Raw genomic sequence first — 72,089 nt, 5'->3', positions numbered from 1 at the left:
TATGTTACACAACTTAAAAGGGAAACCGGTCCCCCATTTTCAGCTCTTTGTTAAATTTACATTTCAGCTTGCAGGTTAAGTGGAGGCTTGTGCTAAAACATTGTAATTTCCAATTTACTTGTAAGGACTGAGAAGAGAACACATTTAAGAATATTTAAAACACCAATGCTTCGAATCATTTCACAATCTTTAAAAAAGGAATGGAATCTTAACTATTGACTATTTCTCCATACAGATATCAATGACTAAGTTAAAAATCGGATTTCTTTTAGCAATACAGAATTGCCGCCCTTCAGTATTCCTTCACCTGTCTAATACAAGATGTAGAAAGCAAGGAACACTAAATTGAACACAAATGTGTGTGTGCGATCAGATGCAGTTTTGCCCTTAAGCACCTCTTAAAAATGGAAGCAACTACTTTTTCAGGCAGAGGACAAGAAGCCATTACACAGAAGTAAGTAAAGAAAAAAAAAACCCAAAAACCAAAAAACACACCAAAACCCCATAGCTAACTCTCCTCACAAAGTCAACGCAACAAGAATTCTCCAGAGGCTGCTCAGCTCAACTGAAAGTCTGTCCTGTAATAAATGCATGGACACAGTTAAACGCAAAACATCAGAGCTGCACTGACACTGATACAGGCTTGATCTTTTGACTTATACAAGAGCAAACCAAAATGAATTAGATGGAATGAAACAGAACTTCCTGAGTTTTAAAACTAGTCTCAGTACTCTTAAATACAAATATTGATGTAATTATTCCACTGGTGAGACAGAGGCATTCGACAGTTTCAGTGATAATTTCTTTGAACTAAAGATTTTGGATATAAGGGACAGGATACTATTGTTTTAAATAAAGGTATATTTAGACTGTCATTCTGAAGAAGCTGGATATACTGAAAGGAAAACAAGATAATAAGATTAAATAACGGTGATAACATGGCATACAAATAATGGGAGGTGCTATATCTGTATTTAAGAGACCAGAGAACATACTGTCTATTTTTTATACCCAAGGCATTATAAGTGTTCAAGCAATCCCCAGGGGTCTTAAAAGAAAAAAGCAGCAGAAGGGGGAAAAGAGAGACCGACTTTCAAATGATCACTGCTGAACTGTCGTATGTGAGAGGAAAAAAAATTAATCTGCTCAGGACACTTACTCCTTACCATAGTGCGTCTTCAAAAAAAGATTTAATTACTTAAGCTTGGATATATTTGTCAGTATATGGCATGTTACTATATTGGGATTAATGCTCTGAAGCATCTTTCTGTGTCACCTGAGATTTTCCCTGAATGTGCCTCATGTACCACAAAATACCATGTTTAGCAATGAGTCTTATGTAAGAGTCCTTCTGCTTCTGTTTCCACAGAGCTTATGCTAAAAACAAGTGACTGATTTAAGTGACATTGGTAGGCCCTTTGAGTGTAATTCTCCTTGTTATCTTATCAGTGATCAAGTCACAGAAGTGTGAATCTTATCTAAGGATTAAATATGAAAAGGATCATGATTAAAAAGACAGTATCTCATGATCTATCTCAAATTGTTTATTGTATTCATGCTATTTATTACCTAACATATACTTAAAAGCCAACACCCCTGACATACAGGTATGTAGTTTTGACTGCATGCTTATATAAACAGTATTACAGAATTCAGCTCAAGTTCCCCTCAAGAATATAACAAAAAGTAAAAGAGTGAACGCAAAAACCAAAAAAAAAACCCCAAAACAAAACCCAAGTTGTCTGAGCACAAAAAAAAGTCATAATAACCCGGAATGGAATGAAGCACAGTATCTGTATACAGGGACAGAGAGAAGCAGGAAAGCGTTCTTCCCAGTATCAAAGAAATTCATCAAGGAAGAAAAGAGTTAGTCATACACAGCCTTCCTGTTTCTCTGAAAAATTCTCAGTTCAGAGTAGCATCGAAGAATTGTCCCAGGAATGCAAACTTAAATGTCTGTATTTCTATAACACTTGAAAAATCTGTATTATCTATGAACTATTTCAACTTTATCAAGCACCTGTTTTCTTCAGTCCTTTTGGAATCTACTTTTTAATCTAGATCTCTACAGATAGCACACTGCATCCCGCAGAGCCCTAGCAATTTCTTTAGGGGCTCTGCCTGGGCCCACAGGACCAACAATGCAAATCATACAAGCAGATAGTATCTGAGGAATTAATATATAAACTAGATCTCTTATTTATAGTATATTCTGAACTCCAGACCAATATGAATTACCTGCAAACTACACTAAGGTAAACTCCATTTCTTAAACACTTACAAAATTAGAAGCAGTACAGTTACAATCCCAGGGCTCTGTGGACTGCCTTGGTGTCATACATACCCACCAATTTTCTGGTATTCCCATAACAAAAACAGACATTATGCATAGAGAGAAAAAGCATCCAGTTACATGCCAACCAACAGCTGAAGTCTTACGAAACACTCTGCATCTTTGCTGTGTTTAACCATACTATCAACCCTGGTACCGATCAGAACCAATGTTTAGATTATGTCTGTCTTTTATCCAGGCAAGGAACAACTCACAAACCAAAATATACTGCATTATTCAGCTACAGACTACTTTTTAGGACAATTACTTTCCTCTTCATTTCAGGGGCAAAGATGCTGTTGTCTTATCACAGGACATCTACATGCACTATACAGAGACACTAGTGCACATGCTTCACATACTTCTCAAAATTGTTGTTGACATTCAGTTTGTACTCAGACATGTTAAACAAACAAAAAAAGACACACAGTGGTAGCGTAGACATGACTGTGCACCATATGTGCCAGGCTAAGGGAGGACAACGCATAGTTCTGAAGGAATTCACCTCTGGTTGACTCAGTCATCTTTCCATTCTATGCTGAACTCCCAGGTAAAAAGCTCAATTTTCTTACCTTTGGAAGGGCAAGCAGATTTGGATTTCGTTTACAGCAAGAGCAAATGGCACATTAATTCTGAAGTGGCCTTTGGCCATCTAACTGCCACTTCATCTAGTTATGCGGTACTAAAACTTTTCCTGGTATGCAAACCTCGTTTATCCTTCCTTTACCACAGAAATAAAGTATTCATAAACTAAAAACAAAATGCCTTCCAACACCATCCAGCTTGTAAAATAACTCCCTGTAAAGAACAAACCTAACATAGTAAACTGGCCAGTGGCTTTCCAACTTTAAACGGCTAATAGACAGCCAGCTGTTTGCCATGCCATTAAAGTACTCTGATAAACTCCTTACGGCAGGTGGGAGTTAGAATGTGATTTAATAACTGCCAAATGAATCATTTATGAGCAAATCTTATTTTAACTGGAATGTTTTACTTTATAATGCAAATCTTCCAACTACACCGCAGACTAGAGCTACAAATTGTAACTAAATATTTTAGAATAAATGATTAAGAAATATATTGTGCTCTTCAAACAATGATGGTCACTTTTACTGAAGAAGTTAAGCATTATTCCCTGAATGACAGTAAGCTTCTATATCATACAGTTGACAGCTCATTTCAAGATGGCATAGTACAACCCACAATTTACAGAAAACAGTCTTCCAATACAGAAGAACACAAACTGTATTAGGTGGGCTGAAGGAAGTATTTTAAAAGCAAAACAACAAAAAACCACCTACACTCTCAAGAATTCTGTCTCCAGAGGGCTTTAATAAAGGATTACATTTTTGCATTCAATATATACCTATGTCTTATCTCCTGTAAGGTTGTCGGCTCACAAGCCACTGAAGCTGTTTTACTACTAAAATATCTCGCCAATGGGCACCCATCAGCTTCCTATCATCAGTTCACTTTAACCTAAGCATATTAAAGAATCAATATTAAGAGGGGTAAAGAAGTTTCATCCTGCAAATTGTCTCAGGCTACAAGAGTCAGCTGAATTTAGTGTTTTACTCCTGCTACCTTACAATGGGAAGAAAGAGTTTACTAGCAGAAAGAAAGGGAAAAGAACTATGAAAGGGTAAAAGAACACCTTCCATCGATATGTTAAGGTCTTAGAGGTGGGAGTGCTCAAAATAATTATAGTACTACTCCAGTAAATGAGCATACTTTTAAATATAATCCTGATTCACAGGTACCACCCACTTAATTGCTTCTTTCATAAATTCTGCACAATCCATACATCATAAGAAAACATCAAAAAAGGTTTTGCATAACAGCATTGAAATGGAATGTTATGTTGTAATGACTCACCTGCTAAAGGTAAAGCCTCCCACTGATTGTAACTAGAGCCAGATTCATCATCTATTTTGTAGGCAGATTAAACTTGTGAGAGCAAAAGCAAAACACAAACGCATGAAAAGTTATGCAGTGCTGTCTTCTATTCCTGCTGTTAGGTAAAAATCTTGGTGGACATTAGGAATGGGGCACACAATTTCTCAAGATCCAAATCTGAAGACTTATTTCCCTTCATCTAATTTCTCTAGCAAATTACAAGTCACAGAAGGTAACTAATGTATGAAGATTATCTCTTTCTTACTCTTGCAGTGTGAAAATTAGGTGCAAGTGAAACTGAATCCAAGAACAAGAAAGAAAAAAAAAAAAAAACCTTGTCAAGAAACAGAAGTATTGTGGAGAGCAATGACAAAGTTATCCTGAAGGACAGATACTCAAGAAAAACTAGACTTGCTTCTGTGACATAGCAGGCTAGAGAGATCACTGTGATGGAATTTACTAAAGCTGTAGTTAGTTATTAAACTACAGTTTTGAGGTCAAGCCTCAGAGTTGAGGAATATTTACCCATCTGCACTTCAAACATAAAGGGAATGCTAATGCTAAGAGTCACTTTCCTAGGTTTAGGTACACACTTTTGTTTCACTGAAAGACAAGCAGGTAACTCAAAAGCACTGATCCTATACAAGTTGAAGAGCCACAGTTTTTTTGTTTGTTGTTTTGTTTTCATGCAAACAAATCAGCTACTACATACAAACTGCCACCCACAAAATGACTGATCCTTTCCACAACAGTTACCAGCAGAAAATATTCAATGAGGACTGTCTCTTGGAAAGCATAAAACGATACATTTTCTTAAACTCCAGCAATCTTCAAAATCAATTTCATTCCATCAGCACTCCTTGATGAGGGGGTGTTTCTTCTTCTGCAAATTTATCTGACTTTTGAGTTTTTCTAAAGTTTTAGCATTCACAGCCATCCTGCAGTAATGAAGTCCACAATTAAACTTTGCATTATCTAAAGGTTTGAGACTCGCTTATTTGATAGTGCCGAGAATTAGCAGTACTTCATTTGCCTAAGACATCAAGTAGTTGATCATTCATAAGATCCAGAACATTTCTCCACCGTGCCCTTCAGATCACCTCATTTGGGGCAATAAGATCTAGCTTGCTGTTTGACAAGCAAATTTACCATAAACCTACAACACTAATAGCTATAACGAATCCCATTTTAAAGGAATATTAATGAAATAATGATAACAAAAAAATTTCAGACAGTTTAGAGCATTAACAAAATCTTACTATTGCCTGACAATTCCAGAAGCTAACTTGATATCTGCTTCTTGTTACAGACAGTGACAACATCATATGCTTTGACATGAACGACATTAAAGACTAAGGCTCTCAGTAAGTACAGTAACTGGGGATATCTGTATATCCTAAATAAATGGAATATTGCTTTGAAATGCTGTAAAGCTTTCTAGTATGGCAGAGATTTAACAGACTTTTGCAAGGACATCACAATCTTTTGAAACAAGATGCAAAACTAGAGTAAAGCTAAAAGTATGATTTTTCCATAATTAAGGAACATAATTTCTTTGCTAGTTCACATGCATATTTTATTAAAAAGTTATAATAATTTCCTAAAACTATTATGCAATCTAATCAATGTTAAAAATATATGAACTAATCATGCTAACTAATATTCTTTAAGCACCTGAATTTAAAGTTGACATTTAGACAGCTCCATTTCATGTGTATAATTCATATATGTAGGCCAAGAAAAAAGCATTACTACGCAGCAAAAGCATGACTTCATTTAGCCATAAAGAAGTGCTCCATTTAAACCTAGTGCTTATATGTGACAGGATTGAAAAGTGTATCTTTGAAGGAAAACAGCAACTGAATTTGCAGACAAGGCACTATCTAATCCCAGTTCTGCAGAGCTGCTGACCTAATATTCCACTTGAATTAATGAGGGCTGTGCCTATGTAAATCAAGCCTGTGTTGTCCTCTCTGGTACAATGCAGCAATTCCAGTTTCAAGGAAAAAAAGCAACAACTGGACATTCCTAAGAGGCAGACCTTGATCACACTTCTGGAAATGTGATCTTACTGTGATCCTTGAATAGGAATTAAGTTGCTAAGAGATATCTTTTAAACATTGCTCTCGCCCTTTAGTTTATTTGAATAAAACCATATTTTATGTCCACTGTTTCTAGTCAGTCTTATTTCTTGCCAGTAGGCCTCTTAACTGAAATTATGCTCCCAATTACAACCTTTAAAATCAAAAACATTCAGGCTAATATAGCTGTACTTAATAGCTTACTTAATCTTATGAGAAATAGAAAGGGATGAGGAGGGGAAGAGACAAAAGAAACATTCAGTGGGATATCTTAAAATGGTGGACTTTACTATAAGCTTTCCGAAAGCATGAAATTTAGAATAACGTTAATTCTTTTCAAGACTAAATTGGGGGAAGGTTTCTTCTCAACCTGCATTTCAAGACAATCTCAGAAAATATCTAGAAATTATTGTGAGGTAAATTATTAATTTGTCACCATTCCATGCTTTGTAGGCAACTGTAATCAAGATTATTTAACATATTCTCTTACATGAAAAATACCATGCAATTCAACTTGGTTGCACTGCAACTTCTGGAAAATATTTTAAGGTACCCAGAAGCACAATCCTTGCTGCTCTCTATCATCATATCATCTTATTTGCAATGTTACTCCCCTACATTGCCTTAAAGGGTTGCAGCATCCAATACCTTGCCCACAAATAGAGAGCCATGCTCAGTGCACATATCTGCAATTCTGTATGTAGGCAGACAATAAAGGAAGCTTTAAGAATGGACAGACTTTTTTTTTCTTTGATTCTTTTTCTTATACAAGCTACTGACTGGGATGGGACCAACCTGATCAGCTTTTATTACATTTGCCAGTATTTCTCTATCACTTATAGATATAATCTTATTTTAGCTTCCTTCTTACCAATTCCACAGTGAAGGAATTTATTTTGCAAGAATCCACACAACATATACGGAAATATCAATATAACTCTAAGGGAATAACTAGCATTTTAAAAAGCTTTCCAAATAATAAGCCGTAAGAATTTACACAGCAAAAAATCCTAAACACACCCTGTAGGACTGCACAGATTTGGGGCAGGGAGGGAGGGTTAATGCTCAAATGCTGTAGTGCTCTCTACACACAAACAGTAATAAAAATCTATCACTTAATCATTTACATGTTGTGTAAAACAGCAGTCTCCTTTTAGTTAAGAGCTGCTTTATGTCGTTTTCATCGATACAAATGTTGCCCAAGTGATTGTGTGGGAGAATACAAGAACAGACTGTAATAAAATTAAAAATAACTTTCCAAGGAAATAGTATTTGGAAGGATTAATTACAGAAGTTCAAACAGGAGGCCATATGCTTTCCCCTCTCTTTACTACTGAGCATCCAGTATGCCTGTAATAAAACAGGGAGGGGGAAAAAAAGCTAGTCAAAACAAATTGATTCAAGTACCAAGCAATGATTCAAAATATCTTTATGATTTTGTGTGCCTGAATATAGTTTATCTAGTCATTTGACCTCTATGCTAAAATTTTAATCAACTGTGGTCATTTGTGGAATAGTTAGCCCTTTGCCACTATTCCCACATAGCAGGTATTTCTCCAGTACTAAATACATGAAAGAAATTGGTAGCATGGGTATATTTCCTCCTTACGTCAAGTTTTCTACTCCGAATATATGATATACGTCCAAGACAGAGGCCAAAGATCACAGCTGCAAAGAATGCATGCACAAGAACTTTCTGAAAGTTTACAAGAATAACTATTTTTTTTATGCTTTCCATTTAAGTAGCACATAGTAAAAAGAAGTCATTGTGACTTGACAAAACTTCACTAAAACTTCCCATTAACATGCTGAAATAAAAAGTATATATTCAAGAGTTTTTCTGACCTGGGGTCCAAAGGCTTAACTTGAGAAAATGGGTTACTTTTCCATTTGCACAGGAAAATCTTAACATCATTCCTTAATTTGATCAGTTTAATAGTTTCAAAAACATAACACTGATTTTGTAAGCAAGAGCTGATGGAACTTAACTAGAATTTGCTAGTGGAAAAATCAGAGCAGAGACATAAAACAAATCAGAGAGACTTTTATCCCAACTAAGTCATGTGCAATGTGACCAAGAAGTCAAAATTCTTCAGACATTCATTACTATGGGTATTACTCTCTTTTTATTCAACTAAACCTATAAGATTTTTAATGTGATAAGTTCTCTATGGATTGCCATCAGCACCTTAAAAAGTAGGTCAACACATGAAAACTCAGTTTAAAGGTATAATGAAAGTCAATGACATAAGTTAACATTATTAGATATCGCAATGGTAAATGTTCCCAGAATATAACGTTAGAAGAGGAAAGTGTTGGTTCTCATCCCATAACCTCCATGAAAAACAATAATAATTTAAAAAAAAAACATACCTTTTTATTTGCATAAATTAACAGAGAAAAGTTGTATTAAAACACAAGAATTAGAAGGGGGAAAGTGTTTGAAATGCCCTATGCTCTGCAAGAAGCCACAGCTTTCTTGGAGAATATTTTCTTAAGAAATGCCGAACTGTTCTAGATGAAAAATGAAAATGAAACAACTGATCAATAGCATGTTTTTCAAGTGTATTTAAAGTCCTAGGAAAAACCCTATAGAATTATTAATACTTATTAGATGACAGGAAAAAGTAATTGAAATTACTTTCCTTGTTCTCTCTATACCAGTCTGTTTGAAACTCCATTTTATGTAATAACATAATGATGCACTGAAAGTTTTCTACAAATGTAAATCCATCACATCTAAAGTGAAAAATCCACTAACAGTAAAGCTGGTTTCTATATTGTTTAAACATAATGCACTACTCAGTCTAAATCATAAGGGAATAAGGCACTTAAAATAGGGTGTCACATTTCGAGGTAATAAATAGCAGATTGATTCAACCTCCCAGTTGATCCTGCAGTTTACTTACATACGAGATGGAAAATAAAGTACTGAAGCCACCGTGATTTACTTCTCAGAAATGAGACACTCTATATTAGTGTAAATAAATGCAAAAGTCCTGCATTGACAATTTATTACATTCTTAGTCCAAGCCTTGATTAGATCATGTTGCAATCTGAGCACACCGAGTATACCTCACTTCAGTTTCCAGTGAACACTATCAGCTATATATTAAAAAAAAAAAAAAAAAAAAAACAAGCAAAAACCACCGAACAAAACCAAAACCACCCCCACCCCAAAAGACAAAACTAAGTTTCTCCAGTACATTCTTTTTCAAAGCATGTTTGCCTCCTGATTTTTCAATACTGAAGGAAAGGTGTTCTACCCCAACAGAAAATCCCTTTCTTAACAATGCTGACCTACAGGATTTTCCTAGAAAGTCTTACCTAAAATAGTGGAATTTGAAGGAATTCTCAGCATCAGTAAAGCTCTGAAGTCAGTGGAAATCTCTCTCCACTAATGTTAGGATAAATGGAATTGAGATACAAAATGACATTTAATATTAATATAACCCAAAACAGAAGGCAGGAATGATGTATTTCTGTGAACTGTCTCCATTTCTTCTATTAAATCCCAGGCATTTTGGATGTTTTCACCTTTGAGTTTTATTAGCTTTATTAAGCAAAGATTGTATGGATGGTCTCAAAATAGAAATTATTGCATTTAGATCCTAATTTGCCTACTAAATATTTTCATTGATATGGATTTATTTAAAACTTAGAGAGACTTTGCAGTGAAATCTCTGACCTACATCCTAATTTTAGCCCACTTTCCTGATACTGAAGATTAAACACCCATTTTTCACTTTACTATACGTATATAAATTGCATCCAAAGAGACTGTATATTTTAGTTATTGTCAACTATGCTTTTCAGGATACAGATTGCCTTTAAAAGTTAATCTGCAAAGAAACCAATGTGGTCTTTAAAAAATGCCTGCACAATTTTTATGTACCAAAATATTTCTTCATGCAAATTTGAAGATTTGTGCAAACAAATTACTTTTTTGCACTGAGTTGCACAGATGTCATAGATGCGACATCTGCACTCCCGCCCCCCATTTCAACTCAGCACAATATTTGGAGTTTTTCTATTTTGAGCATATGAATGCTTCCATTAACATCACTATTAGATTTCAGTCAGTGTTAGGCCATCACAAATAAACTAATATAAATATTTGCCCAGCTACAATGTACATGCAAGGGTCAAAGCTGATCAAAATTGCTTTCAAAACATGGTTCCATTGAACTTAATTATTTCAAGCACTTTCAGCAACTATGATAGAAAACACAATACCCCACTTCCATAACTACCATAGCACCACAGTAGAGATGGCAATCAAGACCAAGGAAACTGTCATAAACAAGCTGTTCTGAGAAGCTGACAACTTACGTAGCCTTCTGTGATAGAATCCTAAACACTTCATTTATATCCACGTAAATGCTTTCTGCATTGAAATACATGGAACAGTGGTGTCATCTAAAATTTCTACTGATCTATTGCTGCTGCCCCTCTTACAGAAAAATATAAATGTGAACTTAATCATCAGATACAAAGAATATTTTCTATTCTAAATGAATTATCAAAATAGTATTATAATTCAAGGAAAACATACTAACGTACTGAGTCTTTTAAATTTATAAGCTATCATATACAATAGTATTTTTTTCAGATTTTTTTTTAAATCTCATAATAATAGTTTCCTGTGGTTTTGCCAAAAACATTCATAGCATGCTATCAAGCAACACTTTCAGCAACAAAATTTATTTACCTCCAAAAGATATTGCAGGATTAACAGACAACAGTCAACAATTCCACATTAGTTTCTGGTCTGTTTATTACTGTGAATTAATGCTATTCAGCTGTTTGCAGAGAGCCCTGCTCTGTGTATTCCAGAAGGCACGTTGATATTCCTTATTGTTTCTACAATAGTGCAAACATTGAGATGGATGTTCAATTTTTAAAGGAAAGCACAGGACACTGAAGCAGCAACAGTTCTTATAGTCCTATTTGAGAAATGAGGAAAACTAAGTATGTGGGACCCCAACTAAAGTACAAAGGACCACTTGTGTCTGTGCACCTAGACTATATGAGATCAGCATGCTGGGCTTCAAGAGTCCAGAGAAAGTTGTGGCCTTCAATTCAGACTTGGTTAAGGAAGCCCAAAACTGCATTTTAATTTAAGGGCATCTTTACTAATAAACTCAAGAGAATAACAAAAATATTTCAGAATTCCCATAGTTAGGGTAAATATCTTAATTCAAGTGACCCAAGAAGGTTTCTCATTTCGCACCATGGCAACCCCTTCCCCCAACCCCTTTTGCTATTATGATCTTTTGGAGAACAATATGATTATTTCACCTTTTACCACCCACTGGCTTAACAATATGCATATTTTCAGCTGCTTCATCTCTTCTTAATCTTATGGTAACTGGCATTTATAGAATAGAATCATAGAATCGTTAAGGTTGGAAAAGACTTCCGAGATCATCGAGTCCAACCTGTTAACCTAACTGCCTGGTCCACCTCTAAACCATGTCCGTAAGCACCACATCCACAAGTTTTTTGAATACTTCCAGGAACTGTGATTGCACCACTTCCCTGGGCAGTCTGTTCCAAAGCCTAACCACTCTCTCTGTGAAGAAATTTTTCCTAATATCTAATCTTAATCTCCCCTGGCACAACTTGAGACCATTTCCCCTTGTCCTATCACTTGTTACTTGGGAGAAGAGACCGACCCCCACCGCACTACAACCTCCTTTCAGGTAGTTGTAGGAAGCAATAAGGTCTCCCCTCAGCCTCCTCTTCTCCAGGCTAAACAACCCCAGTTCCCTCAGCCGCTCCTCATAAGACTTGTGCTCTAGACCCCTCACCAACTTCGCTGCCCTTCTTTGGACACGCTCTAGCACCTCCATGTCCTTCCTGTAGGGAGGGGCCCAAAACTGAACACAGTATTTGAGATGCAGCCTCACCAGCGCCGAGTACAGGAGCACTATCACCTCCCTGGTCCTGCTGGCCACGCTATTCCTGATACAAGCCAGGATGCCATTGGTCCTCTTGGCCACCTGAGCACATTGCTGACTCATGTTCAGCCAGCTGTCAACCAAACACCCCCAGGTCCTTTTCTGCCAGGCAGCTCTCCAGCCACTCTTCCCCAAGCCTGTAGCATTGCATGGGGTTGTTGTGACCCAAAAATATCTTAGCTTTTACTTTGACTCTAATCTTTGCTACTTTCTTGAACTCATTTAATTCTTAGCTTTTTTGCTGAGCTTCTCGCTGTGCTATCTGACCTTCATGAGCCAGTCATCCTCCTTTTCCATCAATCTCCATGAGAGCCGCAGCCCAATGAAATCTCACTAGCCTGTTTCATTCTCATCCGTCTTGGCCAATCAAGTGCCTTAGTGCTAAACATCTCTTCTTGCTGATATCCCGAGTTTCTTTTCATTTCCTTTACCATGTAGTTTATGTGACCAGTCTGCCAGTGAAAAGGCTTTACCGTAACATTTTCCTAGTATTTGATGTTTCGCATAAGATGTTTCACAATTCATAGAAAACAATTATACAACCATTGCACAGTGCTGACAGTTCCAAGACACGTATAGGTGCACTCAAACTTAGGATAAAAAAAAAGTTCTTATTTGAGGTGGTCTGATCAAGCCATTTCAAATGATGTGCTGAAAAAGTGCAGAAAAAATGCTTGTACAAGAAACAAAAAGTTAAAAAATCAGTCTGTCTTCAGGTCCCGAACAAAGCAGGTAAAGGATACAAGCTTCAAATGTTACATTTGGGATGGAAGGGACTAGGATTTTTAGAGTGAACAAAATTAGCATTGCTCATTCACTGTTTACTAGAGCTTTGTTGTTGCTATGTTGAATAACAAAAAGATTCTTGTCATTTCCAGCTACTGCTACAATATCACACAGAGCTCGGTTTTCAAACCAACTCTTCTTAATTCAGAAGATGCCTAAGAAAGTGATTTTAGAATTATCTATCCAGCAGAAAAGAAGAAAGTAGTATAATGAAGAGAGTATGGTTTAGAAAGGAACCTAAGGTGGTGTCTAGACTGCTTCCACCAAAAGCACTCAATTAACCACAATGTTCTCTCTTGGTGCACTTCTCTCAACTTCTGAAGCAAACATATCTTCTGGGAACAGGAGGAAGCTTGTAGGTCTGTATGCAGCTTAAAGTAAAATAGAACGGGTTTCCAAGTGCTCCATACAGTCAGGGCTGACTTACTGAGTTTCAGTCTTAATGAAAGGCGCATTCTAAGATCTGCACATCTTTCAAATTTGCAACTTAATTTTGCATCCTATAATTAAACTTTGATAAATAATAGTCAATTGTAGCCAATCAAATGATTGCATATAGATCCATATCTATTTTTAAATTCACCTGATTTTTAACAACAAGCTTTTCTAAGGGCATGTTATTCTGCCTTAACTGTGGAGTCTTTGCAGCCTTTTCGTCATCTTTTCTTTGGTAAGGATATAATTTATGTGCTATACTAAAATATAAATAAAATAGAGGAAAAAATCTTTACAGTTAATGTTTTGATATTTAAATTACTTATCTTTCTCCAATGGATTCTAGTGATTAATGAATCCCAGTTTCACAGATATGTGAATATTTCATTTCCACACCTTTAATTTCACATACATCCAAGACCTTTTTTGCACCTGAAAATATTTATCTAATTTTCCCCTCACATTCTTCTTGTAGTAATATAAATCCGAGTTCCAAAAAGTCAGCAGTGATATCTTTAAAACAGCACACTTGTATGCTAGTATATTCTATGCCTGGTGACAACTAATATTAAGTTTCCTAATACTTTTTAAAAATTTTATGCATAATAAATTGTTTTTAATATTTATGTTATATTCAGTTTTCCACAAGCAGTTCATTGTTCTTAGCTTTCAGAGAAGGAGGTGCAACAAAATCAAACTTAGGTACAGTGAGATGCTTGCTTTTATATATATATACATATATATATATACACACATGCACGTATACATATGTCAGCCTCTAAATATTAGGAAAAACCAGTTGCTTTCAGGTAACCTATATTTCTGTATTTTCTCAGTGCATAAGCATGCAGATAACTGCTTAAACAGCATCTCCCTTCCACAGACTTTTTATATTCAAAATTATACCAGATCTACCTTGCAAAGATGTTTGTTGAATACAATGCTTTCTGCAAACAAAAAAACCCTCCTGAGTATCTGATGAATAAGTCATGTAAATTATTAAAAAAAGGTAGAAAGCAATACTACGGTAGAGGACTAGAATCAGCAATATTTTAATACAGTTCCAGTTAAAAAGTGGTTTTCTATAACTATCTGCTACCTTTTTGCAAAATGTCTGATGTCTGCCAGTGTGCAACTACAAATGAAAGGCCCTTGTCTTCAAAACCCAAACTAGCAGAATTTTTTGTAATATTAAGGACCTTGAACAAGGAGTAGGGAGTAATTCAGTACTTTAATCTACTAAATATTTTAAAGGTTTGTCATCTGCACTTTAATGTCTATCTTTTCACCAGGTGCATAATAGCTTTAACACTGCAAAAGAAGGATCCATACATATCTCTTCTGTCATAAAACACAAATCAGTGTAAACTTCAAAGCTTTTACTTCAGAGTGTAAACTTCTAAGAAAGATTAGATAACTACTGAGCAGGTGCAATCCAGGAACAAAAATAGATGGAAACATAATAAAAGGAAGCCAGACAAAGCTGTTGCTAAAAAAATTTCCCTCCTTATTAAAGAGGAATGACCGTATCAAAAAAGAAATTAAGATGTAATTACCACATCTGATAAGGATAGCCAAGCATTTTGTGGATATTTCATCAAAATTTGAGTTCATCATCCAAAGGCAAATATATTATTTTGGATTTCACCTTTGCAGAAGCAGATTTTTATATTGTCTTCTTTCACAGTCATGTTCAACATATTCTATAAAAAATTAAAATTTAATGATATTTACATTAAAGGGCACAACACACAGTCCTAACTTGCACAATATTTGACAATTTTCTTTGAAACATTACAATTTTATATAAAGCATTCAACACTTGAATTCCAATGCTGTAATGTTCACTGAAGCCCAAAATTTCATAACCTCCTCAAACACATTCAAGTAACAGTCACATACTGAAGCACTCACAGATACCCTGATGAATTAAGAACCTTACTTAATGGGATTAAGTTCACACTCAAATATTTCAAGTAAGTGCTGTCCACTTACTTTCCATTGTGAACCGGAACTAATCACGAGGAGACAAACATAAGCTAAATATACATGGATACTTTGCTATTTTTGTCTCATGACAATGCATTTCATACACATCCAAACTATAGAAAAACTTTGTATTTCATTTTATAGTTTTCAAACAAAATGTTTGATTGCTCTCATGTGTGATGAAAATGGCCAAGTGGTGTTAAAGTGAAGCTTAGTATGCAGAAATAAAAGCATGAGCCCACTGCCAGCAATCTCACCAGGATCTATAAAACTAATCAGCATCAGAAGAGGGTTGTTTACAAAAAGCTAATAGTAACGATGACTTCTTTTTTTTGAGTGTGCATCTTAATATTTCTGTTTTTGTGAAATACCACATCCCTTTCCATTGCACGTAAGGACATACTTTTCTCTTTTGCATGTTTGGTTTTGGGTTTTTTGGTTGGTTTTTTTCCTTCTCTTCCAGAACCTCAGAAAGTTTGGCTCAATCAGTCAGTCAGGCCAATTAGATTTACTGCTTTGTCACTTACCAAGTTCTGTATTACAAAAAGATTGGGTGTGTCCCACTTTCAGAATAAATGGCCAGTTTTCCTGAGCAATGGAGTTGTTCTATCCTCATTACTCCCATTAACCTGTGAAGTTAAATCAGTTATCAGAAAAATAAAAGGTGCAGGAAGCAGCTTTGATCAGAAACAAGCTTTCATTATCTTTTGTTTTAGAAAGAACACAGACTTTAGACAAAAATTGTGAGGAAGCCAGCATCTAAGTAAGTTATTAAACTGGATGGCTAATTCTAGGCAAAATATTTTTATTTGCAGAGGGCATAGCAGAAGCATATTCTACACTGAAATTCCAGTAGAACTTTTAGAACAATGTCCTGCCTCTCAGAAATTAGTATTAGGCTGCTATTTACCGCATAGGAGACAGATTTTAGCTAATTTTGGTCTGCGCAAAGAAAACCACCAACATACGCAACATAGCCATCACATTCAGGTAGATATCTCTTCAGGTACTGTTTGCAATATCCCATACCTAACAAACTGCCTAGTGCAGCACTCTCAAGCTGCTTTTACAGTATAAGGTTCTGAATAAAGCTGCTCTTGAGTCAGCCAGCAACAGGGATCCTACTACAAAAAAGAATCTCATGTAAAATCCTGGGCATGCTCCCATTGACTGGAGAATTTATAGTGGTTAGTAGGAAGTAATACCTTGCTCAAGTAGCTCTTCTCCTGGTGAATATAAACTAATTTAATACATTCACATCAACAACTTACATACCACATCCTTATCACACCACTGCCACTCCATCTTTTCTATTGGAATACTGTCACATTTTCACTCCCAGAGAGTTCTTGGCATTAAACTGGAGAGAACCCGAACCATTATAAAATGAAAATGCCCAATCTTTCAGTTAAAAATGCTGGAGTACATATGTAACAACTTCGTGGCAATTATAGGTATTTTCCATATTTTGCCCAGATCACGGAGCATACCATAACAAACAAGACTACATCATTACATATTCAACATACATGCTATGCAACAACCATTTTATATCTGACTTTCAAAGTAAACTGAGAAGCAAGGAAACATTTATTTATTATTTCATGTAAGATTCCATAACTTAGTTTTTTCATTTCACTCATTTTAGAATTACGTATAGACAGATTTAAATATCTTTTACCTGCAAGTTTATCTACCATAGTAACTTTTACATATAAATCTTGTTCATTTGGAAGCGAGTTCTCAGTATGAAGCATGCAATTATACACTACAAGGTATACATACAAGGTGGTCCACAAATTCCATGTGCAGAATGTTTCTTAAGAGGAAAGAAGGGGAAACGAGAGTCTCCAGCATGTGGTCTTCCAGAAAGAGTCTTTCTTGGGGCCACTATGAATGGGCTTAGGCAATCATTGCACAGGCCTGCTTCCACCAAGGGATGGCAGAGGAGCTGCCTAGACCCTCAAGAACTGGCAAGTAGTAAGCATGCAAGAAAAGGGCTAGTATACAAAAATCTGAGCGAGCAACCACCTGCCATTTCAGACTGGTACCAGCCACTAATGGGTACAAGGGCATGGAATGTATCAGAGAAAATGGCAAAGAGGTGAGGGAAAGGGAATTGTTCCAGTACAAGAAACCTCTCTAGTTCAAATGACAGCAAGCATAGGTCACATCAGTACTGTTTAGATCTCTCTCTCAAATGCATTCATTTTCCTGATTGTGAACAAAGAAGCCTGCACGATTACAGTCAAGCCACTTTAATTTAGAAAGGTTATTCATTCCAAATTATAACAAAGTACTTTATATTTAAAATCTAAAATCTAAAAAGAAAAAATCTAAAACTTTATATTTCTAGTTGCTGGAAATAAAAAAAAAAAAGGGGGAATTAATTTCTAGACAGTGCTTGATATTCTTCTTCCCTGGTGGCCACCAGAGAGATGAAACAATAGTTCTCACTTTTGCAATGCCAACAAAACCAACCTAAGACGCTGTGTAAAGCAACAAGCACAATGTGAATTGAGCAAGTAAGGACACAATACAAAAGACAACTTTGCATTGAGGTGGCAATCTATCTAAATTACAGATGTTGGAAACTCTCATTTCTGCATTAAAATAATAAGTGATATAATAATCATTTTGTCTCCTTCTTTCTAAAGGAATAAGCCATTTCCATGCTGTCTATGAAACTCACTTGGTGATGCTGCGTAGGTACTGCTACTGAATAGCAAAACCCATCCAACTTTCATTTACTTTGAGTTGTGAAAAAAAAGGAAGCTAATGAACTCTGAATAACTAAGACATTTATAATGCAAACCTAACGTGTCTATATATGGCCTAAGATTCTTATCTGATATGGCTAATATGTCATACAAATAAGCTATCATTTTTAGATTGGGGTGTTGAATGTCTTTGCATTGTTAGATGTCATTTCCTTTTTTATACCAAATATTTAATATACTATGAATTAGTTTTATCAATCAGTTACTCTAATTTAGCAGTGTTAAAAACAAAAAAACAAATACTAAATTACAAAACCTTATTTCACATACTACGTACAAAATAAACCCAGCTATTGCTCATTTTGTGGAACAGGTATACAAAAGAATATCAAATAGTATTCATCAAGATAGAAAGTGATGCATGAGCCTATTCACTTCTAAGACATGTCAATAAAAACAGTAAAGCAAGACACTTTGTTGTCTAGCTCTCCTGTTCCATATGAGCGACTAGTTTAACTAGGTAAGACAAACTGCGTATTTTCTAGACAGAAGCTTGGTATAATGAGAATGATATGTGCATTAGCTAGATATTTTTATTAAATCACAGTGTGCATGTATACATATATTTATAAATCAGAAAATAAACTAAAATAGAAACTATGACTTGAAAACATTTTTATATGAAAGCTTCTAGTTTCAAGCAATGAAGTATCTGCAAGTAACAAAATGTGGGTTCTTTTTAAAGCAATATAAAGACAGTTGTTCTAACAAAGGACACCTGAACAATGAATCATAAGCCCCACTTGTAAATTGGCTGAGGCTATTCCAATGTACCTACCTACTCTAAATCCTTGTTCAACAGATAATCAGAGACTAGTTTCGATCAAGAGTTCTACTACCGTAGAAGGGCCAACAGGTATAAAAGAAATGTGTTGTTTAAACAAAACTATAACTAAAACACAGCAGCTCACACAGTAAGGATCCACAAGTAGTTGTTACAGATTATTTCTGTTGATAACAGAACTACTCTTTCCTGAATAAGTTTGCAAGTATTCTCTAGGTTATCATTCTCATTTTACCTTACTACTTAGCACATTAGAAACTGAAATGCTCCTTAATGACAGTAAGTTATTAGTTGATAGCAAATAAGCTTGCCCTTACTATGCACTGACCAGGTCACACAAAGAAGGAGAAGGTGAGTAGCCATATTAAAATGCTTTCTCTTCCCCCAAATCCCTCAGGGGAAGGTCCTTACCACTGTGCCAATGAATTTCTTATGGCTGCCTCCATCATAAATACTCTGATTAAAATGTAAATTCAACCAACCTATCAGCTTCCCATTAAGAGGACTCTTTAAAAACACCATTAATCAGCTGAGAGATATGTAGTGAAATACCACTTATCAATTCTAACTGCTTATGACAGTTAACAAAGCTTTATATTTGCCCCAAACATGTGCTGATCTATCAATTATGCCAGGGTTCACTCTCACGCTAATTGTACATTTTCTTCTCTAATGCATTTTTGCTGTTATCTCATAGGCTAATGAAAGCCAGGAAATCAATACATATAAATTATACATGCAAAGAAGGACTGCTGTGAACATAAAGTTTCTAATTAATTGCACTTGATTAATTTATATCCTTTAATTATCTTGCTAAGCCACAAACAACATAAATATTCTTGCAATCTGGTTATTGCTATGTCAGTCATAAAAAAAGCAGACACAGTAAATCTATGAAATCTAGCAAACCCATTGCCAAAAAACACGGTATGGCATAACACATAAATATAACCAGACTTACTCAAGACACCTATGAATAATTTTAGTGTGACAAATTACCACTAAATATGTTGTATAGTTATTTGAATAAGGTTATAATGATGTTATAACTTCACATGTAGGTAAATAAATGCAGGCTTACCATGCAGGATTATGGAGGCTGTTAGTCATATTTATAAAAAGAAATTTTCAGTACAGATGTAAGTGATATTGATATCTGATTGGTTAGGGTCAGGGACCAAATTATCAATATTCTAAATTATGGCATTACTGGTTTTCTGCACTTAAGATCACATGGCAATTTGTTTGTAGAGTTATCTGAAAGCCAGAAATGCACACAATCAGGGCATAATAATGATAGACCCAACTCTAAGCACGAGTTAAACAAGAGCTACCATACTATCTTTTGTAAGAGGCAATTGGCAAATATAAATTCTTCCATTATGTGAGTAGCTGTAACTGTAGATAGGGTTTGGTTTTTTTTTTTCCCCTCCTTTCAAATTTTGTCCACTTTGGTAAACCAACCATATGTCACTGTTCTGAAATCTAATCCTATCAATCCACCAGGCTTGCTCTTTGTCCTACACAACAGCATATTACTGAATATCTGTATCTACAACTTTCATAAACGTGTAAAAAGAAACTGTATCTGTCTACAGGGAGACTCAGACAGAGACCATCTGTCAGTGACTAAAGCTATTCTTTAAAAAAGAAAACATTCATCTGGGATTTGCCCTTTACAGAGTAAACCCACTTAACCTCCCAATAAGATTAACTGTTATTTGTTTCCATTAAACAAAAATGACCATGCTAATATGCATTTAATGGTACTAACAATGACAGAAACATGAACTTCAACAATTTTTAAATTCTTTAAAATCATAAAACTTGTTATTTCGTGACAGCTATTTTATTATTCATAAATAACTTTCATTTTTCATTACAAGGTTTCTTCCCTGAAGTTGCGACTAAAAATGGAAAAAAAAAATCAGGGTAAATATTGAAACTAAGACAGCAGGCTCTTGATTCTGCCGCATATTATAGATAGCAATGACTGTATATAAATTAAGTCTGAATAATGCATATAAAAACCCAATACCTTTGGAGTACTGATGATTTTCACCTGTGCCCTCAACAGCTAGGCATTTACAAAGAAAGGTATTTAACTAGATTGATTATACGAGGCTGTCTGAGTAGAGTTAGTGCAATGTAATGGAGACTGTGCTGCTTTCTGCAGCAGCACAAGTCACTGAAGCAGCCTGAAGCTATACTGAAAAATACCTTAATGTCTCTTCCCAGGCTGACAAAACACAATAGCACTGTCATGTAAGACTACCTCTTCTACTCTGTAAAAACACAGTAGGAGAAGCCTTTAAATGTAGGCAACCTCTTCTCTCCCAATTTTGTCTTTATGCTTTTTTTGTCAGACCAAGTTAGTGAGATGTGGAACACTAATAAAGAGCATCCTAAAACTTAAAGGGCTGAAGCGCAAAATCCCTCATAAAATTAATTCCTGGATCCCCGCCTTCCCGCTTTGCTTATAACTCTGCCTCTAAAGTAACCTAGATGAGAACCACAAAAGGTGTCCTCGCCCCCTCAGGAGAAGCCTGAGGAGAACTCCATAAAGTCTGTTTCCACTGTAGGCATAATTTAAATCTTACTGGAACCACTAGGAATATATTTACCGAGTTCAGTTAGCTTTGCATCCAGCTTTCTTCATTAATGGTAGCGGCACTATACAATCAATAAACATTAAAACAAAGCAATCATACAATCATTTTCTCAGTGAGAAGTTGGCATATGCTATAAGTAAGAATAAATTAAATTGATGAGAGGAATCATTATTACAATTCAGTACAGCTAAAAAAGTTATTCCTAAAACAGAGAATCCAGAAAATAGCAGCTTCTTCCCCTCAAACACAAAGTATACTAAGAACCAGAAACAGAGGAAAAAAAAAAAAAAATCTCTTTTTATTCTAAGAGTGAATTGTTGATGCATTACTTGAATATACTGTACCTAAGATCCAACATTGCGGGGGGAAGATCTTCTAGTATACACAAAGTGTTATACAGAAGCAGATATTTTTAAATCTATTTCAGCAGATATTAAATCTAGATGAAGATGCATCATCAGTCATTTCAAAACTGCTAAAATCTCCTTTTTATTGGACAGGTGGTAAGACCACAACTTTTAAAATAGTGAAATCAATCCTTCAACATTGTACTGGCTTCTAACTGTTTCTTCCCTGCTAAGGGAACAGATTCAGACTAGCATTGCCCAGTGTTTGTGTACTGTCCATAAAGCTATAGCTGGACAATGAACTTTGTGTTTTCATTACTTTACAGAAAGAACAGTGAAGAGTGAAATTGAGAAAGGCGTGAATTAACAAGGATCATGTTTAGCTACCAATAAAGTTCTGACATAAGACTTGCCCCATGCCAGAAAGTTACAGTACAGAACACTCAATGGTCACTAAGAACTAACTGAAGGCATCAGGAAAAGCTTTTATCCATCCAAAAAACATCAGTTCATCGAAGGAAAAACTTTGACATGTATAACTTCCACTAGAGTTCACTGGATTTGTCACTTCAGATATAAAGTACCTAGATAGAAGCAGAGTACTGAGGTTTGACTGCAATTACCTTATCTTTCCTATTTTTAGTGACAGGACCAGATTATTTTAAGTGCGTTTTATAGAAAACCCTTCTTTACTGAAATATAAAGACTGTAATAAAGACAATACAATGTTTTGAAACTGTTTTAAATCCTTCACTCAGCTTTGCTTCTACAGATTTAACATGTAGGGGTTCTAATCTTACTGCTACTAATTAGAGCTTTAGTGTAATTGTGCCAACAGGGTGCTTGGCATAATAATTACTATTGAGAGATTCTGGTGGAGCAGTAACATGCCCACATAATACAGATATGTCTAATATTATACAGCAGTCACCTTTGTATGTTGACTCTTAAGTTGGATTTTAACCAAGTAAGGGGTTATTTTGCCTTTATTATAAGGCTCAGAAGGCATATACATATGTATGATTTAGGTATTCATTTTTTCCTCTTTGATTCTTTTGAATATTAATTAGGTAGAAGAAAACTAGAAGGCACATTTTATTCCACATCCTTCATAATTTAGTCTAGTTTGGCATGGGAAAATGAACAAAAAAGCTTATGTTGGCAGGTCATACTTCTAATGTAATATTAGACTTTCTTAGGATAATGTCCTCAGCTGCAAAGTTTACCATAGTATACAATAAACTGAACTAAAACCAGAAGATGAGTAAGACTTAAAAATCTGCATTTAGAAAGCGCCTGTGTTGCATTCCATTATAGTCTTACTGGTTTTGAAACAAATCTTTATGTAACTATTTGAATAAATCTATTCAGTGAAATACATAAGACAAACTTAAGGGACAATGCAGGAACACTAACAAAGATATAGAAGAACATTTTTGAAACAGAAGAGCATTTTTGATCACTTAGTAATGTTTACCATCTTACTGTTTCACAAGTTTCAGACAATGAAACTTTGTTAATGATGTAAATCTATAGTGAAAGAACACTTACCAGCATTTAGATGTTTTGTTTGGTTTTGTGTTTTTTACTTCTAGAAATATCAGCTTCAGCCATTTAATCATTAAAAAAAAAAAAATCAATCTTAATTATGGAAATTTGTTAAGAAGGACTTCAAAAGCAATTTAAACAGACAAACCCTGCACAATAACATAAAATAAAAAGGAACAGGCCTTTTCAGTCTAACTGTAGAATCTTCTTTTTAAAAAAACGTGAACTCTTTAAAAGAAAATGTACAGCATGGAGCCTGAACCAGAGCTCCATCTAGAACAGACAGGCTTGTTTTTACTGCCCCTTAGTGCTTCCCTTTTAAAGTGACAGGAAACCAATTTCTGATTACAAATCAATAGGTTAGCATGCTACCATCAGACAGTAAATTTAGTTGTTGATATTAGGCCATAGAAGAGGATATCAGAAAAGACCAAGTGTTGCCATTTTGATGCATACAAAAAACAGTAAATAGTATTGCTTTTCTGCAACTCCATATTTTCAAGGAACAATTCTTACAGAGTAAGTCACATGTGGCCTATTTATCACTTGTGGGTCACCATCAAAATAAAAACCACAACAAATATATCATATACATAAAGTGCATAAGTTTCAGTCTCAAAAACAAGAACCACTGAAATGTGCTGTATTGGTTAATATAATGGAAACAAAAAGTATGTATGCTCCTGTCACACAAAATACCTTTTGATGAAGTCTCTTTTTTCTTTAAGCTTTTAAGATAATCTTACAGAAATCATCAAACTATAAAAAGAAATCAATAAAACAGAAAAGGTTCCCATCACCCCTAAAAAAATCCATAACTTTTGCATTTTAATAGAGACACTACAAGACTATACCAGTCATTTTCTTTCTGATGTGTTCCTTTGATTTCACTCTTATCTCACAGGACTCTTGACTTTCCTGAGAAAGGGATTATTGAATCGTATGTCTCCCTCAGATGCTCTTGATCATTCAAGTAGTCTGTACTTAAGAACGTTACAGAGTCTGCTCAGCTGCTGGCTCCTTGGGAACTCATCAGGGACTGTCATCTTAATATTAATTGGGTTTTGTGCAGGAATCTGAGTCCCACAATGAGAGGGTTTCAAGAGAGAAGATTATGCCCAAAGCCAGATATAAAGACAAACATATTTAGCACAACAATTATGATAATTGCAGAAACACTCTGAGAAATAAGTAAATCTGATTAAGGGCACTTCTACATGATCAAATATTAATCTGACGTCTTCACTCTAACCTGGTTTGAACATAAGAGGCTTCTTATGGTTTTATGTATTAACAGATTTGTAGAAGCTGAACTCATAGTACCTAATAATATGGTACATCCAAGTCAATACAGTAAAAGGATCTTTACGGAATGTAATCCACTTAAATTAAAAATAGACACAGATTGAATCATAAAGCTTAAATTAAAATTGACATACAGTCAATCAATAAACCATTTTATATAAAGTCTTGTATAAACTACCGTAACATTTTTCAATCTCATAGTGTAAAAACTTGTGTGTATTTCTTTTTATTGAATAAAGACTACATCACTTCAGAACAATTCATCATAAATACCACTTGGACAAAGACTTAAAACTTTCCAGACTCACATAATACCCAGCAAATTAAATACACCTATATTTACAGGTGTGAGATTTATTTCTCTTTAAAAACATGTGTATTAACTATAGAGATTTGAAGTATCCGATTAAACCATTTCATCTTTAAGATCACTATGATTTATTAAAACTGTGGGCCAACGCTATATTTGAGTGATGAGTGATGAGACAGTGGCAGCAAAATAAAGTGTTTGCAACACTGATTTCTCTACATATATGTGCATGCACATACTTGTGTATAAATATATACATATGCAGACCCCTCTATAAAGAATCCATACAAAATCATGTTTAATATTCTGTACACATTATATTTAATACTATCACGACAAGTATTTTCAGTTTGTTATGCACAGACCAGTTTTGAATAAATCTTAAGCCAATATATACAGTACGCATACTTTTTAATATAAATTTGCAGAGGTAGAAGCAATGTCTGAGAGCATCTATGCTATATTTGCATAATCATTTACGTTAACTCAGATGAAAGCTTCCACGTATAGCTAAGTATTCAAAATTGAACATAAAGCATTTGAAAACTATTACAGTAATATATGCACAGAAGCCTACAAAAAACGATAATATATCAAAAATTGTAATACAAAAATTATTTCAACCTGAGAAAGAAACAGACACACAGAAATGCCTATCTATCCATCCTTATTTGTAAGTATTAACCACATATAGACCTTATGTGAAAGGTAAATCTTGCCAGCATGGCTTACCTCCCATAGTAATTAGGCTTGTGTTTCTGCTTTATTAACTCTGATACAACAGTGTCCTGCCCTCTGTCACCAGGGGTACTAATAGATGATAATCACTACGATTTGGAAACCATACAAATTAAATGATGAAGTGAGATGAAGTGTAGTAACTCAATGAGTTCAAGGACAAGCAAGTTAGTCATTTCAATACTGATTTTCAGGATATTAAATTGGAAATACATGAAGAAATTAGACCACAGTTTATCACAAAAAAATAATAATTTACATTTACAAGTTAATTATACATATTCCTGAAATATTAATATTTTAAAGATGATACTAAAAAGTTTGCCTTATACAAGACAGTTTACTTTCCCCTAAAAGAAACATTAGAAATATAGCTCTTATTTATAAATGCAATGAAGTCTTTACAAGATTTAACACTCCCTATGGACAAATTTAATTTTGTGTGGACAGCAAGTATATTTTTCCAGTCCAGTGTAAGCAGGCTTATATTAATATACTAGAAATACATTTTTATCTGTATTACTACAATGTTGAAGATGTGATACTAATTCTTAGCTCCTAGCTACAATTTTTCATCCATTAATCTCACAGCACTAATACTGCAAACCTACTGCTAATTTTTTAAAATCAAGCACTTAATTATGCAGAAATATAACTCAGCCAACAAAAGTAACTTAACTACCAATTGTCAGCATTTTTTTCTTTTAGAAGCTTTTAAACTTAAAACTTGTGATGAATATCACAATTTTACAGTAATTTCAAAAAGAGGCTTCAAATTCTGAAATATCTGTTTAAATGATAGATTTCCTTTAAAAAAAATATCAGCTTCGTAAGAGACAATTAAAGCACTGACATGAAGATACTAAGTCTGAACATTGTCACTGTACTTAACTGTCTTTTCAAATCCATACTTGTCTTTGGTAACTTGTCCATAATACAATCATTTATTATTTTCAATACACAAGACATTTAGTTTCAAAGTCTTACATGTTTCAATGTAAATCTAAGACTCCCACATTTTAAAAGACAGAAATATATTTCAGTACATTTACTGAAAGACAAATAAGTTTCAGTATAAGCTAACATTTAAAAAAAAATCAGTGAAAAATTTTGTCAAACAGCTTTTTTTTTTTTTAATAAGTAAACAGGTGAAGGCAGCTACTTAAATGTATTATCCAGTTACCTAGAAAAACCCTGGTTCTTGGGAAAACAATCCATGTTATTCAAATCAAAGTCACATTTTCCTAGTAGTTTTCTAAACCAATATATTCACCTACAAACAGCTCACCCTATTAAGTTTTGAATTTTGTTAGATATAAGTTTCAATAATCAGGGTGCTCTGCAAAAACATAACTCCGCTTGGGCCTATATCATGCACTTTGAAAGCAAATACTCTGCATTCTTTTTCAAACTAAGCAAGTACAGTACATTTTTAAACATTGCTTATAACCAAAAAATATAAAATATTATTTGTACCTTGTTCAGGCATATTGATATAAAAATATTATTTCATTCTTTAAAGTGTTAAGGTCAAAAGCAATACAATTTCTGAACTAAAATTGAATTCTGCATGCGAAAACTATTTTAAATTATACCAAAAGTTTTAACAGCGTACATCTGCTCTCTACTGATCTTACAATCCACAAGGATGTATTTTACTACAGTGCCACAAAATATATATAGCCCACAAAATACAATTACATCTCATATTTAAAAAGCTCAAATACTATGATTTCAAAAAAGTGTCCTAAAAATTGTAGTTTCCATCTTTGAAGAGGAAAGGCTTTGTAGACAAAAGAAGTACAGATACTTTGCTAATAATCACCCAACTAGCTCCTTTCTGTTCTGAGGAATTGTTTTCTATGGTTACCATGTTTACATCCATTCAATTCTAGATGCAGATTATGGCAATTAGATATTTATCCTCCTTAATGTACACTGTTTTTATTTATGTTGAACTTGAATCCATTATCAGAAACAAAGCCGCATACATATAACCCTAACCAATTGCTGGAGATGCACACAGACTACTGCTTGTTTACTTTGGGTAGACTAATCTTATGGCATGCATTAAAAATGTTGTACTTGTCACCGACTAATACAACAAATTGAAACCTTGGAACAATCTTATTTACAATTCAAATGCTCCATATTTGATTCTTGCATCAGAATTTTCATTTAACCCTTTTTTTAAATAACTGACTCTCAGAGCAATGTACAGCTACATTGCAATTTAAAACTCAATACAAGATCATTTCATTTGTTACACATAGTTTTTATCTAAAAGATACATCCAGAGTGCATTACCTCGCTGCATACTTTTTAGGTCCTCAGTAAGTATGCAGTATATAACTGAATATTTCAACTGTTTTGTACTATTCACACAGCTAGGGTTATTGTTGAAAGAAAAAAAACCAAACTTTGCCTCATCTGTATTCCATAAATAAAAGGCGTAGCTGCTGTTTTTACTTACAGTTCCCAGAATTTCTTTCTCTTCTAAACCTTTTTAGCTCTTAATATGAAAGTTTTATTAGTTATTCTGTCAGAAAATTCAAACCTTTACTAAGTGCCATGAACAGTTACAGTTGGGTTAAGTGTGGTTGGGTATCCCTGATTCCATCAGGAAAAAACCAAAACAATACATGGCATATGTTAACATCTAAAGACTGAAAACATACCCAGTAAAATAGTCCCCCAGACTTAAAGGAAATCACTACTTAATTCCACAAACATTTGTTTCAGCTCAGGAATTGCACTAGAAACTTTAAGTAGTTTTCTGGTTCAAAAATTACTCTAGTTGATATGTGGAGTCATAAGATGCTGCATAGCACCATCTGCTGGTTTGAACAATGGGCTTTGGAGACAGCATGTCCAATTATTCTTCACGTTATCCAAAATCTATAAAGGCAACATTCCACTCACCTTAGTTCCACAGGATTTGTAGAATTCTGCAAATTCACTGCACAAACTGAAAGAGAATGAGACACACACACACACACACACAGAATTAGATGTGTACATAAAGACATCTGAAAATCATACAGAGATGAAATCTGAGCAGGAGGGCCTTATTCAAATGAAAAAAAAGAAAGCTGAATTTCCTTTGTCCCAGTCCAGGGAAGCATTCATTTTAAACTGTTTCATGGACATTATTCTTTTGCTTCAATCTAGATTTCTTTTGGAAGGAAATTTAGGAGGTTGTTGGATGTAGAAAGAATTTTCTTAAGCAAGAACATCACAACAGTTTCTATCCTAAATTAATCCATCCTTAAATGCTAAATTCAGAAACAGTTATTTTATTTTGGGTTATAGTGAATACAGACATTAAAAATTGTATAAACATAACTGATAAAGAACATATTTTGACTTTGTCCAGGCTTCATATATGCAAGCAGATTAAAAAGAAGCAATATTTGGAATGCTATCATGAGAAGATTATGAAAGCTAAAACAGCCTTAGGAATATTTTCTGAGAAATGACTGGTGAGCAAGTCAGGAAGCTGTTTAAATTTACGTTTTTATTCTTTTATTGCTATTTAAAAGGAAAATACAACCAACCTCACTTTAACTGGAATTGTTTGCCACACCAACTCAAAAAATAACAATTTTTCCCCAAAAAATGAGACTATCCAGACCTCTGAATTGTTAACCTTTTTTCTATGCAGTTTACGTATGAGCAGTAGCCACAGACCTGATGTAAAAATTAAAGACAAATTCTGCAGCATTACTGGAGCTGCTTGTATAAGCACCACCCTCACACTGTAAGAGTACAAACGATAGGACTGAGTCTGATAGTCCTCCCTCAGTGACACCACTCAAACTGTGGTAGCAGAATTCTATAGATGGGAAACCCAGATTCTGCTCACACCTCTGACTGCTCCCTGTAAATTAATTTGTTTACTTGATGCCTGTTTCATGAGGTGTGTAGAGGCTTTAGCTGGTACATGTGCATACCAAAAATATCACACGTTTAGTAACCACTGTGGGGTCCTGGCCACAGTGTGCTCTGTGACAGCTTGATGATAAACAGCTGGCCTGCTTGTGGAACATGCAGAGCACACTGGGCAACATGAGCAAGAAACAGGTAAGCAATGTTAGCAGAACTCACATTTCAGAATTATAGGACAGGCTACTTTGAAAATTCTGTTGCTGAGCTGTCCAAGCTAAGAGTGTGGTTAGAACTCAGCTCAATGCCTGGTAAAATAAGTATACTCTTACCAATTTCAGCAAGAGCTAGCTCACATCTTCGGGACAAAAATTAAGAGTCAGAAGAATCCCTCTTTCCCCCAACAACTCACAGCCTTTGTTATATCTACAAATAACTCGAATTAGTAGATTTAGTACTTCATATTTAAGACACTGTAACATTTGAGATAAAAAGAAAAAAACACAACCATCTATTTTTCCATTCAGTAAACTAGGAATCAAACTGGTGTGCCTGCCATCTCCTGCAGCCAGCATAAGATTCCACCAAGCTCTGCAAATCCAAACGACAATGCATCACTGCCTGTCTATACCATAGAACTGAACATATGGAGACATACAATAATCCTGGTTAGCACTGGTATATATAAGAAAAGATGAAGGTGGTCAAGTAACAGATAAGAAAAAACCTTGAGCAGGCTTATCAGATTCCTCTGGCAGTAGCACCATGTGTCAGAACAGTCAAACCTCAAAAATACAAAATGCCTTTAGTTTAGAATACTCTCTACCCTAGAAGTATTTTTATAAAGTATTATCTGGTATTGTTCATCCCACAATATGCTTCTATTTCAAGTTATAACAGACTGCTGCTAAACTTCAGTGACTCAGTAGTTGGTATGTACTAAGCATAATTTTATTTGCCACTGTAGTGATATGCGGTCTCCTCAGTGTGACTTCACGTAAAAGTTTCTTGCACCGGTTTTAAGACAACAGTAGTTTTAAACAACAGCAACAACCACCAAACACACACACACACACCCCCCAAAAAAAAAAAAAAAAAAAGAGATGAGAAAGTGATCCAAAGTGGTACCTCCAGCTGAACCATATTACCTACCTGGCATAGCCTAAAACCAAATTCTTGTGTCAGCATCTTTACCAGATCGACACATAGCACAACTTTTTATTTTAATTCCTTCCTAACATTGTAAAGAAATAAGTTTAGTATATCAGAAAGCTACAAAATATTGAGTCACCAATACCAATGGATGTCCAGCTAGCTATTTCAAGCCTTACTTACAAACAGTTGATTTTTGTTCTTTTCAGAATGTCGACATTCTTGCTAATTCCTAGTATTCTTACAGATGTTTTAAACTATTCAAAACACATCGGCTTAAAGTTGTAAGTAGACACTTCTACATACCTACCATCTTGCAAATATATTGAATATCAATGTGCCAAGAATCTAGTAACCCAGATGAAATCTCTAGGATCGCAGTACAGAGTTGGACATTTTCTCCGAAGTTCAATAAAGGCATAATGTTGAGGAGATAACAGACTTTAGTTTCTATCACCTTTAAATATAACTTTTTTTATTTTAATACAACATCTGAAAACAACATGAAACCTCTTATATAAATAACTAACCAGAAAAGAGATTATTTTTCACGAATTTCAAGGGAATTTGGATTAGACATTTGTTTTATAGACTCTGTGGGACAGGAAACATTTCTTCCACATTTTTGCCAAGTGCCTTAACAAACAGAGCACTTAAAAAAAAAATCTCAATGGCAGCCAAGACAAGTCCTATCACAAACTGCATTTTAATTAAATACTATTCAGACTAAATCAGTATGAAATCCCAGTTATTTAACAGCTTCACTGAAAACAGATACATGCACTATGAAAGGAAAAAAAAACCTCAGCAAGGTATCACTTATTAGGATCTAAGTATCATTTAATTGCATGGAAATGAGATATATATGCTTTGAATTAATGTGGAAGTACTTATCCATGACATGGCATTTATCAAAGATTAGCATTCTCCAATAGAAAAATTTTCAAGCTACTGCCCATGGCCACAAGAAATTAAAGCTAAAACTGGAGATGGCAAAAACAATTCAAAATTCTGGTTCAGGCATATTACTGCATGAATATGATTGCCCATGGACTACTGAATATGTGAGATCACTACATCCTGATACAGAATGAGTTTAGATCATTGCTTGTTTATGAACAGCTACTAATAAACACAAACAGATCTTTGTTGTTTCAGAAGAGCAACATGTAATTTTTCCACTAACACAGTACTATAAATAATAACTTCTGCAACCAATTACAGAATAACCTCAAGTAATACATGTGTATTATGCCTGCAGCTTAAAGTTTTGAGAATACCTTAATTTTCATACGCTAAATTTGTACAATCATTATAAATGCAAACTTAGAGCCAACGCACAGTGCTGTTATTGGATAAAAAGGTGTAGGAAAAGAAAATCTAAAATTCTGAAGTCCACAAGTAGTTCCACCACAGTATGCTTTACAGCACTGACTGCAGTTACCAAAGCACTCAGCACTGGTCACAGAAGTTAGGGACTAGAACGGACTTCAGGTGATAATTCATGTTTCACTTTGAACATGTCTCCACTCAATAGGGCCTTACTCTTGGTTAGCACTACAGCACTACTGTATTTTACAGTATTAATAATACTGTGATCTCTGTTGCTATACTTGTTATTTCTGTTCTATGCCCCTGAGTTTACAGACACCGTGCTGTTTGCAGAAGAAGCTGCTATTACAGGCTGCAGAATCAGTAAAATTTGCTACAAAAGGATCCTGAATGGATCAAGCCATGGGACTCGTTACATTCCTACCTCCTTTCATAAAGAAAACCAACCAAAGAACAAAAACCACCCCCAAAAAACACACAAACACTCACAAAAACAAAACCTCTCAAACAGTAAAATAAATTTACATACAGAGCTAGAGCAATTGTCACAAGTTTCTACAAGCATATATTACAAAGTGAAAAACCTGGCAAACAAAGTAATGAGGACTGCACTTGGAGCCTTACCCAGCAAGCTCAATAGCTTAAATTCTTACTATTGAAAATCCTATTTTTCAATATCTTAGCGTAGTATATTGATTTTTCGTATAACTACTGCCTCAATTCTGCAAGTGTTATATATGAGCACTTGTCTAAGTGTGTTAACAGGCCTACCAAAATCCATGCAAACAATCATAAGCAGGCATAAACTACAATATCTTATTAGGTATTCTAATGACATTTTTAGGATAAATGTATTACAATGTTTAGCCATTTGATGGAACAGTGTCTAAAAGCATTCATTCCTTGTCTACTTTAGGCTTTCACCTAATCTAAGATCATTACTGCAAGAGCTCTGAGGATACTCTATTTCATAAAAATAAGAGGCTTAACTGTTCTATTCATGTTAGTGCCTCCAAAGACACTAAGCAGTTGCCTTTTCAAAATATTTTCTTCAAAGAAAATTTTGACAGCATGCCAGAAGGATGCTTTGGTATAAATACAGAAAGAATAATATGGTTTTGAAAATTTTTCTGTTTTTAGATCAGTGCACAAAAATAATTTTAGTATTAATAGTTCTCAAATAAATATTGAGTATAATCACCTATGAAGGCATAAATGTGCTACTGGGTGAGTTAACTCAAAGAACCACCTGTCTTGTGCTAAATTAGTGATTGGCTATTTAAATCTGACCTGAATGAGAAGGTAAGAAAGGAGGAAGTAGTTCCTTGCAAACACATATCAACAGACATAAGCAAATCATAGAATCATTTAGGTTGGAAAAGACCTTTAAGATCATCAAGTCCAACCGTCAACCTAGCACTGCCAAGTCCACCACTAAACCATGTCCCTAAGCGCCATGTCTACATGTCTTTTAAATACCTCCAAGGATGGGAACTCAACCACTTGCCTGGGCAGCCTGTGCCAATGCTTGACAACCCTTTCGGTGAAGATGTTTTTCCTAATATCTAGATAACAACCTGGGAGAAGAGACCAACACCCACCTCACTACAACCTCCTTTCAGGTAGTTGTAGGAAGCAATAAGGTCTCCCTTCAGCCTCCTCTTCTCCAGGCTAAACAACCCCAGCTCCCCCAGCCGCTCCTCATAAGACTTGTGCTCTAGACCCTTCACCAACTTCGCTGCCCTTCTTTGGACACGCTCTAGCACCTCCATGTCCTTCCTGTAGGGAGGGGCCCAAAACTGAACACAGTATTTGAGGTGCGGCCTCACCAGTGCCGAGTACAGGGGCACTATCGCCTCCCTAGCCCTGCTGGCCACACTATTTCTGATGCAAGCCAGGATGCTATTGGCCTTCTCGGCCACCTAGGCACACTGCCGGCTCATATTCAGCCGGCTGTTGACCAGCACCTCCAGGTCCTTTTCTGCAAGGCAGCTCTCGAGCCACTCTTCCCCAAGCCTGTAGCATTGCATGGGATTGTTGTGACCCAAGTGCAGGACCCAGCCCTTGGGCCTTGTTGAACCTCATACAGTTGGTCTCAGCCCATCGATCCAGCCTGTCCAGATCCCTCTGTAGAGCCTTCCTCGCTCCGTCAGATCGACACTCCTGCCCAACTTAGTGTCATCTGCAAACTTACTGAGGGTGTACTCAATCCCCTTGTCCAGATCATTGATAAAGATATTAAACAGAACTGGCTCCAGTACTGAGCCCTGGGGAACACCACCTGTGATTGGCCACCAACTGGATTTAACTCCATTCACCGCAACTCTTTGGGCCCTGCAATCCAGCCAGTTTCTTACCCAGCAAAGTGTATGCCCATCCAAGCCATAAGCAGCCAGTTTCTCCAGCAGAATGCTGTGGGAAACAGTGTCAAAGGCTTTACTAAAGCCCAGGTAGACAACATCCATAGCCTTTCCTTCATCCACTAAGTGGGCCACCTTGTCATAGAAGGAGATCAGGTTAGTCAAGCAGGACCTGCCTTTCATAAACCCATGCTGACTGGGCCTGATCACCTGGTTGTCCTGTATGCACTGTGTGATGGCATTCAAGACGATCTGCTCCATAACCTTCCTCAGCACCAAGGTTAGAATGACAGGCCTGTAGTTCCCTGGATCCTCCTTCCAGCCCTTCTTGTAGATGGGAATCACATTTGCTAACTTCCAGTCAACTGGGAACTCCCCAGTTAGCCAGGACTGCTGATAAATGATGGAAAGTGGCTTGATGAGCACTTCCACCAGCTCCCTCAGTACCCTAATCAGTGGATCCCATCCAGCCTCAGAGGCTTTTGTGTGTCTAAGTGGTGTAGCAGGTTGCTAACAACTTCCCCTTGCATTACAGGGGCTTCATTCTTCTTCCTGTCCCTGTGTTCCAGCTCAGGGGGCTGGGTACCTGGAGAACAGCTGGTCTTACTATTAAAGACTAAGGCAAAGAAGGCATTAAGTACCTCATCCTTTTCCTCATCCTTTGTCACTATGTTTCCCCCCACATCCAGTAAAGGATGGAGATTCTCCTTAGTTCTCCTTTTGTTGATAATGTATTTGTAGAAACACTTTTTATTGTCTTTTATGGCAGTAGCCAGATTAAGTCCTAGTTGGGCTTTGGCCCTTCTAATTTTCTCTCTGCTTAACCTCACGACATCCTTGTAGTCCTCCTGAGTTGCCTGCCCCTTTATCCAAAGATCATAAACTCTCCTTTTTTTCCTGAGTTCCAGCCAAAGCTCTCTGTTCAGCCAGGCCGGTCTTCTCCCCCACCAGCTCGTCTTTTGGCACATAGGGATGGCCTGCTCCTGAGCCTTTAAGATTTCCTTCTTGAAGACTGTCCAGCCTTCCTGGACTCCTTTGTCCTTCAGGGCTGCCTCCCAAGGGACTCTGTCAACCAGTCTAAGCAGGCCAAAGTCTGATCTCCGAAGTCCAAGGTAGCAGTTCTGCTGACCCCCCCCTCCTTACTTCTGCAAGAATCAAAACCTATCATTTTGTGATCACTATGCCCAAGACAGCCTCCAACCGCCACATCACCCACCAGTCCTTCACTGTTCACAAACAGGTCTAGCAGGGCACATTCCCTAGCTGGCTCCCTCACCAGCTGTGTCAGGAAGTTATCTTCCACACCCTCCAGGAGCCTCCTAGATTGTTTCCTCTCCACTGTATGGTATTTCCAGAAGTCCCCCACGAGAACAGGGGCTAGTGATCATGAGACTTCTCTCAGCTTCTTATAGAATATTTCGTCTGCCTCTTCATCCTGGTTGGGTGGTCTATAACAGACTCCCACCATAATATCGGCCTTGTTGGCCTTCCCCCTGATTCTTACCCATAACCACTCAACCCTATCGTCACCATCATTAAGGTCTAGACAATCAAAATGCTTCCTAACATTCAAGTCTACCCCGCCACCTCTCCTTCCTTGCCTATCCCTTCTGAAGAGTTCATAGCCATCCATTGCAGCACTCCAGTTCTGCAAGTTATCTCACCATGTTTCCATGACAGCAACTATGTCACAGTTTTCCTGCTGCACAATGGCTTCCAGCTCCTCCTGTTTGTTGCCCATGCTGCATGCATTGGTGTAGATGCACTTCAGTTGGGCTATTGATCCTGGCACCTTTTTGCAGGGAGAAGCCCTGATTCCTACATGACCATTCTCAGGTACTTCTGTGGTTTCTAACACATCCATAACCTTTGTGTCTTTGCTGCTGCATGGATCTCCATCCCCTACCTCCACCAAGATGGCAGACCGAAGGACCTTGCTAGCACACCATCCCTCAAACACTGGCGTGTTGCCCCCAGGCTTATCTCTGGCAAGCTTGGTTTTATCCCTTTCCCCCTTCTAATCTAGTTAAATACTACATATTACAAGAAAATTTTAAAAATTAAAAAGAAAATATGAAAAAGTGAGAAATGAGAAAACAAAAGTTTAAATTCTTAGATTTGCTAAGTAGAAAAATAGCAAGTAGAAAGGACAATGAAAAATGGTTTTCTGATGTAACATCATGCTGTGACATTTTTCTGAACAGACTTAAAAGTCAGAGTACCCAAACAGTACGTGAAAGATTAAAACCTGTCTACAGAAAGCTAATGTATAGCTTTTGTCTCTGAGCTTAATATACATTAACTCTTCTGAATACATATATGCTACATCATACTTGGATAGAATACTTTTCAACTTCTGATCATGGGTTGGGCTGCTTAAACCCAAATCCCCTCCAGAACTTTTAACTAGTGAAGTAGAATGTGATCAAATACACCCCTGCAACATATTGGACTCTGGCTGCTATCTTCACCTCAAAAGCATGAGGCTTAGAGAATATTTAATGCCCATAAAGAATATCTTCCTTCTTATCAAGGACATACATAATTAGGTGACAAGAACTCTTAAGGAAAAAATGTTAAAAAAAAATTTGAGCCAGAATATGTGGCCTTTTGAATATTAAAAGACAGTTCTATTTAGCCATATGCTTTTGAGGTAACAAGCAAGTCTGATTTGGATTCAAAGCTTCCCAGATTACGTGTCGGCAGAAACAGAAACCTTGAAGATATGTAATACTGTACTGTGCCAAGCTGCAGATCCAAGTACAAAATTATGGTCAGTCATGGCCATGAGGAGATCATTCAGAGGCACACCTATGCCACCTCCCCAAATTCTTTTTACAGGTCACACGAATACAAAAATTAATAGAATTCTGTGGACAAACTACAATGAAAATGAAATGCCTGGTCTTTACCAGGCTCCTTTAATAGAAATGCATTTCCCACTGTAGGAACTTAGCAGATCCTAGTGATTGATGCAATGTGTACTTCTTCAAATCACACTAATTTGCCGTATATCCAAATGACAGATCCAAGTGATATTTCATCTGAGCAAGCAGGAATGGAACTGGGAAGGCCAAAGTTTGACTAGGATTGAAACTGGTGAGGAATGTGAAGTGGTTCAAAAACTAACAATGTCATTTATGTCCTGCACAGTGTAATGTACCTTCGGCAAGTTTGCAGATGATGCCAAATTGCTTGTGGATGGAAACAGTTTATATTCAAAGGGATCTCATCAAGCCAGGGAAATGGGACAACAGAAGCCTCACAGAGAAAAGGACCTCTCTTGGAATACAACAGCCCCATGCAGGAATGCAGGCTAAGGACCAAGTAGGTAGGTAGCAGTCCTGCAGAAAGGGTCTTGCAGGCCTTAGAAGAAATTTTTTAATCATTAGGATAGACACTCAAAGAGACTACGTTATCTCCAGCTTCTGAGATTTGCTGAATTCAGTTGGATAAGCCCTGAGCAACCTCATCTAACTGCAAAGTCACTCCTGCTCTGAGCAGGAGGTTGGACTAGATAAACTTTCTCAGATATAACCGAACAGCACCAGCACAGGATTCACGACAGTGAACTACTTTCTGACACCACCAATGAGGAATTTACTCTCCAAAACTATAACTTGTTTGTGAATAACCAGTTGTGAACATACAGATGAGAAAGGCATGACAAAATATTTTCGTCCTTTTTCCAAAACAGCATGAATATTTGACAGCATTATTTACAGGCAAGTTTTCTAAATTAGCTGGTCAGTTTCTGTGCTGCCTGTGTGGGGTTTTCCCACAGTAATAGGAGTTTTTGCTTTAGGTGAATGTGACTCCAAACCAAGTCAAACAGTTTCTGGAGGAGCAAAACTAATCAAGCCACCTTTCCTGCAGAGTTTTGCCCCAAGGTTGATAGCTCATGTGGCTTCCCTGATTTCTAATAAAGGCTGAGATTACATTATACCCTTCCCCCTCAGTGGAACACAAGCTTTTTCTTCTAACCATTGCTTATTTTCCTAGGACTCACAGAACTGAAATATCTAAGATTTCTAGTTCTCCATCACATTTATTCTGGAATGACCAAGCTCAGAAAGTTTTTAGGAATAAATGCAGAGACACCCTCACACACAGTCAACATGACTGCCCAAAAAAGTCATCTCTATGTCAACAATCTAGAAAACATTAGTGAGCCATGTAACTTGGAAGTTCTGTAAGCATTTTCAGTAATTTCCAGTTCAGAGTAGTAACTGCTATTGGTCAATATCAGTTGATCTAGATGTCTAGAAAACTAAAAATTACCTCAAAGGATGGCTTGCCAGAAAATTCTCATCATGAATCATTAAAAAGTCCTATTATAAAAAGAACAATGAGTTTTTTCCTATGAAACATGGTGCTGGGCCATCTTGTCTAGATTGTGCTCTTGCCTAGAAAGGTTGGACCAGATGATCCTTGAGGTCTCTTCCAACCTGGTATTCTATGATTCTATGAAACTGTTAAGTGAAGATTTTAAGGAACTTCAAGAAAACAATCTCTTAATTTAATAATCTAGTCCAGAAACTGCACAAATGGAATTATTCAATATAATATATTTCTTCAGAAAAGAAATGGTATTTCAATCCCAAAATTAAATATCAATCCTAATTGATTTGCTTCCCCTCCTTTAATTCCTATGGGTCTTCCCCTTTTCTCAATTTAATATCACTGTATTTTATAGATTAAAAGCAAAGTGTCTGTTGCTAAACTATTCCTTCTTTGATTTAGAATACATCACCAATTAGAATACTAAATAGAGAATATAGCAAGATGATCATCATGATATCTTGGGAGCTGAACTTTACCTAAGCATAACTGTGGTACAGGTTACATGCAAGGTAGAACTCTCAATAATGACACTAGTGTTAGGTGCTTAGATATTGCCAAGGTAATCATTTGAATTAATCCAGTTTGGAACCTCCGTCATAAAGAAACTTAAAGCGAATTAGCAAGTTTTAGAGGCCTAATGTACTTCAGTGAATTTAGTTCCAAAATTGAAGGAACTACCTAGAAAAAGATTTTTAAAAATGTGAGCTCACAAACCCAATAAGGATAAAGCTTAAAAAGCCTTGAAAATCAGGATGAAACAGAACTGCTTAACATTATTCTGGCCTGATATTCACACACACACAGTCTTCACACTCCGTGTTTGGTTTTGTTGTGTATTTTGGGGGGTTTCTTCCTGTTTGTTTGTTAACTAGCACATTGCTGCAGGTATTAAATCTTGGTTTGTATTTGAAATGGTGTTCCTTTGACATGTATACCCAGAACTGTGGACCTCAGTCATCAGGTGCTACTTCAGGCATACCAATTTGATGGGGTTATTAACACACTACAAATTAAGAAGTTAGCAAAGCAGTAAGTCACGTACTTAATAAGTGTTCTTCACCTTCAGAGTATCTTTCTTTTCTGGTATTTTCACAAATGCTCCCAAATCTGTAAAAAAAAAAAAATAATTTGACAAATAACTCAAAAAGTATATAAGTATAAATTACCTCAGTTCTCAAATCTCATTCTTATCTCAACTGCTTGCACACATTTACCCAATCAAGCAAAATGTCATGCATCATACCAGGCTAATCTCAGCTTAAGAAAATTGCTAAAGGTTTATGAAGTCACCCAGGTAGAAAAAAAATTACAAATAATTCAAGTGCTGTCAGTTGTTGTGGAGGTATAGGATTTGACCGGGCCCCGAAGGGTGAAAAATTTGACTGTTCATAGTGATTAACTGCATCATTTGTTTCCAGAGATCTAGGGTAAGAACAGGGTTGGATCTAAGAGACAGAAGCCTGAATTCTCTTGGTGAAAAGCCATTTTATCTGAATCCAGAGCAGAAAACACCATGTAGCTAGTCCAGGCCTTTATTATAGGAAACCTAATAATCTCCACCAGCAGAAAATTCAAGACAGACATTTATAAGGATACCATACTTGCTGAGGTCAACCTTCTTCCCCACCCCCAGCACTGAGAGCAAGACAAGAACAAGCCAGTTTCATGAATTTTAAGAATTTACATGCTGCTGCACCTTTTAGTGGCTAACAAAGTGAGCCAGTGAAAGACCTACCTCCACATGAAAGGGATCCCTTAGCAAAATGGGAACATCAAGCTATGAACAAGAGCCAGCCCATAGCAGAAAAAAAGGTTTTAGACTTTGTGAGAAGGGAACAGTGACCCTCAAATTTTGTCTAGACCATGCATTCTCCCTCTTATCCCCAGGGTGGGGAGGGTTGTATTTCCAAAACTTCATTGGTATTTTGGGAGATTTGGGGAGTTTGTTTGTTTTTTAAAACATCTTAAATATGTGTGTGTGTGCTCATTCAGTAAAAAAAAAAAAAAAAAATGCACCCTGCCCCCTTCAATGACTGTCACTGCACTAGGTTGTTCAGACCAATTACTGAGAATAACAAGTAACTTCACAAAGTCACCTTCTAAACACAGAAATTCTACAAGCAACTCATTCAGCATTAGGTCTTTGCTTTCAGATTTATGCTATTTTTTTCAGCTTGCATTCATGTCAATGCCACTCTTATCACCCAAAAGTCTACTACTTCTCTACATTTATCTTTTATGTATCTAAAATGTACATGAAGTGTCCTGACTAAACGTAACTGAAATATACCATGCAGAGATGGAACATGGAAGGAACATGCCTTTCAGGATGTTAAACTTCTTTCAATAATGTTGCCATATGCCAATGAAACAGTCTTTAATTCCCACCTCTTCAACACTTCCTACCTTCAGTTAATACTCAGTATGTTGGATGCTGAAAATAGTATATTGCACAAAACAGCAGTAGTGAACACACTAATTCCAAGGGTTGTGTTCACTAGTTTGTAACTCTAGTGAAGTTTGCTGCAGCGCTAATTTTTGTGTGCTTTTCAAAGGCAGTCACAAAATGAATATCAAAGCACATAAGTAATCCACATTGGGAAATCTGTCAGAAATTGTTGGGAAAATAAAGTGAATCAATAGCATGTCAAGGGACTCAAATGGAAAAAATACTGAATATTCATTTTCTTAGTTTCAGAGGGGCAGGGATTTAGTAGAAATGGAGCAGCTTGTAGGATTTTCAACTTTCTTGAAAACATTCAAATAATTTTTGTGATGTGCTTTGAATTCAAAATTTGATTAGTTCCCCGAAAATTACGTTTTGCATCTTCATGTTGTTTACTGATGCATATACAGCATAATTACAAGAACTAGTCTGAACGGCACAACAACTTTTAAGTACATTGTTGCAAGAAAAAAAGAAGTACAATAACAAGTATTCATGTTTGCTCATTACCATGCAGAAACACATGGAAAGCAGCTATACATTTGAAAGTGCTGCTACAAATGCTGCTAAGTAGAAGCAAACATAAAAAAATACCTGAGTTAATTTCAGTGCTTTAATGAGATTTACAGCATATAAAATATTCTTTTTTAATGTGGTTTACATTCCAGGAAATGTGATATGCTTACACAAGCAACTCTTAATGGAGGACTGTGTCTGTGTAGTTTGTTACTTAGGCTGCAAACTTGCTTCATCTGTTTGCCAAACAGCTGTAAATATAGTTCTACACAGACCATATTATGCAATTTCGATATCTGACTAAACAGAAGCACACTCCTATGTTAATTTTTTTTTGTAAGAAAAATATCAGGCCTCTTCATCTCGCACATAATACAAGAGCAAAGAAATTTTGAAATAAGCCCCACAACGTATCAATTATGAAGTAGGGGCAGGGAGGGGGGGGTACTAAAACAATTCCCCTACTACTTATTTATTTTTGCATATAACTATATAAATATTTGCAGGCAACCCAGTAATCCATTCAAAGAGAAAGTTATGAAATCTCCTCATTAAAGTCAAACGTCTGCCAGCCACCTAACCCTTGGGTCACATTTATTTTACTGTCTTCACCTGTCCCTTCTTTGAAGAATCCAAATAGTAAGTCAGTGATTACTTTTTTAAAAGCGAAATAGATTTTAAAAATTTACTCGAACAATTAAAGAAAACTTAGTACTTGTAAACACAATAACAACTTCTTGATAGTCAATGTTCATCTCTTTCAGAAATTGTTGATAAATAAGAATGGACCTACAACTTAATTTTAAAAATTGTCATCCATAAAACATGCTTTCATCCTGACATCATCATATAATTTTTTTTATAGTTCTCTAATTAGAAGCCCTCTTTCCCTAGTATAAACAAAAATGATGAAACTATCATGTAACAAAGATTAACTACTTTTGATAAGGAAGGGAAATTCTACATTTACTTCATAGAAGCCAGAAAACCACTCTCACCATTCTTAAGTAACAGCAGAAATAATAAAAACATAGAAAAAGCACAATTTGTTTTTTTAGAACTGTTCCTTCTTTTGCCTTAGAAGATTAACTTTCAAAGAGACTGTGAAATCAATGATGTAATCCTTTTCAAGTCAAACTGAAAAGAAACCTGTAAATACCAAACATTTGCTCTTTAGAGGATAACAAGAAGAAAAAAAAATAAAGATAACCAGTTTCCTAAAACAGGTTAAGAAAGTATAGTCTAAGTAATAGTTCCCTAAAATATGATTATTTTATTGCTTTTTTTATTGGAATCTATTTTTAATTTAACAGTAAGACTTCATATCCCACTTTAAAAAGCAAAACAAAACAAACACACACCTTAGTCACACTATCAACCATTACTCCTATCTCTTCCTACATCCTTTCCTAGGAAAAATGAACTTCTAGTTAGCGTGTTAGTGAAAAGTGTTTCCTCTGACCTCCCCTTGAAAAATTTTTCACACTCTTAGATTATTCAATGGGTGCCCAATTAGAGAGTTTTGAGTGTTTTAATGATGCTCCTTACTTCTGCCCATATCCAATATGGAAGACAAACAAAGCCTTAAATACTTTCCAACTCATGACAACAATCACACACCTGCTTAACATCATCACATCAAGGCTATTTTGTACAATGGCTGTCTCCCAAAACAGCATAATAACAGTGAAGAAATATTCTTATTTTGTCAACTTTTAGCACTTTTGAATTTTGGATGTGTAGTGAAAATGCTAAGGTACTACTGAAAGGCAAATAAATGAATATAGGAATTCACATTTCAAGTAGTATCTCCCAGTTTGACTTCCTTTCAAACAGTAATGGTTCAAGAGAAAAAAGACCAAAATGCCTGGTAGCCTATATGTACAACTATCCAGGAAAGATAAGCACAATACCAATAGAAGCATTGCTTGTTTGACTTTGTGTTCCTGTATTTAAAAAAAAGCATCTAGAACTAACAACATGCTCAAGAATCTTGCAGTGTGGGGGTGATTTAGGCAAAAATGGTGAATTTTCACATTCAGGTCACCTGAGGAAGATAGCAGCAATGAAAATGCAGCTATTACAAGGCAATGAGATTGCTTCCACTAAAGTGGATCTGCAGCTACAGTTACATCCCAAATTGCCAGTGAGAGATATTTTCTATTGAACAGAATTGTTTTGTTAAAAAAAAAATAATAATAAAAAAAAGGCTAAAAGTAATTAAGAAAACAATTTTGCCAGGAATTTTTCAAAATAAGCAATCAATATTTCAAATTGACTATGTTGAATTTAGTGACAACACGAATCAAGATTTCATACACTTTATAAAGGCAGCTCTCATGAAACAGCATTAAATTCCACCATTATCTCCACCTAAATTTCAGGGTTCTGTATTGGCAGTATGCAGAACATTGAACAATCACCTCTTGACTTTTATTGTAGAAGGCATTCAGCACCCTCCAGGCACCAAAAAATCAGCCACTAAAAAGCCACTCTCCCCTCCGCTTGACTATCCTGATGGCCTGCTACTGCACCTTCATCCTCCATGCTGCATGCACTTGATATATTTATCTGAACTATGCATACTTAAGACTATGTATATGGCCCCCATCTAATACATTGACTCTTATGGGGAAAATTGTTCCACTACTGATCCACTTGCTAACCATCACACTTTTCAAGATCAACTTAGAAAACTGGAAGTCTGAGCCATCCAGGAGAACGTTAATCATATGTCATCTGGGAAAGTTTTGCAACCTTAGCAGAAAAATACTGATTTGCCAAGTTAATTTGCCCTCTTATTGTAAGAAACTCAGCTTTCATGATCTTAGGTTTCCTGGAGTTTATACAAGGAGGAAAACCCACAAAGTGTGGTAAGACTAGTGAAGAAACCAGTAGAACTGGTAAAACAATGATGCTCAAACTATCCGAATGCAGGGAGCTTTACATGGAGAACAGCAAGAGACTATATGAAAACAAGAATGTACTGAATGAAGCAAATGAAATTCTAAAACAAAATACTTAGTTACAGCCCTGTTTGATATAGACAAGTGAAGAGAATACTCCTGTAAAAACGTCAAATTAACATCTGTGGAAACTGCAGTCTAATGTTTCACAATTCTTCCAACACTCACATACCTCATTAAACAGAAACAGTCCTTCTGACCAGGTCCTGAGCAATCTTAACTCTGCTTTAGCAGCATAAAGTTCATAATAAATTGAAAGTGGAAAACTACTGTTTTGGGGGTTTTTTGGAGGGGCTGTGTGTCTTTTTTTTTTTTTTTTTTTTTTTACATAGCAGCTTCTTAAAACCATGTTAATACAGAAGATATAACTTCCAGACCTATAGAGCCTTAGATGGATAATGTAATAAGCAAAACTAGTCTAATCTGATCTTGCCTCCTATTTCACTCCACCTACTACTAAAACATGTAATATATGTAAACAAAACTTTTCTTTTTGCCAAAAAAATAATTCCAGGACCCCATATCACTAAAAATCAAAGGAAGTCTGAAAAACATACCAAACATAACATTTAGAGTGATTTACTGGACATGATCATGAAGTAGGAATTACTCAATTCTTAATAACACTATCAAGGTATACCCATTGTCAAAACGAAGCACTCAAAACCCACAAAGTAGTTTTAAGCAAGATAGCTGGTCACATTAAAATCTTATGCGTTCAATGCACCTGCATGAACAAAGATGTTTATTTACTTGACAATATCATTCCAACTCTATCTAGACCATATTAAGCATTACAGGTGTTTCAAAATTCTGCCTAAAACAAGGAAGTTACAATAGTTGTAACATTGTTTGTGCCTTCCCACTTGAAACAGCATGCAAATACAGTGATGATTTGGTGCCAATAGCCCTGGTGAATAACGTTGTATTTGTTAATACAGCAAATGATAACAGCTCTACCTTGTGTAAGTTTCCTATCCATGAAAGCAGAAGATACTATTCTTTAAGATAATTTAACAATACAACAAGCAAACAAAACTACAGTTCATCTTCATTCTGCCTCCCGATATCTCCCTAATACTAAAAACCTAGCTCTGTATCTTTGGTTCTCTTAGATCCATGTGCAATCCTTTCTTCCTCCTAGAAATTTTGGCTACTGCTTTCTCCACAAGCCCAATGTGACAATATGCGCAACAGTAGCTTCCACTGGCTGGCAAGAAGCGAAGCACTTCATGATAGTTCAGCTAGACATACAACAATCCAGCAGTAATATACAACAGGACTGCCAAATACATTTCATATGTTCTATGTGAAATCTGGCAGACCTCCCATACGGCATCTCACTGCATGAGTTCTAACTGATGGAAACGTTTACAAAAAAAATACTTACAAACAAAATCGTCGTGTTTCACACAGATCTATCTTAATTCCAAATCCAGAAAGTAAATTGGCATGTACATGTGATTAACTCCAGCAAAGATTGATGAATTTGAAGTACTTATTCTGCAATCGTAAATACAGTTCTAATGAGTCAGAGTGACTACTTCAGTGAAATGGATCACGATGTTAAAATTGTTATTCTCTTAAACATGAAACCTCTCTTCTCCCAAAGTGCAATGTCCAGGCAATTCCATGTGAAATCATGAACCTAGACATTATCCGTATTTAGCAAATACACATATTTGTTACCATTCAAGTGAAAGAAAGTAACCCATACACAATGAAATCTTTTGATGCCTCTAGTGGCTGTCATTTGAACTTTGTTTTTATTGTGCTGCATCTGAAATGTCACCCTCCTTACCATGTTGCTACTTGAAGACTCACAACACAGGCTGCGTTTAGCCCTTCTCCCTTGCTCTCCCTTTTCACCCACAAGAGACCAATAAACTGGTTTTCTCACCAGTGACAAACAGGTGAAATACACATTAACGACTTTATTTTTATGCTAAGCTCATAGTAAAAAAGGTCACATGCTAAATATGACATCCCAAAAATAAGCTCAACAAGTTTGTCCCCTCTATTGAAGTATAAGTTTAATTTTAAAGAAAGCACGTTTCTAAAAGAACCAATGAGCCCTCTCTAAAATAAAAAAATGAACCTGCTTGAGGAACTACAGGAATGCTAGAAAAGAGGCATATTTAGTACTATGAGTCTTCCCAAATCTTTTACATATACACAAATCTAATTTTTTTTTTTTTTTTTTGAGGCTTTGTAAGAAAGAGTTAACTAGAGGCTACCCTAAAGAACAAGCAAGGTAGGGAAGCAGCAGCAATCTTTCCCCAAAATAAAAGATTCACTCTGCCTTTCTAATATGACTTTTAGAGCTGTCAACCACCAACATCCACAGCTTCTACTAAAGGCGATAGGAGCTATAAATACTGAGACTTCCAAGAAACCAGATCCTTATGCACATCATGCCAGTTGACCTTGGAGGGCATTTTGCCTCAAGAGACAACTGAGGCTAAATCATCTAGCATTTCCATTTTGTATTCAGTTATGGATAGTACATCTGGCTGCAGCTCTTTGCGTAACATAATTCACCCTTGCCATCGTGTTCAACTAACCAACACTACCCATTCACTGATACCACATCCTCCAGCCTTCACCAAAGCCTACAACAAGTATTGGCTACATCAGCCTCTCATTTCTCTTCTAATTTTTCTTTCAATGTCATATTCTACATAGGTCTAATGAGGTTGAGGAGAAAAGGGAGGGAAAAAAAAAAGGGAAAAAAAAGAAAAAAAAATAAGCACCTTAGCACAACTTTCTGCTACAACCAACATGTAAGAACCACAATGAATTCCTTTTACAATTCTTTCCATAATGATAGCTTAGACTGGCATGCAAGTAGCCGAATCTTCATCAAGATGTATGCAGTAAGTAAACGCCTGTAGACAGCTGATGAATTGTATGTAAAGTTCTTTTATACAGTTTATGTCAAAATTCTTCTAAAGATAGAAAATTGTCTGGAAGCATTTGAGGTTGTATAAACAGATCAAGTTTTGACATAGGGTTATCTCTAATGTGTGTTTGGCCTTAGGGAGAAGCACCAAGAGTAAGTTCTCAATTTTTATGGTATCTAAAAACAATATAATTTTCAAACGCACCTTAAGTAGCAGCTACTTTATGCTACTACCACTTCATTAGGAACACTTTAAAAGGTATTTAAAAATTCATATTCACATCGAATGTAATTGCCATTTAACTCAGGAATTTACTTTTAATAAACACATTCTTGAGCTGGTAACAGTAAAAGCATCATTCAAACATCATTTCCTGTACTAAATTTTACCCATATTAACAGACTTAGCAAAGCATCAACCACAAACATGTTGGTGATAGAAATTTCCTAATGCAAGCAGTCTTTATAGATTTCTGCTATTTCAGTGCAGGTCTCCAAGGACCATTTGAATCCATATTAATTTCCTTTCTGGCAGTTATGTGACCATGTATGAACTGCACTATTTCACTTTTAATCTGTCAGTAATTTAGTAATGTGTAAACTAATTATGCACAGATATTAATGTAATCAGTTTGGGGAGCTATAAAATCAATGTGTTTTTACGGACTGTATTAAAGAGAATTGCATTATTATAGTCATGTCTGTTGCTGATAATGTTATGGAATTAAAATAATTATGATCCATGCATCAATACACATTCCCACAATCCACCCAGTGATACAATACTATTACTTTCTATAGAGGACAGGTCAAGTTTTTCAATAACATTAAAATTAAATCTGCCTGAAAAGTATATGTGGCTTCCCATTAAGAAATACAAATTTGGTAACATCCCAGGTTTCCTGTAGTGAACTAGAAATGAACTGGCTAGTCACATTTCATCCATGATTCAACCCAAATACTCAGCTTTGCTCCAACAGAAAATGTGCAGGAAAGACTGTAACTACAACTCAACACTGGGCCATGTAAGTTAATCAAGAATCACATCTGAAGCATCATGTAACAAGTCACTAAAATTATCAAGCATCACCACGTATCCAGGCATATAACAAAAACATTATCAATGTACAGCAGCTGAGGCATGCTGCCACAGAGCCTAGCTTTGCTCTCAGATACCCAGCTGCAACTCATAATGCAGAGGATCATGCCTCTGCCTCATCTCCACCTCTTCCACACTCAATGGCCTCTTGAACTTCTCCTGTGCTTTTCTACATGCTAATTCTTCTGTTTTCTGTGATGCAGGTCATCCAAAACACAGATTTCTCTTGTGAAATCTAATAATGCCTTTCACCAACTGTACTTATCATCATACACACATGCATCGGGCCAAGCAAGACAACAAGAAAGCAGTTCTGAAGTTACCTCAGTAGTTAAGACCCCATCTCTTTTCTCAGTAATGATTTCCAAGCTAAAAGGAACTTAATTATCTTTGAAGAGTGTATTATTCCTCTCAGATTTATTTGAAAATATCAACAAATTCGAAGTTCTGCCACACCAGCAGAACTACTCACAACATAACTGCACCAGTTTTCCCGTTCCTTTACAAAGGTACAATTAAATTATATGTTAAACTTTCACGATACAATTAATCCAGTCAGACTTGATCTGCTGCCAAAAGGCCTGGCCTTTTCCTCTCTCACTGCCTGCCCATACCCAGCTTCTGCCTAAACAGTACTGCGGCCCCTCCTGCCACTTGCAGTCTCACAGGCAGCTTTGGGGTAGGGCAGCAAGGATACATGTTTTGCGGGCTATTTGACAAATAACATCAATATGCAGAGATAAACACAGCTTGCTTACAAGTAAATTAATACTTGCTACTGGTAAAATTAGTTTTTTTAACATGTAAAAGATATTAAGGCCTCAAACTTTCCATTCTACCCTAGTATTAATTTATAGTTATAAATTCATTTATTCATGTGTATTATTAACAGTACCTTTTATAGAAACAGCAAATTAAATCTGCAAAGCATAGATATCTGTTCTTGTGCCCTATTTTAGGAAGGGAGCTTAATAGAATTAATTTGAACTTCAAACTGGGCTGGCAGTAGAAAACCAGTAGTAACTGACTTGTGAAAACATGTTAGCACAGACCCCAAAAGGCCATTCACACATTCGCCCCACTTTTTTTTTTCTTTTAAAAACACAGACACTTTTTGGCATGGAAGTAAACAGCAATGCACACCTCACAGAAAGTTTATGTACCAAACAAAGTGCAAAACAATGGATTTCAAACAGCAACAAGCCAGCTGTTTTCACCTGGCACTTGTCAAACTTCCATGTATGTTTCTTCCCTTGTTGAACTTCTACATGGAACACACACAGAGCAAACGCCGAGCATGGCACCTGGAGCAGGACAGGGCCTGCCTGCAGCCCCCCACGCAGCAGGGACAGGGCCCTGACAGCAGCGGGCCAGGGCAGAGCGGGCCAGGCCAGGATGGCCCCTCAGGCCTCGCCATGGAGGACTCCCCAGAGGCCTGCCTGCACACCCTGCCACGGACAGGCTGCCTGGGAGGTACAAAACACAGGGGGAAGAAAATAACAAGCACATCAAATAGCCACAGCAGGTCTCTCTCACTACAGCACAAAGGAGTAACCACTGGCAGGCACAGCTCTGCCCGAGGCTGGCACTGTTCTGGAAGGTTCCAGAAGGTTCCTCCCACAGCCTCCAGCTGCACCTTCCCGCCAGCTCCCTGAGGCTCCCCTGCTGGAAGCACCGAGCCCAGCCTGGGTAGCTAGCAGCCACCCTGCACAGCACAGGCAGCCAGGGGACACAGGGGACCACCTTATCACCACACCTCTTCCTTCAGCTTTTGCACCAAGAAGGGGCAAAGCCAGCGGAGAGTCCCCATCATGTATGACCCCCACACCAGTGGCCTCTAAGCTGCTCAGAAACCTCACTGGGAAGAAAACCAGCTCAGCCCTATACCCACCATAGCAGAGAAACAACTGCTCGCGGGCTGTGTTCCTCCTCCACGCTCCAGCCACACCACCAGTTACCACCCAGCAGGGCAGACTCATCACTTTGCAGAGCTGCAGCAGGGCAAGGGGGCACCAAGTGCCCTGCCGAAGGGTTTAATGGCAGGTGGGGCTGCCTCTCTCCTCTGCACCTGGTAGATCAGGTGAGCTGCCTCTTACTAATAGTTTTAAACCTCTCTAGAAAAACAAAGTGGCCAAGAAGCACTGTGATGGCATTTGACCATGAAACAGCCTCACTAACATTATCAGGAAAACAGACTGCAAAAATGTCACCGAAATAACTGTCATCTTCACCAAGTGTGATTAGGTGGCAAAAATGTTCAGTCTGGCTCTATTTGTCTATAATTTACTGTAAGTCCTGGGGAAACAAAAAAACCAAACACTTAAGGCCTGTGAGGGAAGGGAAGCCCATGAAAAGGAGAGGGAGGGTCGGGGTGAGAGTCGTGCCAGCATAGGGAGCGTGCGGGGCTGCGGGTGCCTTCACAGTGCCAGCTGGCATGGGCGATCCCGCAGCAGGAGTGCAAGGCCAAGAGAGGGATCAGCCTCCCAGGCAAGCGTAGGGGATGGCGGGAAGAGGATGAGTTTTCTAGGGATCAGAAGGGGACTCCGCAGAGATTATTGTAACCCCTGAGGGCACTGATGTTGCTGGATGGGAAAGCAGGATGGAGAAAAGGAGCGGTTCTGCAAAGCCCTGGTGGGCAGAGGGGAGATTTCTTTTCATCCTATTTAATCTTTTTATATCTTTAAAGAGTTACTTGCTCAAGTTTATTTTTCTTGGATTTGAATACAAACTAGCTTCATAGCTGGAGCATTTTTCTTGTGTGCTCATCTTCAAGGAAATGGGAAAGCAGTTCAGCCTGCAGCCTCCAAAACATTTTGTTATACCAACTGTTAGCGTAGATGGGAACAGTTTTAACCTCAGATAATACAACTTGTGGGGATATAGTCAATAAATACTCATTTAAGGATCAGTCTAGGTGAGAGCTAAGCAAGAATGCGTGCCATTTATTTATGGTAATACTGTCTATTGATTCAATTAATTTCAAATTATATTTTAATGTAAAAAATAGGCACTCTACAAAAACATTTCCTCACTGGAGTAATTCTTTCAGCTCTTAGCTAAATTTCAGTAATGCTCAATTTTGTAGTAGACAGAAAAGCAGCTCTAGCAGATAAAATGGCTCAGGTGAACTCCCCTCAGCCACTACAACATACATTGTATTCTTCATAGAATAGGTTTATCTAAAGATACTACTTGTCTATACAACTGAAGCCAAAAATATTTCCAAAAATGAAACTAAAGGGAAACAGAAAGGTTTGGCAAACTCTCATGTTGGCAAACTTTATTTGGAAAAGGTTCAGTGAAGAGGAATGTAACAAAGAAAGAAACTAACAGGGCAGGCAAAAACATGTAAACTGAGGGAAAAAAAGTTTCTAGTTCAGCTTAACATTTGTACCTGCCTTCATACCAGGTTAGGCTGCCTTCTGCTTACACATCAGTAAATGGATGAAAGCAAATATTTTAAGTGAGCATGAAAAGGATCAACTTACTTCACTCCCCGCCTCCCCTCTGAATTCAGACTGTTGTGTCAGACTTCTATACTGTCAAACAGTGCTACTCGCTACCTTTTATATAGATGGAAAAATCTTTAACAAACTAGCACATACACTTCAAATTTTTTTCTTAAAATTATTCTGAAAAGTAAATTCTCCCTCCTGCACCAGGTACTAGCTCTTAAAATATGCTGAGTTGTAGGAACTAGTGTAGTTTAAACATACTTTTGTTTATAGTGCTTGCAGAGCAATGTGTGTACAGACAAGCTAATTAGGCAGGGATTGTATCCCTTTATTTTTATAATTCCAGTTTTAGGACCAGAACATTTGATTTATTACATGAAGGTATTTTTATAGCCTCAAGTACTACTGCTCTTTAGGACATAGGGAACATCACAGCCCATTTAATTTACACAGGAGATGTTAGTACTATTTAATGGCATGTAAACATTTTATAAGGTAAGCTCAAATAACAGGAGATTTTTTTTAATATACTTCAGCGAAAAGGTTCACAAATGGATTTTCGTTCTACTTTATTGGACCAATCTCTGTTATTGCATCAGAAGTGAATCGAGTTTTAAAAGGTGTTAAGAGTTTTCAATATATTTTGTGACACTGAACAGAATCAGAAAGTATACATAAAACAACCAATGCGTGAATTAATTCCAGAACTAGTATAACTGCACACCCTCAAATCATACGTAATTGTCTGTGGTTTCAAGCAATAACTGCAATGGACTATAGATAATATTTTCATTCTATTTCTTTTCTGACATCGTAGTTTTACACAATCCTAGATATAAGCATTTCCAAGATACCTTATCATCATTATTACTATTCATTTTTCACAATAGAATTTTTAAGGAGTAGCAATATCTTTTCTTAGGCCAATTGATAAAGTTGAAAAAAACCAGAGTAGTTTAAAAAAATAAGTACAAAAAATTTTCTTCTTACCACAAAATTCCACACACACATTTTTACATCATGTTTACTGCAATGCTACCACTGTTGTTTATTATTTCTACTATTGCATCCAAACTGAGATCATGTGCTAGCATTTTGTAAATATCATGATATTCCTTGTCTGGAGTGTTTATATCATAAGAAGAAAATATAAAGATCCAAACTATTGCCTGGTTTTACAAGGAAGACTTTGTTTCATAATTCTTTTTTTTTTTTTACAATTTTACAGGGAAAAAGATGAAGTGGATTGCAGTAGGACTCTGTGGAATAACTAAGAGATTAATCTAGGCAACCTGGATATCACTTCATTATCAAAATATTTTCATTTTGGGGGAGAAAGGTAAGACAATAGCAAATAATTTATACATCTACTGGTGTGACTGTATTTCCTCCTCTTCTATATATTGCATGGGTAAGGAAGATGAAAACTGCAGCCTGTTTTCTGGTGTTCATAATGAAAAGCATGGAAAATCTCTAGATCCCTTGTATAGCAAAACAGAAGTTTTGTATAACTTGTATAACTTCCAAGAAAAAACAAGGAATTCTGCCCCAGGCCCATACTGTGCTTTTTTATAAAGCGGAAGGGAGACATTATTTCTTGGAAGACTAAGAAAAAGGACTGAAAGTTCTGGTCCTTTCATACATGCCATGTCCTCCCCAGTGGGAATGGTGCGTTTCCGTTGTTGCTCTATTGTGCTATAACACAAGTAATTGGTCTGACTTTGGAAAAGCATTCAATAAAGAAAAATATGATTATCTCATACTGACACAAGGCAAAATGAAATAATTGTGTCAACACTAGTTTGGTTTAAACAACATGCCTAAAAAGCTACTTAAGTGAAAGTGCTGTAAATACAAGTGTTGAATATTAACTTTATGAGGTGCTTAACTGCACTGGATTGTAATGAATTATCTAGTTCTAGTGATGCTTTGACACATTTCAAATGAGAACCATAAGGAGTTAACTTATGGTCTCTAGTCCCTTTCAATATGTTCAGTGACAATATAAGATCTCATTCATTTCCCAAGACATAGCCATTTTCAATAACATTTCATTGTAAAATATATGAGCATTTCTCCACCTAAAAATGGTTTTGTTAGGAAAAAAATACTGGTACAACAGAACGCTTCCATATACAACAGTAATCTCATTTGTCCTGTGATTTGTTAAAAAAAAACACTACAATGTATCTCTTTTGCTCTTGGATTCTACTTTTCTCAACGATTAATGTATAGTCTCTTCATTTTATGTTTCTTCCACCTTTAAGTTTTGCGTGTCAGGGACGCAAGGACTGGCAGAGCAGAGCTCTTCTAGCTGTCCTGTTTTCACTAAATAATCAGTGCCTATATATGACAGTTTAAAAAGAAAATACTACAGAACTCTAATGTCTACATGTATTGTGTGTACTTCTGTTGATAACCAAGGAGTGAACTTACACTGGTATATTCTTTAAAAAGTGGAGGATTTTATATTAACAGCAATATCCTAATCTTGGCCTCGGTTTTTACGGTATGGATTATTTTTATGTAGGAATCAGCTGTGCTCTCTTCTTCTTCTGTAATAATGCATATCTAAATAATAGCCTCCCTCCTGCCATCATGTATGATCTTGCTAAATTACAAGTTGTTCTATCATACAAAACTTCCCTATCATATTCTCAGAGAAGAAATAAGGTACAAAGATGGTCAAAAGGTCTACTCATGGGAAAAGTCCCTTCTTCAAATTTCTTGGTTGCTCTTCATTATGAAACAACTATCTGTCTGAGTGATCCAGCAACCTTAGCAGCAGAACTAACGTGGTAGTGGAAGGCTGGGAACAGCTACACCTTGTGCATGATAGAGTGTAGCGATCAACCTCCTTCTGTGAAGGTGGCAATGGCATGCTATGAGACTTACTCCATTCTTCAGCTTGGCAACACTTCATCAACTGTACTTCAGCTAGGCTAAAGTAGCCTCTATGACTGTTTAAAGATGTGGATACAGACTCTGCATTCCTTGACACAAAGATCTGGTCTAGGTATATGACTCCAGAGGCTGTATTCTGTTATCCCTGCTCATACTGAGTCATTTCTCACCCTGCAAGTAATCCTGCTGAAACCAAAACTAAGAGGTTTTCAATAAGATTTAAGTGAGACTACTCTCATGTTTAAGTGCTTCACTGGATGAAGGCCTTAATTTTCCCATTTAGGATCCTATCCAATATCCATTGTAACCAGTGGAGGAGAATTCTATTGTCTTCAGTGAGCTTTGGATCAACTTTTATTATTTCATGGTCTTTATCCAGATTCTTTTCTCATTGTACATAACTAGTTGCTTTTTATTTTTTATGTACAATGAGAAGATTTTTACAGTTGGACATAAAGGTGAATGTCTGTTCTGCCAAAATTTTATTGCAAACCTGGAATTTTATCCTACTTATTCCATTATAAAAATGTTGAAACTACGTAAAGCTGGATGATGACCAACAAACCCACAAAGACCACTCATATGTTGTAAAGATAATTTTGGATCTTAGCCATGGTTTTAAATAATGATACCTTCTAGAAAGACATGAAGTTAAGAAATTTATTAATTTTCATTTTTCTCTTTTGACATTATTATTCAAATTCAAAATTATTCTAGATGCCTTAAAAATTGTTAGCTGTCCCAAATAGTTGCTGAAGTAGTTAACTAACTTTGCATTGGTAACTATGATATTCTAGGTGTCCCAAAGAGAATGAGCATAGTTATTCTACAGTAACTATATATTGTCAACTCCAAATTGGTCATTTAAAAACCTAGATACGTACAAATATAAATGCATTATTCATAGAGAGTTTATTTCATACATGCCATTTTTCATTCATTAATTTCAAAGCACAGAAAATAATCAGGTATCAGTATTCTATTTTACAAGTAGTCACTTGAATTATGAAAAGATAAAGTTCCCAAAAATTTAGAACCTGAATCCCAAGACTCTGCCCTAGCTTCTAGGCAACACTGCTTCCTGTAGTTTTGTATACATACATATGTGCATGTGAGATGTCTGTCTGGGAAAGAAAACACCTTAAAATAGCCAATAGCTGTGCCACAGTAGTAAGCTTGCTAGTGCTCTTGTTTTGATAATGTCTGCACTGCATAGACACATTGCCAAAGGCTTGTAGTGTAAAACACGTTTCATTACCAGTCGTTATGAGAGCCTATCAGTTTATGAGGATGATTGTGCAGGTGGTGGTGAGTGTTATAAATATTTATGCTACTGCAAAGGAAAATTCCCTCCTGAAGGTGTTGGAAAGAGAGTCTCTGTTTTAAAAAAATGTTGAAATCCTTCCTCACCTTTTTTACCTGACTTTAAATCATCGAACAGACTTTCAGTGTCTATATACATCTTGTGGGATTTTTACCAGCAGCAAAAATTGAGCTTTCGGTGTTCCCAAAGCATTCATTGAATGCACGTCTATGTTAAGCCCATGGAAATGACTGATGACCTTATTTCTGTAATCCTGTGATGAATCATCACTGGCATGAAACGTAAAAAATGTAAGTAATAGTTGAAAAATAATTATAAAGAAAATTGCTTCCATGATATAATGTATTTCCTGGAAAATGGTCATGTAATTTAAAAGCAAAGGTTAGAGAAAATAGCTGCAATGTAAAGACATTTTCTATACCATTCCTTTTGTATTGACTCTTTTTATATGTTGTATTTGTCATTAACCTAGAAGGGCTGTAATTTTCTTCTGATACTTCCAGAACCTCTTTGATTTCTTAGATTTGAGCCGTCGATGCTTTTTTTGTGCAACTTATACACGATTGTGATGAAAAGCAGGATAAAAAGGAGGCTAGTAAAAAGAAAACTTGTCTTGTTTGTGCAAATCTCAGAATATAAACATTGTCCATCACTATTTATTATATCTATTTAGACAGCATAGTAGGAAAGTCTATGTCCCACTTAGATTCACATACCTTTGAATGAGTTCACAAGCAACACCTTCTTGATTTAAGTCAGAACTTCTTACACCAGCTCACACTCCCTGATGCTTATTCACATCACTACTGATGTTTGCACAAGAGAATTTAACTTGCATCTTAAATGCACTTCCTGAATTGAGCCCAGCTTTCTTGGATGGAACTTGTTCCTTTAAGTCATTTAAACTTCTTTTAGAGTTGCTTAGCCAACCTCTGAGCCCAGTGTTTGCAGAGCAAGCTGTCACATGTAAAATGTCATAAAGATGCAGATATCTTTTCGGACATATTTAAAAATCATCAATTTTTTTAACCAGTTTTTGTTCTGAGGCCCAGAATCACACTCCTGAGAGAGTGAAGCTTACATTGTCCTTTAATATATTTTGAACTGCAGCATGAGGTCCACCTAGACACTGTGGTTATTTTCTAGTTTATTCTCAAACCCTGCAACAGCAACGTAGGGAAATCTTGTAACTGAAGCCGACATCGGGAAAAAAATCAGGAAATGTTTGCAATTTTGTTTCACTATAACTCATTTTCAGAACACAAATTCCCTTTCTTTGTACGCATAAATGTCATGTGAAGGGCACATAAAAGTTTAGTCAAAGGGGCCCTATTAAAAGCAACAGTGACATTAAGCATGAGCAATGAATAAAATGTATAATTTCAGAATCATAAAAACACATGGTTTCATTAGATTGGCGTGTGGTAGTTCTCTCCTGTGTCTCAGAAGAGTTGGTATTGATCTGACTATGAAGCTGCGACAATAAAACTGTACTCTATTGACTGCAGCTGCAGGGTCTCCAAATATTATTTATTGAGGCAAGCAGAACAGCAAAGCAAAAGCACTGCCCCCGTAATAAGTGGTAATTGCTGGGAAGTGAGGCATTGCACTCCCTATTGACTCTTGCATCCTGAAATTTCGATGGATTATATTTAACTCCATTAGGATTGGCATTATCAAATTACATAAACCACATTATAGAACAACCAGCCTCAGTTTAGATCATTGATTTTCGATTATACTGATCTTCCGTACACTTCAGAAGTAGCTTCTATTACCAGTGATATGATATCAATGTTGAACATTAGGAGAGGAAGTACTGTTTTATTACAATGAGATAAATGGTGCTGAAGAAAAAAAGTAACTATTCCTCTAACACATGGGAGGATGCAAGTATTCCTGTAAATTGAAATGTTTGTAGATTAAAAATTGGGTAGCACAAAATTTACATACATTTCTAAATGCTCTGATACTTCCTCATTTGTGTGTTAAAGGCATTAAACCTTTAGTGTTAAATTCTCACTCTGTATAGATCAATGTATTACCAGTTATGATGCCATGTTTCTGGCATCAGAAATGTGTTACCTTTTTAAGATAAAATATAATTGAATGGAATATCTGAATAACACCTACTTAAATAGCTACCACTGGTGTGCATTAATATGAACTTTAACTCATCCACATTTGATATATTCTCAGGGTACTTAAATTAGCAAGGGTCTATCATATTCTTCTTATCCTCTGTCAAAGTGGCTCATCATGGAACTGAACTTTTTACTGAGCTCTAAGGTTCAGGCAATTTTGATGTATCCCTTACAAGCCTAAGTCAGAGAAGATACCGATCTTTTATAGCACTTAGCTAAAGTTCTTTAGAAAGTCCTGAGTTTAACTGCAGGGATTACTAGTTCATTCACTGGTAACTCAACTGGGGTGATGGCCATTGCACATACTAATTTTGTTCTCAAGGTTATAGTGAGTTTAATGTCTATTGTACTAGGTATCATCTTTTCCCTTCCAGTTATTTTTTCAAAGATGTTATATTTTATTTGTGTGTTTAAACTGTCCGTTGTTAGGACTAGAAGAACCAGTTTGAAGTCTGAAAGAAAAGGAAAAGTCTGAAAAGAAAAAAATAATGAAGGGTTTAAGAGGCAGTGATAAGAGGCTCACTATTTATAAAAGTGGTGATTAAAAGTCTCTCTCAAAAACTCCCCCATTCATTTCCATTAGAGTTCAATGTGAAGATTAGTTTCCAATACTAATTATTCCAACTTGTAATCCTTCTTCCTTTTTCTTGACATCAAATAAATGTGGCTACAAATGTTACTGGTATTTTGCAACACTCAAAAGATTCTGCTCAGGTGGAAATGTCATCCTCAATATACAGCTTTAACTCATAACATATTGTAAAATTTTCTCATAAATTAATGTCTGAAAACTGAAGATGCATGAGAACAGAACAAAGTGAGTCAGAAAAATGCAAATTCTTTTGAAGAGCCTTAAATTTTTTGGATTTTAGTAAATAAATCCTCAGAAGCATAAAAATGGATGGACTGAATGACATGACAATGGAAAAAAGTTCTTTGAATGTCAATCAGATCACTATAGGGCTGTCATTATCTGAAATGAACTGCATGAGAAATGGCCCAAAGAAGAGAGGAAGATGAAATTCTAATAAAATTTCAAAACATTTTCATTGCAAAGACATTAAGATTTCATCTATCTGTATTTCTGATTTTAGACACAAAAGTAAAACCAGGGTAAGAAAAAGTAGAGAGTTTTTTCTTTTGTTTTGTTTTTAGCCACTTCATAGTAAGAAGCTGCCTACTACTAAATTCTCTTTCCTTCTGAGCTTGAATACTATTGTTAGGACATAGGCTCATCTCTGTTAAATAGAATTCTTAGTAAAGTATATTTCTCTAATTCATTAAACTTTATGTTGAATTTAACAATTTGGTAATCAGGGTTTCCAATACGTAGTGAACAGCTGAGCAAAATGTCAGGAAAACCATAGTGTATAGAACACTAACTTCAGTATTATAACAGCTCTAGACCTCCTTGACGTAGCTAATAACTAGCATTGAATGTCATACAGAAATATGCCATGTTCTGGCCTCTTGATTTTTGTTTCAGTGTTGGCATTTCAGAACCATGATGTACTAAAATAAGGTTGTTAAATTAAGATCCTGAAGAACATGCAATATTAGCAAGTGTGTAATTTGTAATTTATAACAGGGAAGATATTTGATACTGAATCTGTTTCTGAAAACCCTGGGTACTTTTCAATTGTTATAATCCTATCAATCAAAAATAGAAATTAATTATGTGATGAATAGTAATACATAAATTTATGTAAGATATGCTTGAAGTATTGACTAACATGGACCGAGAAGGCATATTTTGTCATCATGGCATTGTACAAAAATCTCAAGTCCACTTTTAGTAACGTATCTTGCCTTGACAGAAAATGGCTTTAACAATAAAGTCAGAAGTGATGGAGGGAGGACAACTTATGGAATAGAATGTGTGTGTGTGTAAATTACATATAAATTACATAAATATATAAATGCCATATATGAGATATTTTACCATCACGTTTCTGACGGATTTACATTGATTTCTTCAGAATTCCATAGTTTTAATAGCTTTTGCTTTTTCTCCTTGAAGATCTGCCTGTTTCTGTCATTTGAAAGTACATTAGTTTTGAAATTTGAAATATAAACCTTGGCTCAGGGGCAAAAATATTGCAAAAACTAACAAACACCTATTTTTTATTTCTTGCATATTGATTTCAATAACCATTCAGTAGTTCCAGGATCATTTATTCTTTCCAAAGAGAAGGCTGACATGCTGGTTTAGCTACAAGCTGGTTTATACTCAATTTCCTGCTCCCCCATAGGCCTCTTCTGTGATTTCACCAATTCACATAGCCACTTTGTACTTTAATTTCCCCTCTCTATAGCAGAGACAGTAGTACCTTCTTATATCACAGTTATGTCTTGGGAAACATTAGGACTATGAAATATGAAAACAGAGGTCATATAAAATGTTTCATAGAGTGTGACGGATGCACTTTTAAAGAGGACCTTGCATAAGATGACTCTTTTTGGAGAATATAAGGAACATTTTTACTGTTCCAATGTGTTCCCCTTTTTTATGATGAACTATCCCCTCAAAGCTAGAGACAAAGAAACACTGAAAAGGACAGCATAAGGCAGCAACTTTTGAGAGTGCTATAAAAACTATGATAGCAGGAAAAATAAGATGGAGTAAATGAATTCACCTTTTTTTCACCATTCAGTAAAAATGTTGGCATTTCTTGACACATTTTCCACAAGCACATTACTCCTTCATTATTAATTTTACCACTGGATTTTTTTTTTTTTTTCAAGATTAAGAAAAAGATTTTTCAAGATTAAGAAAAGAGTGGAATTTTTGCTAGTGGAAAAGACTGCTAAAGAAAATGCTACTTAGTTTGTACTTGCAAAGTGATTTGATGAGTAAAGATTGCAATGCTACCTCTAAGTGACAGGGTCAGCTCAGAGGATTAAATTCACCCTTCTATGTAGCACAATATTACTTACATATCCCTTGAGCTCTGCTTGCTCTCTTCCCAGTTTACAGAATGAAGTGGGAACCATGGAAGAACAAATTGTCCATCATTTAAGCATATTGATCCAAATCAGTCTTGTACAATTAGTAGCTCAGTCAAGAGCAGTGTGGTTTCAAAAGATGCCTATTCCGCCTTCTAGAATACAGTTATAAAAGAAGTGCTACATGCACATACACACTGACTTTCACTCCGATCTTGTCTTTGGTGTCACCTACAACCACACAATCATTTGTAATTGCGGCAGTTATTCAAGAAGTTATTTCACAATCAAGTCATATCTCAAATCATGTTTACTGAGTATACTGTTCTATTAATTTTTTTAAGTAGCAAATAAATAAATGCATTTTCATTTATTTTTATGAACTTTGGCACTGGTAAAAACTTTTCCTATCAGGTTTATTTTTTTGTAGCACGATTGGTCAGATGCAGGAGCTAAATTATATAACTGTAATGAGAGCTGAAAAAAATCCAGAGGACTCCTAAAACATTTTAGAAAACACTACTGCCTTGTTCCTATGGTGCTTAAATAGCTACCTATTAAAAGGAAGAAATCTGATTTTGAAAGAAATTACTACTACTTGGTAACAGACTACAAAATGGGAAACTGTTTTTGTTCCATGACTAGATTAAAATCTGACAAAATTTAACTATCTCATAAAGAGCTGTTTATTATTTTATAACTTAACAAAATTCAAAGTGATATCCCATTTATTCACTTGCATATACTTCTCTAGTATCCAGACTGTTCTTCATTTAAAAGCTTTCTGTAAACCAAAATGTTAGCTGATACCTTATTTTTTCAGATATCATTTAGTGTCATTGAGTAAAAAGATAAACATTTGTGTTATAATCACACTTCAGTAAAATAACACTGTTTGGCTACCCAAGTAAGAACCATTTGAAATAAGTTTTTCACACCACTGCAGGGTATAATAAGAAAGACTGAGGGAGACACCAGGTACTATGGGCGAATAATAGGAAATATAGTAGAATGATACTAGGGAATATAATTTTTAAGCAGATATTTTTTTTTTTTCTGAGCAGGATAGCTGGCAAATTGTGTGAACAGATAGTAGTGCCTGCTATTTGAGATCTCTGAGAATTATTAACTGGGAAGACAGGAGATGTGGAGAGGAGGTTCATCATGACTAGAGCTTGAGTTGGGATTCCATCAAGATTCAGGAAAAGCTATTGGTTCTAGGTCCTATATTTTCACTCCCTGCAGGAACAGTACAGCCACCCAGCTGGGTCATGCTAAGACAAGGGAATAGACACTGGAGAAAGGGATATACTGATGTACTGAAAGGAGGATTTAATTATTTGTTATTGCTTCTTGCCTAATAGCTGGGTTATATCAATCTAGCGTGCACCTCAGATGTGTAACTATCTTCACACTACATGGCTTAGAACACAGCTTCTCTCCTGAGTAAGCAACATTTTTAGAGTTCCTGCACTTCTCTCTGCTGGAGCTTAAATCAGTTGTGTGCTGATTTTTTAATTTTTTTTAAAGAACACTTTCCCAGAGCTGCTCCCAGATGGCATGACAAAGCATTTCTACGGTGGACTTGTGTATTCTCAAAGATTTTCCAGAGAGATGGCATGCAATATCCCACTTTGCAAGTAATGAGATCGGTTCTAATTTTCTGTCCGGGGGTGGGAGGTCATTAAAATAGCAGACATGAGTGTGGCGGGGGTTGTTTGGTCTCTGGTGTCTTTCCTATGTGATGCTCTTCAGAATTATCTGTCATCAAAGTGCTTGACAGGCCTTTTCAAGCAAATATAATGGCATTATTTGTGCTATGGTAGTTTAGAAAAGGACAGTGCAGCTTACAGTGCTTGGATATAGTAGCAAGGGGTAGCATCTTTCGCTAACATCGCCAACTCAGCAGTTGCTGCCTGACATGCAAAGTGGCTGACTACTGGGGAATGCATCTTAAGGGAGAAGGGCGGGAAACAGGCAAGGGGAAGTTTTCTCTTTGGAGATGAGAGACATGAACAAGAAAAATGTACTATTCTGCTGTCATCCTACACTGCTTCTTGAATACTTGATCCTGCTGTTTTATGTGTTGATACTCTACGAAGCATAAAAGAAATACTATTCAATGCAGACTTCATTAGGTAACACGGGAATCTACAATATCATACTATGTCATGAAATTGTTCGACTCAATGTGGATATGTAAGAAGCTGCTGGCATTATAGATAACATCATCTGGCTCTAGATAAAGCAGCCTGCACCAAGGGGAGGGGGTGGGAGGTTGGGAAGGGGAGTGGAATAACTGTTTTTAGTATCTTCACTGAAGTGACTGCCTAGCCTAATCACATCATTTTGTTTATCTCAGAATAAAGACTTCTGTGCTAGAATTAGTCCTGCAACTGCACAACAGCTTTTATTTTTAATGTGCAGAAATGTTTTAAAACTCCGTGTGCTTTCTATTGCGGAAGCTATGAAGCTTCTGCTATGACAAATTCTGTTCCCAAAATCAGAAACACTGCACATAAAGCACACAACATGTTGTACATGTCCTGAGCCACAGTGAGAACCTCTTAATTTAAACTTATTTGCCCTATTCAAGTGATTCAGCATGTAATTAAAGTCTATCGCATTATAAAAATTAGCTACAGATCACCATTTGTTACAAGTGTGACTCACAGGGGCTAAGCCTGCTTAATATTCTGGTTGGCAGCAAAATGTTTGAGGGCAGAATCCAGATCAATACACACAATTTTTTTCAATCTTCCCTGTGGTAGTAGTGTTGTACATTTTGGCATCTCTGTCTTGCCAACTGTAATGAAAGAAATTGTCATTCAAAATAAGACCAATTAAAACCTGATGTCCTTAAAAAAATAGCACTGCAGACTTTTTTTTTTCCTTTTGGATCCACCATGTTCAGCAGACCACCATGGCATGAATTGCCATTAATATGTCATTTCCCTTTCCTGTTATCACAATATAAAAGACCTTAGCTCTGACCTTTCTATCAAAACATCCTTTGTTTAGAATGAAAGCTATTCACTGTTAGACCCTTATCTATAGAGCTTAGCCAGCGGATCAAATCCAAAGAGCAGAATTCGTTTACTTTGTATTAAATGAGCTCAGTTAAGAAGTTTCAATTTTGGCAGAAAGGTGCATTAATCACAAGGAAAAGAACAGATCTCACTTTTCACAGCTTCTGGTTTACTTTCAATACAGTTACACAGTAAGGCTTTTGTTCCTTAAAAGTAGCACTGTATTTAAATACAGTAAATATAACAAAATTACCTTCTTAAAATTACACTAGAGTTCCTACAGTACAGGATGTCCATAATGACCTCAGTGTTGCATGACTAACTTTACAGCTTCAAAAAGGTTCTAAATTAGTTTGGACAGATGGGTTTTATCCAGAGGAAATCAATGAGTTTTTGTGAGTCTGACTTAATTTTTATGCAGCCAGTACTTTGAGATGAAATTAAAATATGTATGAAAAACATATTAAAGTTTCCCTTGGGTTCATAGTTGTTTGTACATTTACAAGGTGTTAAAGAGATGATTTAAAAACTAACTATATAAGGGATCAATGCAAGTATACTATGATTTATGGCCTTTCATGACATTTTTGACACTTCTGGCCTAATGTCTTATGTGTTTTGAACCACTAATTATCTTTTAATTCATAAGGGTTTGGTGGGATTTTATAAGTGTAATATAATATATAGAGCTGTATCACATGGAAAGTTTTAGAAAAAACACACTTTACAAGTTGTGCTGAGTATATAACAGTTGTAAATAAAGATGTGCTGCACCAGTTAAAAAACCACTTGATCGCAGTACCCCCAAATGAGGAGGGGTTCCCCATCTGCCAACAAAATTGGCAGATTTTTAACTCACTGTTCAGTACTGAAAGTCAAAATCTGTGCAGGTTTTGATCACACTCCACAGCTTGAAATATGAATCAGAAAGAAAAAGTCAGGTTTTCCTGGATTTAGTGCTGATCATCTCCAGGACTATACAACAACAGCAAAAACTGCAGCAGTACTTGTGGTTCAATGATGAATAACATGGGAACGTTTTCATTATTCATCAAAAGCGATAATTTCAAAACTCATAGTCGTGTTCCTCAAAAAAAAAAAAATAGAAAAGTACCAACAAAACCTTTGATACACTCAAATTTTATATATGTTCCAAAAATGTTTACAAAAAAATCATATCAATTATAAACTTCCTGAGCAACAGACAGAAGCTGGAATGTTCTTCTGCAAACTCTTAAGAATTGAATATTTCAGACTCTTCTGTTGAACAGCTGCAACTTAAACCCGCAATTGACTCAGAGCAAGTAAAAAGGTTCCCATAACAGGGTTTTCAAATAGTCCCTAAGTTATCCAAGGCCAAAAATCTCATCGACGTTCCATTGTGGTTTAGATGTTTTCTAATATCACCAGTGGGTACAATATAGACTAGGGACTTACTCTACTGAATCCTCTTTTAAAGTACTTGGGATTTACGCTACTGAATCGTCTTTTAAAATACTTTTCTCTCTCTTCATTTTCTCATAATTATTTTTCTCAACATAGCTAAGAAACACAATAATTTGCAACATTGTGTAAACTGAAAAAATAAACTTGACAAGTTTGTTCCCTAATTCAGTGCAGTCATTAGCAGTGGACACCTGGAACCTTATCAATGATTCCCCCCATGTCTTTTTATAGGTGCAAAGATGGTTTAGTGTGTTTTTTCACTTTTCTTGAGAAAGGAGTGTAAAATAACGTGAAATCTGTTGCCCAGTTCTATATTCAGACACATCTACTACAACTTTATGCATATCAAATGTAGCCTTCTGTATGCGGATTATAACTAGATGGAACCTGGGGCATTCCTTCTCTTTTCCTAATCTCGAAATACATATAAAATGTTTACTGTTAGCTTACAAATACCTAATAATACATAGATAGATTCCCGATTCTTTGGAATTCATGGATTTCAATCTGTGAGTCAAGTTTTTAGTGCCATGTAACAACTGGGAAAAAATTCAGGAGAAAGGAAGACAAGTAGTACAGAGCATTTAGATAATTACAGTTCTCCAGGGAGAGTAAATTTTAAGAGGCTCAGTAATGAAACTTCAATTACCAAGAATACAAGCAAAAGTATTCTTCCTCTTCTATATTTTGCCTGGTTTTGTGGTAATTACTGGTGATGATGATTGGTGTTGATCACTGTGCTGTGTCTTACTGAGGCATCCTCTTTTCCACAATACATAATACAATATATAGTACCCCAAAATACCAACAATGATTTATCTTCAGTGAAGTAAAATCTATCTTACAGCCTCCTCACTGTTCTAGATCGTCTGCAGTATCTATGCTTACAGTAGAGAATAAAACAGAGAAAAACAATCCTTTGATAACGTTTTCAAAAAGCAAAAAAGTGTTGACTTTTAGCAGATTGTAAATGAAGGAGGTAATTTTGATACTTCACTCCTATCAAGCTGTACTTTCCTTTTTAAAGGTCATTCTTTGCCAGTGGTCAACTCCTTACTTTCAGCACTTCCTCTTAAGCCATTCTGACAAAGCTAACATATACACGACAATTAGTACAACACAAGCATGAAAAGTAAGACTTTAGATATTAGTGCACACTGACCCTAAAAATAGCCAGGATGCTGAAGGTCAGAGGGCATTTCTGAAAACAGACATGGAATCTACAGCAGGCCAAAGCATCCGGTGTCAGCCCCAAGCAGGAACAGAGAAAAGAGAAACTCATGACATTGAGAGATGTTGTGACCTTAAATTAGCCTAATCCAAGTTTAAACAGTGGACATACAGTCAAAAAAGCTATTTTCTCTGTAAAACGCAGGTTTTACTCTAATAACTTGGGTCTCAGTTCTGCATCATCAGGGACATTGACAGTAGATTTCTCTCCAAATGTCTAGGTTTCAGAAAGTTCCTCTTGCAACATTTTTTTTTTTTTTAATTAAAGGTCAGTAATTCAAGGCAAACTGAAAGAAGAGAACACGTAAAATGTCCTGCAGGAGGAAAGAGGAAATATTTAAAATACCAGCCAGATGTAGATACCCAGGAACAAGAGATAAAGCAATGCGCTAAAAGATAAAAGCTCATTATCTCTTCTCTTGTTCTTGTTACCTTTACCGGAGCTCATTGTTAAGGTCTTCCTTTTATCCATTTTGGGGTCTGTGGTCATGATTTCATTCTGCTAACTCCTGGTCAGAGACACAGAGGAAAAAAAAAAAAAGGAAAAATCCAGACCATTTTACCAAATACAAAGAACGCAGCAGTGATGTTAGAGCATGGGTAAGCAACAGAGCGCTTCAGAAAACTGAGATGTTCAAGCAATTCTTGAACACCCTTTCTCCTGTTCTCAGCATTTTGCTCTGAAGACAAAGATCATCTTGCTATTAGATCAGCTGAGTCATGCAACTTGGTGAGCTGTTTTAGGTGCTTTCTGTTTCTTTTTGTTATGAAAAAGCCTCTTCATGCAATCAGGGAAGTTATAAAGTCTTGAACTCTGTGCACATGACTTTCAATTCAACACCACAGCTTCCATTCAGTTTGATCTCTTTGCTTATACAGCTTCTGCCGATTTCAGCGCGTGTGTTCTTTTGTACAGCTGCTGATAAATACTTCCCTTAATTCTCCTTCATACCTATAGACTCTGCATAATAGCAGTACATTTTCCACTCTCAAATAGATATACATAGCCAACTTCTGTCTGAGTGGATACTAGCTGACAAAATCAAAAGGAAAAATTACCATTATTTTTATATGCAAAGTCTAATTTTAATATTCTATATGCAACTACAGTGGAATAATCTTTCTCTGCTTTTATTAAATAGCAGAACTGTACAGCAAGCCTTGAGAAATCTGTTTATTAACATGTTGCTATTGGGTATTTTTAACAACATACACAGAAGAAAGTTTAGTATATTTAAGCGAATAACATACTTGCATGTGTCATCTGGTTACCTTCTAGTAAAATCAATCATGCTACTGTGTATCAAAAAGCTATGTAGAGTATGGATTTGAATTTCTGTATTCCATAAGGATAATGTAAGCAATGTAACATTCTGGAAAACATTGCAATTAGATTTTAAATTGCTTTACAGTGCTTAAGCGCATGAATCAAGCTGAGAAATAATCTCCCCAAAACTCATTAATCAAATCAAGTATATAGCATTCCTTTACTAATGCTGTCCATTCCATGAAATGTGTAAACAGAAGGTTTTCTTCTTTTCTTCTTTCATAACTGTTTACATGCACATTGAGGAAATATACCTGGCACTGCTAGCAGTAGTTACAGTAAAAAAGTACCATGAAAACAAACTTGTAATAAAAAGACTGATTATTAGAAGAGACGTGTGAAGGAGGTCACAGAAGCAAAGGTGTACAAAACTTTGTGGGTTCAACTTTTTAAGGAGTTACAAAAAAAAATCTGGGTGAAATCCACATAATGCACTTCACTTAACCTGAGTTTCTCTGAGTTTCAGATTTTAAAAGAAAATAAAAACTGAAAGTGAAACTCAGCTTGAGAGCACTATATTTTATCTTGTTTTACATCAAAACCTAACAAAACTGTGAATTTTTCTTGCTTTCAGCATGAAACTATAAATCACCTCAGGTTTTCTCAAACATTTAATTAACCTTAAGGTCAGTTCCTCAGGGTTAAATGCTGTTGTCACTGGAGAAAATGGGATTTTTGCCATTGACTTCAGTGCAATCAAGCTTTGGCCCACAGTGAATTATTTAAGTGAAGCCAGTTAGTATGAGCTGGGGAATACTGTAAAAGAAAACTGAATAATTACTTAGTCGGATTAAAGTAACAAACCAGGAGATATTATTTAGAAATAATTATTCAACTATCTCTATCAATCAGATTTTCTAGTTAGTGAAAAACTTGAAATCTGCCATTTTTTTCCAGATTCTTCAACATCTTAAAAATATTCCATTAGAAAGGTTCACAAACCGGGCCAATTTTCCAAATGGCTTTGATTGATAGCACGCACAGCAGTGGGAAACATTATTGCAATAATTCTTCAAATTCTGGGTTGCATTCAAGATAGAAATTCTAAAATAACGGTTTTGAGGTGGAAAGGAGAGAAAGTATAATTTAGGATTGGGGTATTTCAATCACTAGTGCTAGCCTTTGCTGTAGATATGTACTTGGAAATGCAGGTAGGCGTTAGAAAGATTTCAGAAAATATTTTAAATGCTACTCAAAGTCCTAGTATGTGTCTAACTGTATCTTAGATGCTTTGAAAGTATCAGGTTTAGCCCCTAATAAAACCCACAAAGTAAATGTTGTAAATGAACCAGGTAGGTACCATCAGACAGATATGGAAATGATTAATACAATCCAGAGCTTTAATGGAAGTCTTCCCAGTGATCACTATGGGAATCTCAATTGAGCCCGGAGGCCCTGATTCAACAAAGCATTTAGGCTCCTAACTTCCCATTGATTTCCCATTTAAATTAATGGGAAGTTTGGCCCTAAATACTTCATTAAACTTGGGACTAAGTGATTAGGCTTTGGTGATAATTTCAGCACACTGCATTCCTGATCACTTACAGAATTATTGGAAAGGGTTACTTTGTGTTAGGGGAAATCCTAAGTTATCTATTGCTAAAAGCAAAAACACTTGTCACACTTGTTCAGTCTTTACTGGGTGTGAGTATGCCCTAGAATGTCAAAGAATATTAGCTATATATGCCCCTCCCTGCAATTATATACATGCCTTCCTCCATTTGTATTTTCCAGATCTATCTTACAGGCAACCATATTGTAAATCAACACATTACCAGAAGGATATGAAGTTTTATAACATGAAAAAAAATTATGAAAGAAGTGCAAATCTAGTCCCTGTATACTGAAATTGAATCCTGAACATATGTTATCATAGCTCTACATGCAAAGGACACTAGAAGGGGACTCCAAGGCTGTTACAACATTCTGCCTCCTTTTCTGAGAAGAGCAGGAAAGTACCCCTATATATAGAAGGGCAGCTTACTCTGTGGATGTGTCCATACTAAACAGCATATAGAGAGCTAAACTTCCTTGCTTGCAAGTTTCATAAAACCTGTTGTAAAAAGAACATAGACCGAAATTGTATGCATACATTCAAATACATATTCCATTTGGGAATATCTGGTGATGGTGTCTTTAGAGATCGCTATTTTCCATATACATAGTTAAAACTATTAATGATCATATTAATTCACTCTTAGGTCAGTTTTCATATTCATCTCTACTTCTTCAATCAGATGCACATTTTTGTCCAAATACAAATACATTGTATTTGTATTTACCTACTAAATATGCACTATTCTCTGAAAAAAAACAGCATATGTGTACTAAACAAGAAAAATTTCTTCAAGTAAAACTTGCAGGTTCAATTTCTGGGCTATTTTATATACACACCTATGAGGCTACAGGAGAGCTGGTAAAGCCCCATGTCGCTTAGGTCCAAGATACTACAAATTCTGCAACAGCTTAATTTAATTTAATTTAAAATTTAATTAAAAAAAAAAAAAATCAACAGCCTCTGTGATATCAGTTTTGCTAATTAAATTCCCAATCTGGACAAGTATTAGAAGCCATTGGGAAAAGGAAAGAAGTTATTACTAGATTTTCCTGTGGAAAAAGAAGGCAGTGGAACTGTTAAATGTTGACATTTAGCCTGGCATATTTAGGTAATAGAGTTGCACCTCATCAGAAGGAATTATATTACCTATTACAATACCAAAATAAACTATGCTGATATCTTTCAGTTTATATCTCCAAAAAGCTGAGGTTCTGGAATAAAGCATGAGATACATTAATATAAGTGTCATACATAATTATAATAGTTTTAAGACATGCTTTGCTAAATTAAAGCTCTGCGAATAACTTCTGTAAGTATGTCATGTATTCCCATCATACTTTGTCCTGAAGAACCATTGGCTGTTTTTTTTAACAAGCAAAAATAGAGTAAGTTCAGGGATGTATTTCTTTTTTCTACCATATTTTTATGTAGAATCAATAGTTCTCTTCTTCCATCACAGGTAACTACAGTTGCTGTGGGATTTAGAAGCAGGATACAGTTTAAAATGATCTGCTGATCTAAATTTTGTGGGCAAAAAAATATGCACAGAATGACAGAAGCTATCTACTGATATTCCGCTACTAAAGAGAAAATACAAGTAATGATTAATTATCTTTTTATGCAGACTGCAGTGAAAAGCCAACTAAAAGTAGTTCAAACTGATTACCCCATGCCCCATTTCATTTTAAAAGCACTTGGGGATGGATTCTTGATTTTTTTTAAATGCAATGGGCAGAATCTGTTTCACTGTAGAGTAAATATGCTAGCAGAGCTCACTCTTGAGACAAACGTATCTGATTTTGCCAGTCCTGCATTCTT

At 36.0% G+C, this 72,089-nt stretch overlaps 1 long non-coding RNA gene across 1 annotated transcript; it reads right to left on the bottom strand.

Annotated features, from left to right (window-relative positions):
• Positions 1-14,987: 14,987 nt before the first annotated feature.
• Positions 14,988-50,904, bottom strand: LOC148051011 (uncharacterized). Its single transcript, XR_015700280.1, has 5 exons — positions 50,800-50,904; positions 40,022-40,086; positions 28,829-28,874; positions 16,010-16,111; positions 14,988-15,196 (listed from the first exon to the last, which is right to left on the bottom strand). It is a non-coding gene; the product is annotated as an uncharacterized LOC148051011 (long non-coding RNA).
• Positions 50,905-72,089: the final 21,185 nt, after the last annotated feature.

This window comes from Nipponia nippon, unplaced genomic scaffold, assembly GCF_047370975.1.
Source record: "Nipponia nippon isolate SJK-2023a ecotype South Korea unplaced genomic scaffold, ASM4737097v1 scaffold_7, whole genome shotgun sequence".
In the NCBI taxonomy this organism is placed as follows: Eukaryota; Metazoa; Chordata; class Aves; order Pelecaniformes; family Threskiornithidae; genus Nipponia; species Nipponia nippon.
This window is presented reverse-complemented; position numbering and strand designations above follow the sequence as displayed.